The 67,105-nt window shown below is 43.8% G+C and overlaps 1 long non-coding RNA gene across 1 annotated transcript; it reads left to right on the forward strand.

Moving 5' to 3' along the window:
* Positions 1-29,904: 29,904 nt before the first annotated feature.
* LOC120024001 lies at positions 29,905-59,161 on the forward strand. Its single transcript, XR_005472797.1, has 4 exons — positions 29,905-30,063; positions 34,682-34,761; positions 58,130-58,210; positions 59,016-59,161. It is a non-coding gene; the product is annotated as an uncharacterized LOC120024001 (long non-coding RNA).
* Positions 59,162-67,105: the final 7,944 nt, after the last annotated feature.

A 67,105-nucleotide genomic window follows, 5' to 3' on the forward strand; every position in this document is an offset into this window, starting at 1 on the left:
CCACGACGAAACACGAAAAAAATATAGAAAATGAGACAAAACGAGAGAAGGAATACAAGAGAGACCCTAACACAAGGACTGAAAAGTCCTAATCACTGATTGAATTATCCACGGCGTTTTTTTTTTTTGGTGTTTTTTTTTTTTGTTTACGACGGCAGAAGATGCAACTCGGGGAGGCACCCCCTGCCAAGTGACCCTAGACGTGGGAGGCACCCCCCCCACACCTCAGTCCTCGCGACGCCGTGGCACCACATCCGGAACGCGTAAGGTACTACGGCATCGAATGATTAACCAAGAACTATTTTCCAGCTCACACTCTCAAACACACAGATCCCCTGAATGCGGCTCACTCTCCAGATCCCAATCACCTGAATTCTGATCACCTGGTCACACACCTGTATGTCATTATCACACACTATTTAGTTCAGTTATTTACACCCGTCATTGTGAGGTATTGTTTGTTTTGATACACGTTCTATTCGGAGCTCTGTTTATTTCCATATTAGTCCTCCTGGGTATTGTAGTTTTTGGCCATCCTCACTAACAGAGCTTTCTGTCTATTCCCTGCCTGTACATTTCCCTATCAGATTTCCTGTCATCAACCTCTTCCCTGATCTCCCGGACTACGTTACTAGCCTTTTCCCTGCCTGTACTGTTACGTTTTTGGACCCCTTGTGTATGACCTTCTGCCTGCCCCTGGACCCAGCTACCTGCCTCCTCCTGTGTATGACCTTCTGCCTGTCCCTGGACCCAGCTACCTGCTTCTCCTGTGTATGACCTTCTGCCTGCCCCTGGACCCAGCTACCTGCCTCCTCCTGTGTATGACCTTCTGCCTGCCCCTGGACCCAGCTACCTGCCTCCTCCTGTGTATGACCTTCTGCCTGTCCCTGGACTCATTTCATATGGGACGATGGAGATGACAACCAGCTGAATTTGCTGTGTGTCTCGTTCGGACCCATTCATTTCATATGGGACGATGGAGATGACAACCAGCTGAATTTGCTGTGTGTCTCGTTCGGACCCATTCATTTCATATGGGACGATGGAGATGACAACCAGCTCAATTTGCTGTGTGTCTCGTTCGGACCCATTCATTTCATATGGGACGATGGAGATGACAACCAGCTCAATTTGCTGTGTGTCTCGTTCGGACCCATTCATTTCATATGGGACGATGGGAGATGACAACCAGCTCAATTTGCTGTGTGTCTCGTTCGGACCCATTCATTTCATATGGGACGATGGAGATGACAACCAGCTCAATTTGCTGTGTGTCTCGTTCGGACCCATTCATTTCATATGGGACGATGGAGATCACAAATCAATATTGACACAATGTTGAAAAGGTCGGAGAGACAGACAACACGGTTTATACAAATCTCTGCTGTTGAAAACCAAATGCTAGTCTAAAAGAAATGGGAGACAATATCTAGATGCTTTTTATAGTGGAGATCAAGTGTATAAATTGCCTGGCTGGGCTGATGAGACAGTGGATTGCAGTCAGATGGAACAGAGTAAATAGACATTTCAACATCATTTTGGAATGTGATTTTAACCAATCAGCATTCAGGATTAGACCCAGTCGTTGTATCAAGTCAAATGTTTTATTTATTTAACCTTTAAACTGAAAATGCGAGCGACCCAGTGATGTGTGTGCTTTGGGGACCTTTAACCGAATGTGACTGGCAGAACGGGTGTTGTATGTGGAGGATGAGGGCTGCATATAGGGGATAGTGAGACCTAAGAGGGATTTTATATAAGCATCAACCAGTGGGTCTTGCGACGAGAATACAGAGATGACCCGTTTACCGAGGAGTATAGAGTGCAGTGATGTCCTATTAGGAGCATTGGAGGCAAGTCTGATGGCCGAATGGTAAAAATACATCTAGCCGCTCGAGAGCACCCTTACCTGCCGATCTATAGAAACACAAGCATTTCGCTACACTCGCATTAACATCTGCTAACCATGTGTATGTGACCAATAAAATTTGATTTGATTTGATAAATTATGTCTCCGTAACCTAGTGGGTAGGATGGTCATCTGAATCAGGGTTACTTTGGCAACGGGGATGAAAGAGGAGCGATTACGATAGAGGAAACAAAGTCTAGATTTAACCTCAGCCTGCAGCTTTGATATGTGCTGAGAGGACAGTGTACCGTCTAGCCATACTCCCGAGTACTTGTATGAGGTGACTACCTCCAGCTCTAAACCCTCAGAGGTAGTAATCACACCTGTGGGGAGAGGGTCATTCTTCTTACCAAACCACATGACCTTTGTTTTGGAGGTGTTCAGAACAGGGTTAAGGGCAGAGAAAGCTTGTTGGACACTAAGAAAGCTTTGTTGTAGAGCGTTTAACACAAAATCTGGGGAGGGGCCAGCTGAGTATAAGACTGTGTCATCTGCATATAAATGGATGAGAGAGCTTCCTACTGCCTGAGATGCATACGTTGTTGATATGTTGTTGTTGATATGTTGTTGTTGATATGTTGTTGTTGTTGATATGTTGTTGTTGATATGTTGTTGTTGTTGATATGTTGTTGTTGATATGTTGTTGTTGTTGATATGTTGTTGTTGATATGTTGTTGTTGATATGTTTTTGTTGATATGTTGTTGATATGTTGTTGTTGATATGTTGTTGTTGATATGTTTTTGTTGATATGTTGTTGATATGTTGTTGTTGATATGTTGTTGTTGTTGATATGTTGTTTTTGCTATGTTGTTGATGTAAATTGAGAAGAGCGTGGGGCCTAGGATTGAGCCAGCTGTGAGGAGAAGGGTTTATTCTCCAGGTCTTTAACCGTTTTCCAGAACTTCTTGGGGTTACACTTTAATAAACTTAGAATAGGGATTATTATTGTACACAAAAGTCCAACTCAAATTTCCCCATAAAGGAATTAGCATAAATATGCGCAACTGACGATCCCAAAGCAGTTCCTTGAACCTGAAGATCATACGTCTTCAAACTTAAAATAATTCTTAGTCAATATTTCATTAGTCAAACTCAACAGTAAGTCAATGGGGGGGAATCCAGTTCTGTTCTTTGATTCAAATAATGTTTCATCGCATCTAAACCCTCCTTGAAGAAGAATATTCATATAAAGGCTAGAGACATCCGTCGTAAACAACAAGTCATTTGAGGCCACGGAACAAGTCTTTAATTTCTTCAAAAAGTCTATAGTGTCCTTGAGGTAATAGGGCAACATATGTACCAAATCCCTAATGTCAGAGTCCTGAGAAAGTGTCTGTTAGGGATTAATTACCCGGAACAATTGGTCGGCCTCGGGGATTCAATCAATCTTTATGTATCTAGAGAGATCTGGAGATCCTGCTATATAATCCAAAGGACCAGAATGGGACATCACTCTGGCTGTTGCTGTATCCTCCTATATAATCCAAAGGACCAGAATGGGACAGCACTCTGGCTGTTGCTGTATCCTCCTATATAATCCAAAGGACCAGAATGGGACAGCACTCTGGCTGTTGCTGTATCCTCCTATATAATCCAAAGGACCAGAATGGGACATCACTCTGGCTGTTGCTGTATCCTCCTATATAATCCAAAGGACCAGAATGGGACAGCACTCTGGCTGTTGCTGTATCCTCCTATATAATCCAAAGGACCAGAATGGGACAGCACTCTGGCTGTTGCTGTATCCTCCTATATAATCCAAAGGACCAGAATGGGACATCACTCTGGCTGTTGCTGTATCCTCCTATATAATCCAAAGGACCAGAATGGGACATCACTCTGGCTGTTGCTGTATCCTCCTATATAATCCAAAGGACCAGAATGGGACATCACTCTGGCTGTTGCTGTATCCTCCTATATAATCCAAAGGACCAGAATGGGACAGCACTCTGGCTGTTGCTGTATCCTCCTATATAATCCAAAGGACCAGAATGGGACAGCACTCTGGCTGTTGCTGTATCCTCCTATATAATCCAAAGGACCAGAATGGGACATCACGCTGCAGAAGGTGCTCATACCCGAAACCTTCGTGCAGCATTAAAAGAAATGCAAATTTCAGTTTATTCACCGGAGTGCTGTCCTATTTTGGTTCAGTGGATTAAATAGGAGGATAAAGCACCCAATCAAAAATAAATAAATATATAATAATATTATATATATATATAATACAATAAAAGGTTAATTTATTAGAGTCGAGAACGTTGTTTCTTTTTTCATGAGGACTAATGTACCCACATTGCACCGTCGTCATACCGGCGTCGTCAGACGTCGTACGAACTCAAACCTGTTTTAGAACAAGTTGTAAAGCTACACAAATGATATCTGCTGGATTTAAAGTGTTACCAAAGTTTCCTCCTTTTTCCTTTCATGTTTGAGTTGTTTCCCCTCAGTACAGTACTCTATGGATAGACAGCTGGAGGACAGGATACACAGAGGAGTGGAGTAGAGTGGAGAGCTCTCTAATCGCTGAAGGCAGAATATTCCTCCAGCACTCAGCCTATTCAGTGTGCGTGTGTGTGTGTGTGTGTGTGTGTGTGTGTGTGTGTGTGTGTGTGTGTGTGTGTGTGTGTGTGTGTGTGTGTGTGTGTGTGTGTGTGTGTGTGTGTGTGTGTGTGTGTGTGTGTGTGTGTGTGTGTGTGTATTTATTCCGGGTACTCTATCCTCCAGACCAGAGTTAATTATCTATCTCAGTGTGACCCTCTACAGGAATCATAACACTCCTAGACACACACACACACACACACAAACATGCACACACACACACACACACACACACACACACACACACACACACACACACGCACACACATGCACACACGCACACACATGCACACACATGCACACACGCACACACATGCACACACACACACACACACACACACACACACACACACACACACACACACACACACACACACACACACACACACACAGCTCTCGATTCACTCTCGCTGTTTTCTGCACCCAAAAAACACTAGTCAAGCGCTTTAGGATAAATGATTTACTGCTGTTACACCATCAATATATGTGCACTCTCAGCCACCAGAGAAAAATCCATTCCCTTTTTCCACCTCTCAAAAAAAGACCAACTGAAAGAAAGAAGAAAACATGAACAATCCATATTTAATAACCTAGAAATACCTTGGGTAGAACAGCAGTAAACCTGGGCACCTCTTCCTCACGATAACATGAACAGTCCATATTTAATATTGCTTACACAACCTAGAAATACCTTGGGTAGAACAGCAGTAAACCTGGGCACCTCTTCCTCACGATAACATGAACAGTCCATATTTAATATTGCTTACACAACCTAGAAATACCTTGGGTAGAACAGCAGTAAACCTGGGCACCTCTTCCTCACGATAACATGAACAGTCCATATCTAGTATAGCCTAAACCTGGGCACCTCTTACTCACTACAACACACTTGAAACACACCACACACACCTACCACACACACACACTTATACGACAACACAAACAGACACCATTTATGATAACTCAGAATTATGTCAATCTGAAAATATGTTTCAGAAGTGTCAATAAGCGGTGTCTCTGATAAGTGTCTCGAGCAGACAATATAGAAGTGTATCCCATCATTCAACATCCCTGACCACCCCCCCCCCCCCCCCCTCTGTATGGACACTACATGGATATGGTGCAGGGAATGTATAGAAGGTGTATACAGAAATCAGTGCAGTGTGACAGCTCGTTTGACAGAACGGCAAAGCGTTGGATTTGCATTTTCTCTCGTTTAATAAGTTAATTTACCAAAACCTGTTGATTAGTAGCCTGGTATAAAGTGAACCTGTCATTCAGTGTGGATTTATTTATTTTTTATTTCACCTTTATTTAACCAGGTAGGTAAGTTGAGAACAAGTTCTCATTTACAATTGCGACCTGGCCAAGATAAAGCAAAGCAGTGCGACACATACAACAACACAGAGTTACACATGGAGTAAAACAAACATACAGTCAATAATACAGTAGAAAAATAAGTCTATATACAATGTCAGGAAATGAGGTGAGATAAGGGAGGTAAAGGCAAAAAAAGGCCATGGTGGCGAAGTAAATACAATATAGCAAGTAAAACACTGGAATGGTAGATTTGCAGTGGAAGGAGGAAAGTAGAAATAGAAATAATGGGGTGCAAAGGAGCGAAATAAATAAATAAATACAGTAGGGGAAGAGGTAGTTGTTTGGGCTAAATTATAGATGGGCTATGTACAGGTGCAGTAATCTGTGAGCTGCTCTGACAGCTGGTGCTTATAGCAAGTGAGGGAGATAAGTGTTTCCAGTTTCAGAGATTTTTGTAGTTCGTTCCAGTCATTGGCAGCAGAGAACTGGAAGGAGAGGCGACCAAAGGAGGAATTGGTTTTGGGGATAACCAGAGCGATAAACCTGCTGGAGCGCGTGCTACAGGTGGGTGCTGCTATGTTGACCAGCGAGCTGAGATAAGGGGGGACTTTACCTAGCAGGGTCTTGTAGATAACCTGGAGCCAGTGGGTTTGGCGACGAGTATGAAGCGAGGGCCAGCCAACGAGAGCGTACAGGTCGCAGTGGTGGGTAGTATATGGGGCTTTGGTGACAAAACAGATGACACTGTGATAGACTGCATCCAATTTATTGAGTAGGGTATTGGAGGCTATTTTGTAAATGACATCGCCGAAGTCGAGGATCGGTAAGATGGTCATTTTTACGAGGGTATGTTTGGCAGCATGAGTGAAGGATGCTTTGTTGCGAAATAGCAAGCCAATTCTAGATTTAACTTTGGATCGGAGATGTTTGATGCGAGTCTGGAAGGAGAGTTTACAGTCTTACCAGACACCTAGGTATTTGAAGTGTTCCACATATTCTATGTCAGAACCGTCCAGAGTAGTGATGCTGGACGGGCGGGCAGGTGCAGGCAGCGATCGGTTGAATAGCATGCATTTAGTTTTACTTGTATTTAAGAGCAGTTGGAGGCCACGGAAGGCCTTGAGCATTGAAGCTCGTCTGGAGGGTTGTTAACACAGTGTCCAAAGGGCCACAAGTATACAGAATGGTGCCGTCTGCGTAGAGATGGATCAGAGACTCACCAGCAGCAAGAGCAACATCATTGATGTATACAGAGAAGAGAGTCGGCCCAAGAATTGAACCCTGTGGCACCCCCATAGAGACTGCCAGAGGCCCGGACAACAGGCCCTCCAATTTGACACAGTGAACTCTATCAGAGAAGTAGTTGGTGAACCAGGCGAGGCAATCATTTGAGAAACCAAAGCTATCGAGTCTGCCGATGAGGATGTGGTGATTGACAGAGTCGAAAGCCTTGGCCAGGTCAATGAATACGGCTGCACAGTATTGTTTCTTATTGATGGTGGTTAAGATATCGTTTACGACCTTGAGCGTGGCTGAGGTGAACCCATGACCAGCTCTGAAACCAGATTGCATAGCGGAGAAGGTGCAGTGGGATTCAAAATGGTCAGTAATCTGTTTGTTGACTTGTCTTTCGAAGACCTTAGAAAGGCAGGGTAGGATAGATATAGTTCTGTAGCAGTTTGGGTCAAGAGTGCCCCCCCCCCCCCCCCCCCCTTGATGAGGGGGATGACCACAGCTGCTTTCCAATCTTTGGGGTTCTCAGACGACACGAAAGAGAGGTTGAACAGGCTAGTAATAGGGGTTGCAACAATTTCGGCAGATTGTTTTGGAAAGAAAGGGTCCAGCTTGTCTAGCCCTGCTGATTTGTAGGGTCCAGATTTTGCAGCTCTTTCAGAACATCAGCTGACTGGATTTGGGAGAAGAAGAAATGGGGAAGGCTTGGGCGAGTTGCTGTGGGGGGTGCAGTGCTGTTGACCGGGGTAGGTGTAGCAAGGTGGAAAGCATGGCCAGCCATAGAAAAATGCTTATTGAAATTCTCAATTATAGTGGATTTATCGGTGGTGACAGTGTTTCCTATCCTCAGGGCAGCTGGGAGGAGGTGTTGATATTCTCCATGGACTTTAGTGTCCCAAAACTTTTTTGAGTTTATGTTGCAGGAAGCAAATTTCTGCTTGAAAAAGCTAGCCTTGGCTTTTCTAATTGCCTGTGTATATTGGTTTCTAACTTCCCTGAAAAGTTGCATATCACGGGGGCTGTTCGATGCTAATGCAGAATGGCATAGGATGTTTTTGTGTTGGTTAAGGGCAGTCGGGCCTGGAGAGAACCTAGGGCTATATCTGTTCCTGGTTCTATATTTCTTGAGTGGGGCATGCTTATTTAAGATGGTGAGGATGGCATTGTTTTTTTAATAACCAGGCATCCTCTACTGTCGGGATGAGATCAATATCCTTCCAGGATACCCGGGCCAGGTTGATTAGAAAGGCTTGATCACTGAAGTGTTTCAGGGAGCGTTTGACAGTGATGAGTGGAGGTCGTTTGACTTGGATTAACCAACCTTGTACAATACAGCAACTGTGTGAGAGTCATTTTCAGTCTGAAAGCAGATAACTGTCTCGTATCAGACTTCTGAAAGATACATGTCAGAGACTGCGTTTACAAAGGCAGCCCAATTCTGATCTTATATTGGTCAAAACACCAAACAGTGGCAAAAGATCAGAATTGGGCAGCCTGTTTAAACGCAGCCAGAGGACGTCTGAAAGACACCTGCCAGAGGAGATAGATGTTCAGGTGTTCACAATGGATCATGACAAACAATTAGGCTAAGTGTGACAGATAAACAGGACATTAATCTAGAGGGGAAAGACGAGGTGCTGGCTAGCGGAGACGAACACTTGGAAAATAAAAAGAGAGCCGCACACTCTAGGAGCTCAGACGCAATTATTTAATAACCAACGTTTCAACAGACAAGCTGTCAGGGAATGTCCAAACTTTTGACTGGTACTGAACATATACAGTTGAAGTCGGAAGTTTACATACACTGAGGTTGGAGTCATTAAAACTCATTTTTTTCAACCACTCCACAAATTTCTTGTTAACAAACTGTAGTTTCGGCAAGTTGGTTAGGACATCTACTTTGTGCATGACACAAGTAATTTTTCCAACAAATGTTTACAGACAGATTATTTCACTTATAATTCACTGTATCACAATTCCAGTGGGTCAGAAGTTTACATACATTAAGTTGACTGTTTACATACATTAAGTTGACCTTTAAACAGCTTTGAAAATTCCAGAAAATGATGTCATGGATTTAGAAGCTTCTGATAGGCTAATTGACATCATTTGAGCCAATTGGAGGTGTACCTGTGGATGTATTTCGAGGCCTACCTTCTAACTCAGTGCCTCTTTGCTTGACATCATGGGAAAATCAAAAGAAATCAGCCAAATCCTCAGAAAACTAATTGTAGACCTCCACAAGTCTGGTTCATCCTTGGCAGCGATTTCCAAACGCCTGAAGGTACCACATTCATCTGTACAAACAATAGTACTCAAGTATAAACACCATGGGACCAAGCAGCCGTCTTGCCGCTCATGAAGGAGACGCGTTCTGTCTCCTAGAGATGAACATACTTGGTGCGAAAATTGTAAATCATTCCCAGAACAACAGCAAAGGACCTTGTGAAGATGCTGGAGGAAACAGGTACAAAAGTATCTATATCCACAGTAAAACGAGTCCTATATCGACATAACCCGAAAGGCCGCTCAGCAAGGAAGAAGCCACTGCTACAAAACCGCCATAAAAAAAGCCAGACTATGGTTTGCAACTGCACATGGGGATGGAGATTGTACTTTTTAGAGAAATGTCCTCTGGTCATATGAAACTAAAATATAACTGTTTGGCCATAATGACCATCGTTATGTTTTGAGGAAAAAGGGGGAGGCTTGCAAGCCGAAGAACACCATCCCAACCATGAAGCACGGGGGTGGCAGCATCATGTTGTGAGGGTGCTTTGCTGCAGGAGGGACTGGTGCACTTCACAAAATTGATGGCATCATGTGGATGGAAAATGATGTGGATATATTGAAGCAACATCTCGACATCAATCAGGAAGTTAAAGCTTGGTCGCAAATGGGTCTTCCAAATGGACAATGACCCCAAGCATACTTCCAAAGTTGTGGCAAATGGCTTAAGGACAACAAAGTCAAGGTATTGGAGTGGCCATCACAAAGCCCTGACCTCAATCCTATAGAAAATGTGTGGGCAGAACTGGAAAAGGGTGTGCGAGCAAGGAGGCCTACAATCCTGACTCAGTTACACCAGCTCTCTCAGGAGGAATGAGCCAAAATTCACCCAATTTATTGTGGGAAGCTTGTGAAAGGCTACCCGAAACATTTGACCCTAGTTAAACAATTATAGGCAATGCTACCAAATACTAATTGAGTGTATGCCAACTTCTGACCCACTGGGAATGTGATGAAAGAAAGACAAGATGAAATAAAGCTTTTCGTCTTCTATTACTCTGATATTTCACATTCTTAAAATAATGATCCTAACTGACCTAAAACAGGGATTTTTTACTAGTATTTAATCTCAAACCCGGCCTTCCATCTACGACCAACCTATTGAAGCGCAGCTCAGAGTAAATATTCCTTGCATTTTCTTTTTCCAAATTGGCGGTTATTTAGAATGCATAAGATTCTATATATACGATAGCATAGCTTCTGCCTTTGTTACTCAGTCTTCCCGCTCTTTCATTCAAAACCCCCTTTCTTTGTGTAACCAGCCATCATATCTGTTCCGTCCGCTAGGGACGTTTTCCTTTATGACATAATTTGTCATTGTATGATCCATTCTGTGTAGATGTAATTCTGTATGATTATTTAGGTATTTAGCAAATGAATAATTAAACCTAATTTTGTATTGCTGATTCAACTTGTTAGCCAATGGTTGTGAAGATAACCAAGAATTTACAACTTTCAGATGAGACTGAATAAAGTGAGGATTAAATATTGACTGCTGCTGATGTAAAAGATTACTAGGTCTTTAACTTCTTATGGCTGAAGGGGCAGTATTGAGTAGCTTGGATGAAAAGTGCCCATATCAAACGGCCTGCTCCTCAGTCATAGTTCCTAATATTTGCATAGTATTATTAGTATTGGATAGAAAACACTCTAAAGTTTCTAAAACTGTTTGAATTATGTCTGTGAAATTAACAGAACTCATATGGCAGACAAAAACCTGAGAAAAAATCCACCAGGAAGTGGGAAATCTGAGGTTGGTCGATTTTCAACTCAGCTCCTATTGAAGATACAGTGGGATATTGGTAATGTTGCACTTCCTAAGGCTTCCACTAAATGTCAACAGTCGTTAGAACCTTGTTTGATGCTTCTACTGTGAAGTGGGGCCGAAGGAGAGAGGAATGAGTCAGGTCTATCATGACCTGAACATGCCCTGACCATGCGCGTTCACGTGAGAGCGAGCTCTGTTCCATCGCACTTCTGAAGACAATGGAATACTCCGGTTGGAACATTATTGAAGAATTATGTTAAAAACCTCCTAAAGATTGATTCAATACTTCGTTTGTCATGTTTTTACGGACTGTAATATAACTTTTTTAACTTTTCGTCCGTACTTTCCGGCTGGACCTGCCCGCGCGTCGTGAGTTTGGAAAGTGTACTGAACGCTAGAACAACAAGGAGGAATTTGGACATAAATGATGGACATTATCGAACAAAACAAACATTTATTGTGGATCTGGGATTCCTGGGAGTGCATTCTGATGAAGATCATCAAAGGTAAGTGAATGTTTATAATGTTACATCTGACTTCTGTTGACTGCATAATATGGTCGATATATTTGTATCTTGATTGAGCGCCGACTCAGATTATTGCATGGTTTGCTTTTTTCGTAAAGCTTTTTTGAAATCTGACACGCATCTGAAATTCCATGCATAACAGTTGTATCTTTTATTATGAGTATTCCTGTAATTTGATGTGGCTCTCTGCAAACTCACCGGATGTTTTGGAACTACTGAACGTAAGGCGCCAATGTAAACTCAGATTTTTGGATATAAATATGAACTTTACCAAACAAAACATACATGTATTGTGTAACATGAAGTCCTATGAGTGTCATCTGATGAAGATCATCAAAGGTTAATGATTAATCTTATCTCTATTTCTGCTTTTTGTGACTTCTCTTTGGCTGGAAAAATGGCTGTGTTTTTCTGTGAATTGGCTCTGACCTAACATAATCGTTTGGTTTGCTTTCGTCGTAAAGCCTTTTTGAAATCGGACACTGTGGCTGGATTTACAACAAGTGTATCTTTAAAATGGTGTAAAATACATGTATGTTTGAGGAATTTTAATTATGGTATTTCTGTTGTTTAGAATTTGGCGCCCTGCAGTTTCACTGGCTGTTGAGGAGGTGGGACGCAAGGATGGGAAAGAGAGAGTTGGAAAGAAAATGGATCGAAGGCAGACGTCGGGAAGTTGAAGTCACCTAGTACGTCAGGAAATGAGCTTATCAAGGTGTCAAGATTATTGAGGAACTCTCCAAGGGCACCTGGTGTGCGATAGATGACAACGAATGTTAAGCTTGAGTGGACAAGTGACAGTGACACGATGGAATTCAAATGAGGAGACGGACAAGTGAGTGAGGGAGAAAATTATAATCTCCACTTAGGAAAGATTTTGTAGCCCTGTACCACCACCATGACGACCAGATGCACTATGAGAGAGAACCTAGTCAGATGAAGAGAGAGCAGCGCGACTAGCAGTGTTCTCTGGGCTGATCCATGTCTGCAATCAGGGCCAAAAATGGCAAGGGACTGAAGGGCTAAGATGAAGTCAGAGTTCTTGACAGATCAGCAGTTCCAAACGCTGCCTGAGACCAGGAATTACACATGGGTTGTGTGTGCAGAGTACACTACATTAGAAGGGTTGCAGCCAAGGGGTGGGGAGTGTCTGGAAAGCCTACAGGGACAGGAAAGAACAGGTATAGAAAACACACACACTATACTATATATACAAAAGTACATGGACAAGCGGATTCAGGCTATTTCAACAAAACAACAGTTGCTGACAAGTGTATAAAATTTATAACAGAGCCATTCAATCTCCATAGACAAACATTGGCAGTAGATTGACCTTACTGAAGAGCTCAGTGACTTTTAACATGCCACCTTCATAGGATGCCACCATTTCAACAAGTCAGTTAGACAGATTTCTGCCCTGCTAGAGCTGTCCCCGGTCAACTGTAAGTGCTGTTATTATAAAGTGGAAACATCTAGGAGCAACAATGGCTCAGCGCAAAGTTGCAGGCCACACAACTGACAGAAGAGGACCGCCGAGTGCTGTAGCGTGTAGTGGATAAATATCATCTGTCCTTGGTTGCAATACTCTCTACCGACTACCAAACTGCCTCTGGAAGCAACGTCAGCACGATAACTGTTCATCTGGAGCTTCGTGAAGTGGGTTTCCATGGCAGAGCAACTGCACACAAGCTTAAGATCACCATGAGCAATGCCAAACATCAGCTGGAGTGATGGGTTTGGAGAATGCCAGGAGAACGCTAGCCACCCGAATGCATAGCGCCAACTGTAACCTTTGGTAGAGGAGGAATAATGGTCTGAGGCTGTTTTTCATGGTTCTGGCTAGGCCTAAAAAAGGTAAATATTAACACTGCAGCGTACAATGATATTCTAGAGGATTCTATGCTTCCAAATTTGTGTTAACAGTTTGGGGAAGGTCCTTTCCTGTTTCAGCATAACAATGCCCCGTGCACAAAGTGAGGTCCATACAGAAATGGTTTGTCGAGATCGTTGTGGAAAAACTTGACCTGGCCTGCACAGAGCCCTGACCACAACCCCATCGAACACCTTTGGGATTAATTGGAATGCCGACTGCAAGCCAGGCCTAATCAGTGCCCGACCTCAGTAATGCTCTTGTGGCTGAATGGAAGCAAGTTCCCACAGCAATGTTCCAACATCTAGTGGAAAGCCTTCCCAGAAGAGTGGAGGGTGTTATAGCAGCAAAGAGGGGACCAACTCCATATTAATGCCCATGATTTTGGACTGAGATGTTCGCCGATGTAGTTGTCCACAGTTTTGGTCTTGTAGTGTACTTGCCAAAGCTACAAAAGAGCTAAACAAGATCATCAGAAAATAACTAGGTAAGATACTCAAGTTAGAGAATTAGAGAGTTAGAGAGTTAGAGAGTTAGGGGGAGAATTAGAGAGTTAGAAAATTAGAGAGAGAGTTAGAGAATTAAGAATTAGAGAACTAGAGAGTTAGAGAGTTAGAGAGTTAGAGAGTTAGAGAGTTAGAAAGTTAGAGAGAGAGTTAGAGAGTTGGAGAATTAGAGAACTAGAGAGTTAGAGAGTTAGAGAGTTAGGGGGAGAATTAGAGAGTTAGAAAATTAGAGAGAGAGTTAGAAAATTAAGAATTAGAGAACTAGAGAGTTAGAGAATTAGAGAGTTAGAGAGTTAGAGAGTTAGAAAGTTAGAGAGAGAGTTAGAGAGTTGGAGAATTAGAGAACTAGAGAGTTAGAGAATTAGAGAGTTAGAGAGTTAGAGAGTTAGAAAGTTAGAGAGAGAGTTAGAGAGTTGGAGAATTAGAGAACTAGAGAGTTAGAGAATTAGAGAGTTAAAGAATTAGAGAACTAGAGAGTTAAAGAATTAGAGAATTAGAGAGTTAAAGAATTAGAGAACTAGAGAGTTAGAGAATTAGAGAGTTAAAGAATTAGAGAATTAGAGAATTATAGAGTTAGAGAGAATTAGAGAGTTACAGAGTTACAGAATTAGAGAGTTACAGAGTTAGAGAATTAGAGAGTTAAAGAATTAGAGAATTAGAGAATTAGAGAGTTACAGAGTTAGGGGGAGAATTAGAAAGAGAATTAGAGAATTAGAGACAGAATTAGAAAGTTAGAGAGAGAGAGAATTAGAGAGAGAATTAGAGAGCTAGATAGTTTAGTAATTAGAGAGTTAGAGAATTAGAGAGAGAATTAGAGAGTTAGAGAATTAGAGAGTTAGAGAATTAGAGAGAGAATTAGAGAGTTAGAGAATTAGAGAGAGAATTAGAGAGTTAGAGAATTAGAGAGTTAGAGAGTTAGATAATTAGAGAGTTAGAAAATTAGAGAGAGCATTAGAGAGTTAGAGAATTAGAGAGAGAATTAGAGAGTTAGAGAATTAGAGAGAGAGAGAGTTAGAGAATTAGAGTTAAGGAATTAGAGAGAGAGCGTTAGAGTTAAGGAATTAGAGAGAGAGAGAGAGTTAGAGAGTTGGAGAGATAATTAAAGAGTTAGAGAGAGAGTTAGAGTTAGTGAGTGGTGAGGAGCCTTCCTTTCTTTCCTACCTCGAACAACTCAGCAGAACAACTCAGCAGAACAACTCTGAAGATCCATCTGTTTGAGCAGTCAGCAGTTTGTTCACACACCAAGTAAGCCACTAGGAAGACAGGCAGCACATAAAATAGAAGGCCTTAGCTAGCAAAAATACGTACTAGACAACAGAGTATCACTCCTGGAGCGATCAGGAGTCCTCTCCCTCCTGGAGCGATCAGGAGTCCTCTCCCTCCTGGAGCGATCAGGAGCCCTCGCCCCCCTGGAGCGATCAGGAGTCCTCTCTCTCCTGGAGCGATCAGGAGTCCTCCCCCTCCTGGAGCGATCAGGAGTCCTCTCTCTCCTGGAGCGATCAGGAGTCCTCTCTCTCCTGGAGCGATCAGGAGTCCTCCCCCTCCTGGAGCGATCAGGAGTCCTCCCCCTCCTGGAGCGATCAGGAGTCCCCCTCTCCTGGAGCGATCAGGAGTCCTCTCCCTCCTGGAGCGATCAGGAGTCCTCTCCCTCCTGGAGCGATCAGGAGTCCTCTCCCTCCTGGAGCGATCAGGAGTCCTCGCCCTCCTGGAGCGATCAGGAGTCCTCGCCCTCCTGGAGCGATCAGGAGTCCTAGCCCTCCTGGAGCGATCAGGAGTCCTCGCCCTCCTGGAGCGATCAGGAGTCCTCTCCCTCCTGGAGCAATCAGGAGTCCTCTCCCTCCTGGAGCGATCAGGAGTCCTCTCCCTCCTGGAGCGATCAGGACTCCTCCCCCTCCTGGAGCGATCAGGATTCCTCACCGTCCTGGAGCGATCAGGAGTCCTGACCGTCCTGGAGCGATCAGGAGTCCTCTAGCTATAGAATGAAGCTACGTGCAGACTAAAGAACAACAGTCCTATTGGTTAGAGTCATATTGACAAAGTTTAACTGTAATTGTAACTACAACGACTGGAGGCCTGGGAAAATAAAACAAGATGAAAGGCTCAACATAACAGAGACCTCTCTCTCTCCCCCTCACACACACACACACACACACACACACACACACACACACACACACACACACACACACACACACACACACACACACACACACACACACACACACACACACACACACACACACACACACACAAACCATAACAGAGACCTGTCTCTCCCTCCCCTTCATAAACACACACACAAACAAACACACGCCATAACAGAGACCTCTCTCTCACAAACACACTCTCTCCCCCTCCTTTTGAAATATGTCCTATATATAGTATACTTACTTTGTTGTGTATTTCATATTTCTTATTCTTATTTCTCATGTTATTTTCTAGTACTACATTGTTTTTGATTATTGCATTGTTGGGTTTTGAATTTGAGAGAAAGGCATTTCACTGTACTTGCGCACGTGACATTAAAACGTCAAACTTCACACAAACACACTCCCAATAAGCTTGGTAAGCCCTTGCCCTCCGCCACCCCTTAGTAAACAACCACCATGTCACGTAGCAGCGACAGGTAGATGACCTTTTCTGAGGCAGCAGCCAATTGACAGTGGCATGGTGGTGTTTAACCCGTAAGATTCTAATCCCTGTCTAAGCCGGGTAGGGGGAAGCTATATGGAATTGTTTTAAGAATGTCATACCAATGATCATTTTGCTATTTGATTTTAAATTTTAAGACCCTTTTAAAGTATCCCCAAACAGCCTATACAAACAAATGGAATAACATATTTACTACATGGAACAACAGTCCCAAAATAAACTCTAAATGAAGTGTCTGAGAAAGATAAGAAAGACCAGGAAACACATATATCTATTTTTTTTTACATGTATTTAACCCTTTGTTTTGGAGCACTAAACAGTCTCCATATGTACTACCATGATGTTTTTCAACTGATTTGTTTTCAACCTCCAGATGAGTCTTGTGAGGCCTGAGGACCTGAGAACCGACCACGTTCCTGAGGGTCTCACCTTTACACATATTAGTGCGTAGCCCAAACTATTTGGACGCTACAGACAAAAGTTGGCAGATCGGCGATACTGACTTCACACGAGTCTCCAGACACTTGTGGGGGTCGTAGAACAAAACACGGAGAACACCATCATGTTTCGTGAGAGTCTCATCTTTCCATAGAGGGGGTTTGTGAGCCAAACCGTTTAGACACTACAGACAATTTTATGAGAAGGACGATTTTTTTCCGATTTTTCCGTCTCATGGTCTGACAAACCATTCACCGCAGACGTGGAAGTGTTAGTAGGTGGATGCGATCGATTGAGAGGCATCCAACGTAAAATAAAAAATAAACTATATCTCTAGCTTAAATTTACGGATGTTGACGGGGATGTTTTTTATGATGCGGTTGGAGTGGACATTGACCTTTGGGGGGTTTTAACAGAACCTGCAACACAAGACCTTTTCGGAATCCAAGACCTGATGGAAAGTGGCATGGTGGTATTTAACAGAACAGGGGGAGGTGTAAGGGACGACCTTCTAGATAACATACACAGACAGACACACAAACACACGCACGCACTTACAAACACATAAGCGCACACACACACACACACACACACACACACACACACACACACACACACACACACACACACACACACACACACACACACACACACACACACACACAAGCTACACCCTGTTATAAGCCTAATATCAATGTGTTTGTGGGGAATTTGCCTGATTACAACGTGTTTAAACTTTAATCCATTTTAAGCAGGATTAATAAGTTAGTAATAAAGTTAATGATTGCTAAAGGTTTTAATTAAAGGTTTTAATTAAAGATATCCCACTTAATGATCGTAGATCTACATGCGTGTGTGCTCTTTACATGCGTGTGTGCTCTTAGGTTGGAGTCTGATTGATTGGAGCAACGTGCAGCTTTTGTAGCATGACTCCCTCGCCGGGTCGATGTGTTCCTAGTTCCCTGAATAGCAACATACACATGGGGGGGGGGGGGGGGGTTGGCGAGAGCAGAGATGTTCCTGTTGTCAACTTCCCATTTGTGTTAAAAGTAAAGAAGAATCACTTTTAAAATATCACCACCACTGTTAGCTAATTTCAAAGAAACCCAACTGCATTTCTTTATTATAGCTACATGTAGCGAAAGTTTTGGGTTTGTTTTACATGACCTTGTTTTTGTGTCTGTTGACTGAAGGCTACTCTGCTAGCAGCTTGCTAGCTAGCTGGCTAAAAACATCACTCGAGCTAGCCTTTTAGCTTCCTATATCTCCCCCATGTGAAATAATCATTGGGATTTAAAAATAATAATAATAATAATATGCCATGACAAATATTCTTTACTTGTCAATGTAGCCTATAACATTATAGCATAATGTATTCACTCCCATAGAAGCTCTAGATATGTTTGGTCATGGAGAAAAAATCCAACGGCTTGTGGCTGATTTTAGGTAGTCAATCAACAAGTTATTATTTTTAAACAAAATACCTTTTTTGGGGGGGGGGGGTTAATAAGGCTACAATGTTGTTTAAGTTATTGTTTGAACAGTCGCTGAGATTGTATTTACTTATTAATTACAAAATAGGCTAATTTGATGGTTGGCCTATCAGATCAAGGAACCCAGCGAACTTCATTGCCTACAAAGCACTGCACCCACAGTTACGCATTTATGACACGGCGAGTTACACCTTTCATGTGCCACTGGAGTACGTCAAATGTCAGAACACACTACACGGAGCATTGAGTTGCGACACTGCAGGTTTAGAGGTATAAATCAACCTTAAAGCAATATGTTACGTTGTCCCAAAAGGCACCCTATTCCCTATATAGTGCACTACTTTAGACCAGGGCTGGCACCCTATTCCCTATATAGTGCACTACTTTAGACCAGGGCTGGCACCCTATTCCCTATATAGTGCACTACTTTAGACCAGGGCTGGCACCCTATTCCCTAAAAAGTGCACTACTTTTTACCAGGGCACAAAAGGGGGAAAATGTGGTCGACGTCATCATGAACTTTACCAAGCACAAGGACATTTTAGCGAAAAGCCTGGTTTCCTCTGCCAGGAGGCAGACACTTTGTTGCAAGTGGATCTTCCAGCAAAACATTAGACTCCTTTCATGTGTTTGAAAACATTGCTGCATGAGAGCGATACACGCCATTTTGGTTAAAACACGGGAGTTCACACGCTTCGTGGACAACAGCTGTAGACTATCAGTCAAATGCTTACTTACGGATTATTATCCAACAATGCAGATTGAAAAATAAGACTTTTTGTTTTAATAAAAAAATAGAAATAATTACACGAGGAATAAATGCACAGTGAATAACGAATAAAATATTAAGTGTACAAAACATTAGCAACACTATTGAGTTATTAACCCTCTGAATGGCACACACACACAATCCATGTCACAATTGTCTCAAGGCTTAAACATTGGTTTAAAAAATATCTCCTCCCCTTCATATACACTAATTGAAGTGGATTTAACAGATGGAATCATTAAAGGATCACAGCTTTCACCTGGATTCACCTTGTCAGTCTATGTCATGGAAAGAGTAGGTGCCCTTAATGTTTTGTGTACTCATTGTACAGGGCCAGGCTAGGTAATATAACAGTATATATGGTCTAGGACCAGGCCAGATAATATAACAGTATATATGGTCTAGGACCAGGCTAGATAATATAACAGTATATATGGTCTAGGACCAGGCTAGGTAATATAACAGTATATATGGTCTAGGACCAGGCCAGATAATATAACAGTATATATGGACTAGGACCAGGCTAGGTAATATAACAGTATATATGGACTAGGACCAGGCTAGATAATATAACAGTATATATGGACTAGGACCAGGCTAGGTAATATAACAGTATATATGGTCTAGGACCAGGCTAGGTAATATAGCAGTATATATGGTCTAGGACCAGGCTAGGTAATATAACAGTATATATGGTCTAGGACCAGGCTAGGTAATATAACAGTATATATGGTCTAGGACCAGGCTAGGTAATATAGCAGTATATATGGACTAGGACCAGGCTAGGTAATATAACAGTATATATGGTCTAGGACCAGGCTAGGTAATATAACAGTATATATGGTCTAGGACCAGGCTAGATAATATAACAGTATATATGGTCTAGGACCAGGCTAGATAATATAACAGTATATATGGACTAGGACCAGGCTAGGTAATATAACAGTATATATGGTCTAGGACCAGGCTAGGTAATATAACAGTATATATGGACTAGGACCAGGCTAGGTAATATAACAGTATATATGGACTAGGACCAGGCTAGGTAATATAACAGTATATATGGACTAGGACCAGGCTAGGTAATATAACAGTATATATGGACTAGGACCAGGCTAGATAATATAACAGTATATATGGTCTAGGACCAGGCCAGATAATATAACAGTATATATGGTCTAGGACCAGGCTAGATAATATAACAGTATATATGGTCTAGGACCAGGCCAGATAATATAACAGTATATATGGTCTAGGACCAGGCTAGGTAATATAACAGTATTGTCAGGATTGTGTGCGGAGAAGTATCGGAGTCAAGCGCAGGACACAGGTGTTGAGCGAAACCACAGTGTTTTACTCAAAATATAGGCAAAAGTTCCACAAATGGAAATAATCACAAACACACACGTAATCATCACAACCACTAACGCACAAACAATCACGGACAAAACAGAAATGAAAGCCAGAGGGTTAAATAGGGAACATGATGGGGGAATTGAAACCAGGTGTGTATAATACAGACAAAACTAAACGAAACTGAAAAATGGATCGATGGTGACTAGAAAGCCGGTGACGTCGACCGCCGAACACCACCCGAACAAGGAGAAGGGCCGACTTCGGCGGAAGTCGTGACAGTACCCCTCCCCTGACGCGCGGCTCCAGCAGCGCGACGACACCGGCCTCGGGGACGACCCGGAGGGCGAGGTGCAGGGCGATCCGGGTGGAGACGGTGAAACTCTTGTAACATGGACGGATCTAGAATGTCCTCCACCGGTACCCAGCACCTCTCCTCCGGACCGTACCCCTCCCACTCCACGAGGTACTGAAGGCCCCCCGCCCGACGTCTAGAATCCATGATGGCCCTTACGGTATACGCCGGGACCCCCTCGATGTCAAGAGGGGGCGGAGGAACCTCCCGCACCTCAGACTGCTGGAGCGGACCAGCCACCACCGGCCTGAGGAGAGACATGGAACGAGGGATTAATACGGTAATCAGGGGGGAGTTGTAACCTATAACAAACCTCGTTCAGTCTCCTCAGGACTTTAAATGGCCCCACAAACCGCGGACCCAGCTTCCGGCAGGGCAGGTGAATGGGTAGGTTTCGGGTCGAGAGCCAGACCCGATCCCCCGGTGCATACACCGGGGCCTCACTGCGGTGGCGGTCGGCACTCGCCTTTTGTCTCCTGATGGCCCGTTGTAACCGCACATGGGCAGCGTTCCAAGTCTCCTCTGAGTGCCGAAACCATTCATCCACCGCAGGAGCCTCAATCTGGCTCTGATGCCATGGTGCCAGGACCGGCTGGTAACCTAGCACACACTGAAACGGTGATAGGTTGGTAGAGGAGTGGCGGAGGGAGTTTTGGGCCATCTCCGCCCAGGGGATGTAAGCTGCCCACTCCCCCGGCCGGTCCTGGCAATAGGACCTCAGAAACCTACCCACATCCTGGTTGACTCTTTCCACCTGCCCGTTGCTCTCGGGGTGGAAACCTGAGGTAAGGCTGACCGAGATCCCCAGGCGTTCCATAAACGCCCTCCAGACTCTAGACGTAAATTGGGGACCCCGATCAGAAACTATATCCTCAGGCACCCCGTAGTGCCGGAATACGTGGGTGAACAGAGCCTCCGCAGTTTGTAGAGCCGTAGGGAGACCGGGCAAAGGAAGGAGACGGCAGGACTTAGAAAACCGATCCACAACGACCAGGATCGTGGTGTTACCCTGCGACGGGGGAAGATCCGTCACAAAATCGACCGATAGGTGTGACCACGGTCGCTGTGGAACGGGAAGGGGTTGTAATTTCCTTCTGGGCAGATGTCTAGGTGCCTTGCACTGTGCACATACCGAACAGGAGGAAACATAAACCCGCACGTCCTTAGCTAAAGTGGGCCACCAGTACTTCCCAGCAAGGCAGCGCACCGTCCGACCGATACCAGGATGACCAGAGGAGGGTGACGTATGAGCCCAACAGATCAAACGATCGCGGACATCAAACGGAACGTACATACGCCCAGCTGGACAGTCAGGTGGAATGGGCTCTGAACGTGACGCCCGTTCGATGTCCGCGTCCACCTCCCATACCACCGGTGCCACCAGGCGAGAGGCTGTAATTATGGGAGTGGGATCTGAGGACCTCTCCTCTGTATCATACAGCCGGGACAGTGCGTCTGCCTTAACGTTCTGGGAACCTGGTTTGTAGGAAAGGGTGAAATCAAAACGGGTGAAAAACATGGCCCACCTTGCCTGGCGAGGGTTCATTCTCCTCGCCGCCCGGATGTACTCCAGATTGCGGTGGTCAGTCCAAATGAGAAAAGGGTGTCTAGCCCCCTCAAGCCAATGTCTCCACGCTTTCAGAGCCATGACAACAGCCAGCAACTCCCGGTCCCCCACATCATAGTTTCGCTCCGCCGGGCTGAGCTTCTTCGAAAAGAATGCACAGGGGCGGAGCTTTAGTGGCGTACCCGAGCGCTGAGACAGCACAGCCCCTATCCCTGCCTCGGACGTGTCCACCTCAACTATGAATGCTAAGGAAGGATCAGGATGAGCCAGCACGGGAGCAGAGGTAAACAGAGCCTTCAGGTGACCAAACGCCCTGTCCGCCCCAGCTGTCCACTGCAGTCGCACCGGTCCTCCCTTCAGCAGTGAGGTAATGGGAGCCGCTACCTGACCAAAACCCCGGATAAATCTCCGGTAGTAGTTGGCAAACCCTAAAAACCGCTGCACTTCCTTTACCGTGGTTGGAGTCGGCCAATTACGCACGGCTGAAATGCGGTCATTCTCCATCTCTACCCCTGACGCTGAAAAGCGGTACCCTAGGAAGGAGATGGACTGTTGGAAGAACAGACATTTCTCTGCCTTGACGTACAGGTCATGCTCCAACAGTCGACCAAGCACCCTGCGCACTAGGGACACATGCTCGGCGCGTGTAGCGGAGTATATTAGAATGTCATCTATATACACCACCACACCCTGCCCGTGCAGGTCCCTGAAGATCTCATCCACAAAGGATTGGAAGACTGATGGAGCATTCATTAACCCGTACTGTAACGGCTTTCTTCCTGGGATGAAGGAGAGGACCAAAATGCAGCAAGGTTATTGTTCAACATGTTTAATAAGACGATAAACGGTGAAAATTAACAAATAACAAAATAACAAACGTGAAAGCCGAGACAGTCCTATCTGGTGCAGCACACAAACACTAAACAAGCAAAACACATAAGAACTATGGTCAGGACGTGACAGTACCCCCCCCCCCCCACCCCCTGAGGTGCGGACTCCGAACGCACCCCTAAAACTCAAGGGGAGGGTCTGGGTGGGCATCTGTCCGCGGTGGCGGCTCCGGCGGTGGACGAGGACACCACTCCACCACTGTCTTTGTCCCCCTCCTTAGCGTCCTTTGAGTGGCGACCCTCGCCCCCGACCATGGTCCAGGAACCTTCACCAAGGCCCCTCCTAAATATAGACAACTCAGGACAGAGAGGTAGCTCAGGACAGAGGGGTAGCTCAGGACAGAGAGGTAGCTCAGGACAGAGAGGTAGCTCAGGACAGAGAGGTAGCTCAGGACAGAGAGGTAGCTCAGGACAGAGGGGCAACTCCGGACTGAAGGACAGCTCCGGACTAGATGCAGCTCATGACTGGAAGGCAGCTCATGACTGGAGGGAAGCTCATGACTGGAGGGAAGCTCATGACTGGAGGGCAGCTCATGACTGGAGTGCAGCTCATGACTGGAAGGCAGCTCATGACTGGAAGGCAGCTCCTGACTGGAAGGCAGCTCATGACTGGAGGGAAGCTCATGACTGGAAGGCAGCTCATGACTGGAGGGCAGCTCATGACTGGAGGGCAGCTCATGACTGGAGGGCAGCTCATGACTGGCTGGCAGCTCATGACTGGCTGGCGGCTCTGGCAGCTCCTGACTGGCTGGCGGCTCTGGCAGCTCCTGACTGGCTGGCGGCTCTGGCAGCTCCTGACTGGCTGGCGGCTCTGGCAGCTCCTGACTGGCTGGCGGTTCTGGCAGCTCCTGACTGGCTGGCGGCTCTGGCAGCTCCTGACTGGCTGGCGGCTCTGGCAGCTCCTGACTGGCTGGCGGCTCTGGCAGCTCCTGACTGGCTGGCGGCTCTGGCAGCTCCTGACTGGCTGGCGGCTCTGGCAGCTCCTGACTGGCTGGCGGCTCTTGCAGCCCCTGACTGGCTGGCGGCTCTGGCAGCCCCTGACTGGCTGGCGGCTCTGGCAGCTCCTGACTGACGGACGGCTCCAGCGGCTCCTGACTGACGAACGGCTCTGACGGCTTGGGACAGACGGGCGGCTCTAATGGCTCGGGGCAGACGGATGGCTCAGATGGCGCTGGGCAGACGGATGGCTTAGATGGCGCTGGGCAGACGGATGGCTCAGATGGCGCTGGGCAGACGGATGGCTCAGATGGCGCTGGGCAGACGGATGGCTCAGATGGCGCTGGGCAGACGGATGGCTCAGATGGCGCTGGGCAGACGGATGGCTCAGACGGCGCTGGGCAGACGGATGGCTCAGACGGCGCTGGGCAGACGGATGGCTCAGACGGCGCTGGGCAGACGAGCAGTGCAGGCGGGGTTGGGCAGACGGCCAACTCTGACCTGCTGAGGCGCACAGTAGGCCTGGTGCGTGGTGCCGGAACTGGTGGCACCGGACTGGAGACACGCACCTCAAGGCTAGTGCGGGGAGCAGGAACAGGGCACACTGGTTTCTCAAAGCGCACAGTAGGCCTGGTGCGTGGTGCCGGAACTGGTGGCACCGGACTGGAGACACGCACCTCAAGGCTAGTGCGGGGAGCAGGAACAGGGCACACTGGTTTCTCAAAGCGCACTATAGGCCTGGTGCGTGGTGCCGGAACTGGTGGTACCGGACTGAGGGCACGCACCTCAGGGCGAGTGCGGGGAGAAGGAACAGTGCGTACAGGGCTCTGGAGACGCACAGGAGGCTTGGTGCGTGGTACCGGAACTGGTGGTACTGGGCTGGAGACACGCACCACAGGGAGAGTGCGTGGAGGAGGAACAGGGCTCTGGAGACGCACAGGAAGCCTAGTGCGTGGTGTAGGCACTGATGGTACTGGGCTGGGGCGGGAAGGTGGCGCCGGATATACCGGACCGTGCAGGCGTACTGGCTCCCTTGAGCACCGAGCCTGCCCAACCTTACCTGGTTGAATGCCAGCCCGCTGTAGCCCTCTGTGTTGGCGAACCGGGGACACCATGCGTAAGGTTGGTGCCATGTACACCGGCCCGAGGAGACGTACTGGAGGCCAGATATGTAGAGCCGGCTCCATGGCACTTGGCTCAATGCTCAATCTAGCCCGGCCAGTGCGGGGAGGTGGAATAACCCGCACCGGGCTATGCACACGTACAGGAGACACCGTGCGCTCTTCCGCATAACACGGTGTCTGCCCGTACTCCCGCTCTCCACGGTAAGCATGGGAAGTGGGCGCAGGTCTCCTACCTGACTTCGCCACACTATCCTTTAGCCCCCCCCCAAGAAATTTTTTGGGTTTCTTTTCACGGGCTTCTTACCGCGTCGTCGTGCTAACCTCATTCGCCGGTATCCCTCTGCACATTGCTCCATCGAATCCCAGGCGGGCTCCGGCACTCTTCCTGGGTCAACCGACCACCTGTCTATTTCCTCCCAAGTGGTGTAACCCAGATCCGGCTCCTGCTGCCGAGCTAGCTCCTCAAAACGCCGCCTCTCTGCTTTTGCTGCCTCCAGCTCTGCTTTGGGGCAGCGATACTCCTCTGGCTCTGCCCAGGGTCCTTTTCCGTCCAGCTCGTCCTCCCATGTCCATTTCTCCTGGTCCCGCTGCTGCCGCTGCTGCCCGTTGCTACGCTGCTTGGTCCGAGTTTGGTGGGTGGTTCTGTAACGGCTTTCTTCCTGGGATGAAGGAGAGGACCAAAATGCAGCGAGGTTATTGTTCAACATGTTTAATAAGACGATAAACGGTGAACATTAACAAATAACAAAATAACAAACGTGAAAGCCGAGACAGTCCTATCTGGTGCAGCACACAAACACAGAGACAGGAAACAACCACCCACAATCCCCAACACAAAACAAGCCACCTATATATGATTCTCAATCAGGGACAACAATTGACAGCTGTCTCTGATTGAGAACCATATTAGGCTGGACACAGAAACAGACAAACTAGACACACAACATAGAATTCCCACCCAGCTCACGTCCTGACCAACACTAAACAAGCAAAACACATAAGAACTATGGTCAGGACGTGACACGTACGGCATGACGAGGTACTCATAATGCCCAGAAGTGGTGCTAAATGCTGTCTTCCACTCATCTCCCCCCTTGATACGCACCAGGTTGTAAGCGCTCCTGAGGTCCAATTTTGTGAAGAAGCGCGCCCCGTGTAATGACTCGGTCATACTGGCTATAAGTGGTAGCGGGTAACTGTATTTTACCGTGATCTTATTTAATCCGCGATAATCAATACACGGGCGCAAACCTCCATCCTTCTTCTTCACAAAAAAGAAACTCGAGGAGACAGGTGAGATGGAAGGCCGAATGTATCCCTGTCCCAGACATTCGGTGACATATGTCTCCATAGCCACCGTCTCCTCCTGTGACAGAGGATACACGTGACTCCTGGGAAGTGTAGCGTCTACCAAGAGATCTATCGCACAATCCCCCGGTCGATGGGGTGGTAATTGAGTCGCCTTCTTCTTACAGAAGGCGAGAACCAAATCGGCATATTCGGGAGGAATGTGCATGGTGGAAACCTGGTTTGGACTTTCCACCGTAGTGGCACCTAAGGAAACACCTACACACCTCCCTGAACACTGACAGGACCCCTCTGTTGCCACGAAATAATCGGATCATGAGAGGCCAACCAGGGAAGACCCAACACAACAGGAAACGCAGGAGAGTCGATCAGGAAGAGACTAATTCTCTCCTCGTGATCCCCCTGCGTTCTCATAGCGATGGGCGCTGTGACCTCCCCAACCAGCCCCGACCCCAAAGGATGACTATCTAAGGCATGTACAGGGAAGGGAACATCAACAGGAATAATAGGGATCCCTAAGCTATGAGCCAAAGAGCGGTCAATAAAGTTCCCAGCTGCGCCTGAATCTACTAGCGCCTTATGCTGGGGATGCGGGGAAAACTCAGGAAATTCTATAGGTAACCACATGAGTGCAACAGAAGGCTCTGGGTGAGTTCTGTGCCTACTCACCTGAGACGACCCACCAGTGCTCCGCCTGCTACCTCGACTTCCAGGAGAAACACCCCAGCACCGTGTGCCCTCTGCGTCCACAGTTGGTACATGGAGTGGTTCCCCCTCCGGTCTCCCTCCTATCAGCCCCTCCCAACTCCATAGGGGTTGGATCCAAGGAGCTGGGTAATGGAATGGGCGGACCCCGATCTAGACGCCCGCGGGAGGCCAACAGGTTATCCAGCCGGATAGATAAATCCACCAGCTGGTCCAGGTTGAGAGTGGTGTCCCTGCAGGCTAGCTCCCTACGAACGTCCTCTCGTAGACTACACCTGTAATGATCGATCAGGGCCCGCTCATTCCATCCCGCACCAGCGGCCAGAGTACGGAAGTCCAGGGCGAATTCTTGAGCGCTCCTCATCCCCTGTCTTAGATGGAACAATCGCTCTCCCGCCGCTCTCCCTTCAGGTGGATGATCAAAGACTGCCCGGAAGCGGCGAGAGAAGTCATCATAGTTATCCCGGGTAGAACCTTCTCTTCCCCAGATGGCGTTGGCCCACTCCAGGGCTTTACCAGTCAGACAGGAGATGAGGGCGCCCACCTTCTCGTGTCCCGAAGGGGATGGATGAACAGATGCCAGGTAGAGCTCCAGCTGTAGGAGGAACCCCTGGCACCCGGCTGCTGTTCCGTCATACGCTCCTGGGAGCGAGAGCCGAATCCCACTGGGTCCGTACGATGGAGGGATGGACGGTGGTGTAGGTAGAAGTGCGGGTGGAGGTGCTGGGGTATGATTTACTGGGAGACCTCCTCTCTCCCATCTGTCCATTGTTTGCAGCACGCGATCCATGGCTGTCCCTAAACTATGCAACATGGTCGCGTGCTGTTGAACCTGCTCTCCTACTGGGAGAGAAGGGCTGGCTGCGCCTGCTGACTCCATTTGATGGCCCTGCTGTTTCCAGGCTAGGAGACCGAGGTATTGTAGCTAATTGCCCTGCTGTTTCCAGGCTAGGAGACCGAGGTATTGTAGCTAATGGCCCTGCTGTTTCCAGGCTAGGAGAGCAGGTATTGGGCCTAATGGCCCTGCTGTTTCCAGGCTAGGAGAGCAGGTGTTGTAGCTAATGGCCCTGCTGTTTCCAGGCTAGGAGAGCAGGTATTGTAGCTAATGGCCCTGCTGTTTACAGGCTAGGAGAGCAGGTATTGTGGCTAATGGCCCTGCTGTTTCCAGGCTAGGAGAGCAGGTGCTGTAGCTAATGGCCCTGCTGTTTCCAGGCTAGGAGAGCAGGTATTGTAGCTAATGGCCCTGCTGTTTCCAGGCTAGGAGACCAAGGTATTGTAGCTAATGGCCCTGCTGTTTCCAGGCTAGGAGAGCAGCCAGAGTATCTACTGAAGATCTGTCCCAGATGGCACCCTATTCCCTATATAGTGCACTATTCTGGTCAAAAGTAGTGCAATATCAATTTAATAGGGAGACATTTGGGACTTAGAGAGTGTATAGTGTGAGATAGTACATGGCCGCCCAACGACTCTCTAACCCGTTTATTAAATAATTACTGTGTTTGAAAAGCTGTCAGATTGCCCAACGACGCGCTAACCAGTTTATTAAATCATTAGTGTGTTTGAAAAGCTGTCAGATTGCCCAACAACGCGCTAACCAGTTTATTAAATCATTAGTGTGTTTGAAAAGCTGTCAGATTGCCCAACGACGCGCTAACCAGTTGATTAAATCATTAGTGTGTTTGAAAAGCTGTCAGATTGCCCAACGACGCGCTAACCAGTTTATTAAATCATTAGTGTGTTTGCAAAGCTCCAGCCAACCATCCCTGTAAGATCTTGCCTCTCTTGCACTCTGTGTTTTTTCCAACACTCCTCTCCATTTGTTTAACATTTGTGTTTGCCAAGAACAGCATGTTAGCTTCATCTCTCTCTCTCTCGCTCTCACTCTCTACATTCTCTCTTGATCTCTTTCTTTCCACACTATTCTCCATGTGTTGATCTGAGTTTGCCAAAAACAACAGCTTTTGGTGTCAAGGCAACCAATAGCACTGCTTTCTGCATGATAATGTATTCTAAATGGGAGAGGGGGAATACTGTGTGGGCATACGAGAGAGGGGAGGAGGGACTGAGGAGAGATAGAGAGAAAAGTGGATGGAGAGAGAGACAGACAGAGACAGAGAGAGAGAGACAGACAGAGACAGAGAGAGATAGACAGACAGACAGAGACAGACAGAGAGAGACAGACAGAGAGACAGACAGAGACAGAGAGAGAGAGAGACAGAGACAAAGAGAGAGAGACAGACAGAGAGAGAGAGAGACATACAGAGAGACAGAGAGAGACAGAGAGAGAGACAGAGAGAGAGAGATGATGTAAGGTCTAGTCTTATCTGAGAAGTTTGAACAGTTGTGACTGATATTTGATGTAGCTACCTCATTTGAATAAGCACCATACAGAAACGTCCGGTCTGCTCTGGTCTGACAGGCTCAAAGAGGACTGTGTCTCAGAGTTAGGGTAAGTATTTTATCTGCTATTCATCTATCAGAACAATAATCACAAAAGGGACACTTTCTGCTATATAGATAAAACAATTATATAGCTAAACATTATAGCTATAGCTAAAATAATTCTATACTGTAGAGCAGGTATTCCCAAACTGGGGTTTGCGTACCCCTGCCGTCGGGGGGTAAGCCAAATAAAAATGTGATTCACATTTAAATTATTATTATATATTTTTTTCACATTTTCAAACAGTCCATTTATATTTTCCAACAGGGCTATACATTTGGGTGAGCTTTTTTTTCTCGCCTGAGTTTCACTGCCAAAAAATACAATTAAACCATTTAGTGTTCAGCGAAATAACAACACAATGTCAAATACAGGTAGCCTAGACAAATAATGAACATCCAATCACATTAACCGTTTCTCTCTCGCGGGAATTCCACTAACGGTCCGTATGTAGCCAAACATAGCTGCTGCTCATTCTGTTAGCTCAAATGTATAAATGGTTAAAAAAAAAGTAAGGCCCCATAGAGACACATACCAGCTCTACTGGTAGTACTGCTACTACCAGCAGTACTACACCTGCCTTAGCAGCAGCTAATGGGGATCCATAATAAATACAAATACAAATACAAATAAATAAATACAATTGTATAAACTACCTTAATTTTGGGTTGGACACCAGGAAGAGTAGCTGCTGCCTTGGCAGTAGCTAATGGGGATCCATAATAAATACATATACAAAGATAGCGTCAGTAATTCTACATTTGCTGTTAGTCCAGCTAGCATGGTCACTGACAGTTGTGAATCTGATGCAGCCGAAGAGCTACTGCCCCCTTACCCGGGAAAGCCACAAACAAAAGACGGGGACATTGGACCATCGAGCGAGGTCCTGCGTAGACGGGGACATTGGACCATCGAGGGAGGTCCTACGTAGACGGGGACATTGGACCATCGAGGGAGGTCCTGCGTATTCGGTTCGTGTCAGCCTACAGGGAGGAAGTGAGGGCCCTGGCGGATTGCTACCAGGAAAATAACCTCTCCCTCAATGTCAACAAAATTAAGGAATTGATCGAGGACTTTAGGAGACAGCACTCCCCCATTCACATCGACGGGGCCACAGTGGAGAAGGTGAAAAGTTTAAAGTTCCTCGGCGTACACATTACTGACCATCTGAAATGGTCCACCCACACAGACAGTGAAAAAGCTCAACAGCGACTCTTCAATCTCAGGATGCTGAAGAAATGTGTCTTGGCTCCTAAGACCTTCACCATTGAGAGCATCCTGTCGGGCTGTATCACTGCCTTGTATGGCAACAGCACCGCTCGCTACAACAGGGCTCTCCAGAGGGTGGTGCGGTCTGCCCAACGCATCACCGTGGGGACACTACCTGCCCTGCAGGACACCTACAGCACCCGATGTCACAGGAAGGCCAAACAGAACCACCCGAGCCACAGCCTGTTCACCCGCTATCAACCAGAAGGGCGAGGTCAGTAAAGGTGCATCACAGCTTCTATCTCAAGGCCATCAGACTGTTAAATAGCCATCACTTGCCAGCCTCCACCCAGTACCTTTCCCTGAACTTAGTAACTGTCTCTAGCCGGCTATCACACGGTGCCATCAAGGCAAAAGGGTGGCTACTTTGAAGAATATCAAATATAAAATATATTTTGATTTGACTTTTTTGGTTACTAAATGATTCCATGTGTTATTTCATAGTTTTGATGTCTTCACTAGTATTCTACAATGTAGAAAATAATACAAATAAAGAATAACCCTGGAATGAGTCGGTGTGTCCAAACTTTTGACTGGTACTGTACATAGACCTGGAATCACTAGTTACTATAATAATGGAACACTGGTCACTTTAATAATGGAACACTGGTCACTTTAATAATGGAACACTGGTCACTTTAATAATGGAACACCGGTCACTTTAATAATGGAACACCGGTCACTTTAATAATGGAACACTGGTCACTTTAATAATGGAACACTGGTCACTTTAATAATGGAACACTGGTCACTTTAATAATGGAACACCGGTCACTTTAATAATGGAACACCGGTCACTTTAATAATGGAACACCGGTCACTTTAATAATGGAACACTGGTCACTTTAATAATGGAACACTGGTCACTTTAATAATGGAACACTGGTCACTTTAATAATGGAACACTGGTCACTTTAATAAAATGTTCACATACTGTTTTACCCATTTCATATCTATATACTGTTTTCTGGTCAAAAATTGATCCTATTCATCTAACGCTCTATATACACTATGTAAATGTAGGCCAGTCTGTAGTTTAATCTCTAAACAGATCATCAGACTTTACCAGCAAGAACCCTGAGCCAGGAAATATCTACAACTGATTCCAATTAAAGAATTAGCAGCTTCCTTCAGAGACATTACAAGGCTGAGATTTAACCTTACAAGATATATAATCACACATTATTTAAAGTAAGATTGCATCGCTTAAGGCTATAGTCTCTTGTGACAGAGTGTTAACGCAGAGATCTGAGTCCCGAGATTACTCAGGCTGTGATCTAACCACATGTTTAATTGTGTTGTGTGATTGGCTCACAGCGAGTTCAACTGTCAAACAGTTCTACGATTTATCAACTCAAATGAATTGATCACTTGAGTTCGATTCGATTCGAGTCAAATGTCAAAAACACTAAACTAATCACAGTTTAAATGCTACGATGCATTTACTCCAATTAAATCATCACTTTATCTTAATTGGCTGTGTCAAATGTGATGCGACAACACAAAAGCTAATCACAGTTTCAATTCCTCTCCTAATCAGGAGTAAAGTGGGACTGACAGCATACATTTGATTTCAGAAAGAGAAAGAGAGGTTAGAGAATTCATTCCTTTCAACCAAAAATCATGAGAACTGCACTTCTATAGTGTCCTACATCAGTGCCACTTTACATGATAAAGGAGAATAAATCGTATGAATATCTGTGAATATGACTTTGGACTTGAAACTAAGCTATGAAGAACCTCTCTCTCAAACCGACTGAGTCAAAGCTACGAAGAACCTCGTCCTTTAAACCGACTGAGTCAAAGCTACGGAGAACCTCTCCCTCAAACCGACTGAGTCAAAGCTACGAAGAACCTCTTCCTTTAAACCGACTGAGTCAAAGCTACGAAGAACCTCTTCCTTTAAACCGACTGAGTCAAAGCTACGGAGAACCTCTCCCTCAAACCGACTGAGTCAAAGCTACGAAGAACCTCTCCCTCAAACCGACTGAGTCAAAGCTATGAAGAACCTCTCCCTCAAACCGACTGAGTCAAAGCTACGAAGAACCTCTCCCTCAAACCGCCCGAGTCAAAGCTACGAAGAACCTCTTCCTTTAAACCGACTGAGTCAAAGCTACGGAGAACCTCTCCCTCAAACCGACTGAGTCAAAGCTACGAAGAACCTCTTCCTTTAAACCGACTGAGTCAAAACTATGAAGAACCTCTCCCTCAAACCGACTGAGTCAAAGCTATGAAGAACCTCTCTCTCAAACCGCCCGAGTCAAAGCTATGAAGAACCTCTCCCTCCAACCGACTGAGTCAAAGCTATGAAGAACCTCTCCCTCAAACCGACTGAGTCAAAGCTATGAAGAACCTCTCCCTCAAACCGACTGAGTCAAAGCTATGAAGAACCTCTCAAACCGACTGAGTCAAAGCTATGAAGAACCTCTCCCTCAAACCGACTGAGTCAAAGCTATGAAGAACCTCTCAAACCGACTGAGTCAAAGCTATGAAGAACCTCTCAAACCGACTGAGTCAAAGCTACGAAGAACCTCTCCCTCAAACCGACTGAGTCAAAGCTATGAAGAACCTCTCCCTCAAACCGACTGAGTCAAAGCTATGAAGAACCTCCCCTTCAAACCGACTGAGTCAAAGCTACGAAGAACCTCTCCCTCAAACCGACTGAGTCAAAGCTATGAAGAACCTCCCCTTCAAACCAACTGAATCAAAGCTATGAAGAACCTCTCACTCAAACCGACTGAGTCAAAGCTATGAAGAACCTCTCACTCAAACCGACTGAGTCAAAGCTATGAAGAACCTCTCCCTCAAACCGACTGAGTCAAAGCTATGAAGAACCTCTCCCTCAAACCGACTGAGTCAAAGCTATGAAGAACCTCTCCCTCCAACTGGCCCAGGCTTCCAACCGCTAGACCACCAACCATCCAAAATCCACCCCACAGTTCCCGAGAGATGCCCCTCAGGCATCCGAAACCTCTCTGTCCATTCCCCCCTGAGCCCCGCCCCCCCATCCCCCAATGCACCAACAACCAACAAAATGAACAAAAGAGAAACAACAAAAAACAACAGAAAACAACACTGCAAAAAAACAAAAAGACATCAAGGTCCAATACTTTTCAGTGCACGTGTGGCACTATTTACATGTGTGTATGTGAATGTCCATGTGTGTGCACGTGTGCGTTTGAATGTGATTTGTGTGTTTATACATAAGTACAAACACGTGCGCGACATCATTCTCAGGATAAACATTGGATGTAACAGAGTTGCCCCTTAGTGTCATTCAAACATATTTTGGGGGGGGGGGGGGTTTATTTTGACTTGACTTTTACCTTTGACTTTCATTCTATCCCCCACCCAGAAACTCCACTCCCGTTTGTCTCCAGTTCCACATCCCCGGTTGGTTAACTATTGAGGTTCCTTGGGTCTCCACCGAACTAGGTAAATCCTCTTTTAGTTCTTTAAGGCATCCTCATTGCAAGGACCAACAATACATTAAAACTGGATGTTCTGGTGCTACTCCATTAAAAATGTTACTTGGGGACATTTTTATTGAGGAATGTAATAGTTTTTTTCATTAATATTTGTGTTGTGCTAGTATTTTACTGGTTTTATATCGTATTTGATTAGCAACTTCGCTAATTTTGTCTCATGGAATTGTATCTGAACGACTCCCCCTTGTAAAAGAGAATCCTGGTCTCAGTGGGGACTTCCTGCTTACAAGTAGAGGTCAAATATAATTGGTGGGGCTTGTGGTGATAGTCAAAGTCCTTTTTATACTGTAATGCATTTGATTGGTGATGATGACATGTGTTGAGGTTGACATCCATACAAACATTACACTCAGATCTTTCAACATAGTGTGAAATAAACATATAAACAATAACCTATATATAGGCACATTTTGCCTACGGGGCAATGGGGAAATTCAGGATCTTTCCCCCACGGGATCTTTCCCCCACACTTTTGCATGGCATTTTCCTTGTTTTGGTCGAGGTCGATTGACCTCTTTAACACATGTTTAGAATTGCACTACTATTTCATCCTACATCAGACGTTAGTCCCACTTTACATCATAAAATGAAAACGAACAGTTTGGGCTGTCCTTTAACTGATATGACTTTAAACTTCAGACAAAGCTGGGAATGGACTGAAGTCCTCCGTCTCTCCGTCTGAGAGAATGATTGGGACTGCTAGCATTCTTTGTTTGACGACTTTCTGTTGCTTTCCTCAGAGGGCAAATACAGGCTCCCCAAGTTTCAAAGTAAAAGGTCTAAACTCTAACCTCATACCAGCCGCTATCAGCTGTAGCTGTTTTTGTGTGACTGTGTCCAGTGTTTGTGTTTTGTTTTGTCACTTGGTTTAAAGCTAATGGGGATCTGCGTTTTTATATATATTGATGAGTATTTTTCAATATTACTTTTGTTCTTCTAGTACTGCTAGTTACATGTTGCTGTATCTATTGTTTTGATCATGTGTTCAATGGGTTTTTACTACTTGCTGTAAAATGTATTGCCTCCCTGGATAATAAAGAATGTCTGTCTGTCTGTCTGTTTGTCTGTTTGTGTCTGTCTGTCTGTCTGTCTGTCTGTCTGTCTGTCTGTCTGTCTGTCTGTCTGTCTGTCTGTCTGTCTGTCTGTCTGTCTGTCTGTCTGTCTGTCTCAGACTCTGGTCTGCATTGTGGGGAAGACACACAGTGTTTTACATTTCCTACTGCAGTAGAAAAGAGAGAGTAGAGAAAGGAGGAGAGGAGAAAGGGAATCTTGTTTTCTTCTTCTCACTAATGTTGCAACATTCTGACTGAGTTGTCCTGAAGGACATTGGAGAGTAGGATGAGGACAGACTAGAGAAGAGAGAAGAAGATTCAACACCCATTCCATTACCACACCACCACAGTTATCAGAGAGACAGAGAGAGTGAGATATGGAGTCCATTTCAAACCCATTCCATTACCACACCACCACAGTTATCAGAGAGACAGAGAGAGAGACATATGGGGTCCATTCCAAACCCATTCCATTACCACACCACTACAGATTCCTACTGGTGCTCTGTTCTCTGTCTGTTCTCTCTCTGTTCGCTCTCTCTGTTTTCTCTCTCTGGTCTCTCTCTCTGTTTTCTCTCTCTGGTCTCTCTCTCTGTTTTCTCTCTATGTTCTCTCTCTCTGTTCTCTCTCTCTGTTCTCTCTCTCTGTTGTCTCTCTCTGTTGTCTCTCTCTGTTGTCTCTCGCTGTTGTCCTGCTGTTCTCTCGCTGTTGTCTCTCTCTGTTCTCTCTCTCTGGTCTCTCTCTCTGGTCTCTCTCTCTGGTCTCTCTCTCTGTTTTCTCTCTCTGGTCTCTCTCTCTGTTCTCTCTCTGTTCTTTCTCTCTGTTTTCTCTCTATGTTCTCTCTCTCTGTTCTCTCTCTCTGTTCTCTCTCTCTGTTGTCTCTCTCTGTTGTCTCTCGCTGTTGTCCTGCTGTTCTCTCTCGATGTTCTCTCTCGCTGTTCTCTCTCTCTGTTCTCTCTCTCTGTTCTCTCTCTCTGTTCTCTCTCGCTGTTGTCTCTCGCTGTTGTCTCTCGCTGTTGTCTCTCGCTGTTGTCTCTCGCTGTTGTCTCTCGCTGTTGTCTCTCGCGGTTCTCTCTCTCTGTTGTCTCTGTAGTCTCTTGATGTTGTCTCTCGATGTTGTCTCTCGCTGTTGTCTCTCGCTGTTGTCTCTCTGTTGTCTCGCTGTTGTCTCTCTCTGTTGTCTCTCTCTGTTGTCTCTCTCTGTTGTCTCTCTCTGTTGTCTCTCTCTGTTCTCTTTCTCTGTTCTCTCTCTCTGTTGTCTCGCTGTTGTCTCTCGCTGTTGTCTCTCGCTGTTGTCTCTCGCTGTTGTCTCTCGCTGTTGTCTCTCGCTGTTGTCTCTCGCTGTTGTCTCTCGCTGTTGTCTCTCGCTGTTGTCTCTCGCTGTTGTCTCTCGCTGTTGTCTCTCGCTGTTGTCTCTCGCTGTTGTCTCTCGCTGTTGTCTCTCGCTGTTGTCTCTCTCTGTTGTCTCTCTCTGGTCTCTCTCGCTCTCTTCTCTCTCTCTCTCTTCTCTCTCTCTGTTCTCTGTCCCTTCAAAACATAATGTCACACAGAGATTCAGAGGACAGGGAACATCCCCGGGCCTTCTCCTAAGATGTCAAACTGCGTACTGTCCTGGTGTAAATGTATCCTAATGTCAGCCTACTATGCTACACTATACCACCCTATACTATAATATGCTATACTGTAGTACCATACATTACTATGATACAGTATACTATAGTACTATGCTATACTATACTGCACTATACTATAAAACACAATAATATGGAACTATATTACTATTCCACACTATACTACACAATACTATGCTACACTATATTATTGTACTATACTATACAACACCACCATATACTACAGGGCTATGATTGCTCTATACTATGCTACGCTACATTAAACTTTAGCACTATACTACACTACTATATACTACAGTGTTATGCTACACTATACTATGCTACACTATACTATAGCACTATACTACACTATACAACACTACTATATACTACAATGCTATGATACACCATACTCCACCACACTATACTGTAGTACTATGATACACTATACTACGCTAAACTATACTATAGTACTATGATACACTATGATACACGACACTATAATACTATGCTACACTACTATACAATACAGTGATATGATACACTATACTACTGTACTAACATACACTTTACTACCCTACACTATACTGTAGTAGTATACTACACAATACTACACTATACTATGGCACTGTGTATCCTAATGTCAGCCTACTATCCTGGTGGCAAACTACCATGCCACACTATACTATATGATTGTACTATATTAAGCTACACTATACTATAGTATCGTACTATACTAAGCTACACTATACTATAGGATTGTACTATACTAAGCTACACTATACTATAGGATTGTACTATACTAAGCTACACTATACTATAGGATTGTACCATACTAAGCTACACAATGCTATAGTATTGTACTATTCTATGCTACACCATACTATATTATTATACTATACTAAGATACACTATACTATGGTATTATAATATACTGGGCTACACTATACTATACTATAGTACTATGTATCCTAATGTGGTAGATGGGTAAAAAACAAAGCATAGATTGAATATCTTTTTGAAAATGGTGAAGTTATTAATTACACTTTGGATGGTGTATCAATAGACCCAGTCACTACACAGATACAGGTGTCCTTCCTAACACAGCTGCTGGAGAGGAAGGAAATCACTCAGGGATTTCACCAGGAAGCCATGTCAAAACGATTAACGAAAGTTACCAAGCATTTCGCTTACTGTTTACACGTCTTACTGTTTACACGTCTTACTGTTTACACGTCTTACTGTTTACACGTCTTACTGTATACACCTCTTACTGTAAACACCTCTTACTGTAAACACCTCTTACTGTATACACCTCTTACTGTTTACACGTCTTACTGTTTACACGTCTTACTGTTTACACGTCTTACTGTTTACACCTCTTACTGTTTACACTTCTTACTGTTTACACCTCTTACTGTAAACACCTCTTACTGTAAACACCTCTTACTGTAAACACCTCTTACTGTAAACACCTCTTACTGTTTACACCTCTTACTGTAAACACCTCTTACTGTAAACACCTCTTACTGTTTACACGTCTTACTGTTTACACGTCTTACTGTAAACACCTCTTACTGTAAACACCTCTTACTGTTTACACGTCTTACTGTTTACACCTCTTACTGTAAACACCTCTTACTGTAAACACCTCTTACTGTATACACCTCTTACTGTTGACACCTCTTACTGTTGACACCTCTTACTGTTGACACCTCTTACTGTTGACACCTCTTACTGTTGACACCTCTTACTGTTGACACCTCTTACTGTTGACACCTCTTACTGTTGACACCTCTTACTGTTGACACCTCTTACTGTTGACACCTCTTACTGTATACACCTCTTACTGTTTACACCTCTTACTGTTTACACCTCTTACTGTAAACACATATTACTGTAAACACCTCTTACTGTAGACACCTCCTACACGAGAGAGAGAGAGAGAGAGAGAGAGAGAGAGAGAGAGAGAGAGAGACATATCACCCTCTCTCATTCCCAGCTATTTCTAGTCAGAGTGTCAGGTAGGTCATCACTGCTACATCAGGCAGAGTGTGAGGCAGGTCATCACTGCCACATCAGGCAGAGTGTCAGGTAGGTCATCACTGCCACATCAGGCAGAGTGTGAGGCAGGTCATCACTGCTACATCAGGCAGAGTGTCAGGCAGGTCATCACTGCTACATCAGGCAGAGTGTGAGGCAGGTCATCACTGCTACATCAGGCAGAGTGTCAGGCAGGTCATCACTGCTACATCAGGAAGAGTGTCAGGCAGGTCAGGTCATCACTGCTACATCAGGCAGAGTGTCAGGCAGGTCATCACTGCTACATCAGGCAGAGTGTGAGGCAGGTCATCACTGCTACATCAGGCAGAGTGTCAGGCAGGTCATCACTGCTACATCAGGCAGAGTGTCAGGCAGGTCAGGTCATCACTGCTACATCAGGAAGAGTGTCAGGTAGGTCATCACTGCTACATCAGGCAGAGTGTGAGGCAGGTCATCACCATTTATCTGACAAGACCAGTAACACACACAGTAAATGACTGCTAACTGTTCATGGTGATGTGTCACCGGCCTCTCAAGCGGAGTTCCTGACATACACACACACATACTACACACATACTCACACATACTATACACACCAGGGTTTACAATATTTGCCGGCTTTTATGCCGATAAAATAAACGAAAAGCCAATTAACAAAATTGTAGGGCTGCCAAATTGTCAAGGGGCTACCCTGCTGCTGAGGAGAGAGTAGACTATAAGGAAAAGCCTACAAGGCAGGGCTCCAGACTGCCACCATTTAGTCACGTTTTCAGACCCTTTGACTTGGCTGTGAGAGTAAATATATGAATTGGTCGCCATTGTGCGCGCTGAATATTCATTCGCCTCACCCAAAATGTCCTACTTTTTTAGAAGGCTAAAACCATGATTAGTCAAACAGTACATTATCCTCATGATTCCTGTAATTAAAGAGTCTGCCTGACTGCCATGTTTCTCTAGGGTCTGCTGCTGGGGCCTGTCTCTGCTCCTGTACCTGTTTCTCTAGGGTCTGCTGCTGGGGCCTGTCCCCTGTACCTGTTTCTCTAGGGTCTGCTGCTGGGGCCTGCCCCTGCTCCTGTACCTGTTTCTCTAGGGTCTGCTGCTGGGGCCTGCCCCCTGTACCTGTTTCTCTAGGGTCTGCTGCTGGGGCCTGTCTCTGCTCCTGTACCTGTTTCTCTAGGGTCTGCTGCTGGGGCCTGCCCCCTGCTCCTGTACCTGTTTCTCTAGGGTCTGCTGCTGGGGCCTGTCCCCTGTACCTGTTTCTCTAGGGTATGCTGCTGGGGCCTGTCTCTGCCCCTGTACCTGTTTCTCTAGGGTCTGCTGCTGGGGCCTGTCTCTGCTCCTGTACCTGTTTCTCTAGGGTCTGCTGCTGGGGCCTGCCCCTGCTCCTGTACCTGTTTCTCTAGGGTCTGCTGCTGGGGCCTGCCTCTGCTCCAGTACCTGTTTCTCTAGGGTCTGCTGCTGGGGCCTGCCCCTGCTCCTGTACCTGTTTCTCTAGGGTCTGCTGCTGGGGCCTGTCTCTGCTCCTGTTTCTCTAGGGTCTGCTGCTGGGGCCTGTCTCCTGTACCTGTTTCTCTAGGGTCTGCTGCTGGGGCCTGTCTCTGCTCCTGTACCTGTTTCTCTAGGGTCTGCTGCTGGGGCCTGTCTCCTGTACCTGTTTCTCTAGGGTCTGCTGCTGGGGCCTGTCTCCTGTACCTGTTTCTCTAGGGTCTGCTGCTGGGGCCTGTCTCCTGTACCTGTTTCTCTAGGGTCTGCTGCTGGGGCCTGTCTCTGCTCCTGTACCTGTTTCTCTAGGGTCTGCTGCTGGGGCCTGTCCCCTGTACCTGTTTCTCTAGGGTCTGCTGCTGGGGCCTGTCTCCTGTACCTGTTTCTCTAGGGTCTGCTGCTGGGGCCTGTCTCCTGTACCTGCTTCTCTAGGGTCTGCTGCTGGGGCCTGTCTCCTGTACCTGCTTCTCTAGGGTCTGCTGCTGGGGCCTGTCTCCTGTACCTGCTTCTCTAGGGTCTGCTGCTGTGTCCAGCCACTCCCTCTTTCCTTTCCTGGGGGAAAAAATTATTCGGGAGAAAGAAAGGTGTTCTGATTGTATAACATTTTGAAATCCAATTGCTGGGAAAACTTAGCAATCCTGTCGTTGCAGATGGAGAGAGGATGTTTTCAGTTTTCTGTAGGGATACTTTAATTTCAAATGTTATCAATTATGAGCTTAATTAATAGCAACTATTTAGCAAAGACATTTGATATGGCATTGAGATACGGAGCACGCAAAATGCGCGTTGGCCATTGAGAGTGCATTGGCCTTATTGGATGACAGGCTACAGTATTAAATGTACTTTTAGATTAATATATGGCTACTATGAGTACTTTCTTTAGAGTTAGTGATCAAGCAAATAGGTTTTGAGTTTCCACTTCCTCAGGTGGTGAATTAGCCCCGAATATAGGGTATTCGGAAAGTATTGAGACTCCTTGACTTTTTCCACATTTTGTTACGTTACAGCCTTATTCTGAAATGGATTAAATAAAACATTTCTCTCATCAATCTACACACAATTGTTATCATTGTTGTTATTGTAAATCATTGTTATTATTGCCTATTTATGAATCCAAACCAGTTCTTTAAATATGCAAAATGTGTTTTGTTTCATTCTTTTGAGACATTTTCATTGGCTAAATTACATTTGTTCTCTCTTATTAATTGTGTGCTCCGTATTCAGTTTAGTCCTCTTGCTGTGTTCCGGTCGAATTGGACCAATTTACAAGTTTTCTCTCTGAAAAATGTAGTTCATTTAATCTGATTGTCATAAGGTTCCATGACTTTGTCACACAACATACATTTCAATGATTTTAATTACATTTTGAGTGCTTTATTTAACTTTTGTACACCTGTGGTGTTCCCGGCCAAAAATGACCGGTCATTAGAAATGAATGGGTGAGACTACAATTAGTGTATTAAATTGAGTTCAGGCACATGCCCATTCATCAGATGGACACACTTCCTCTCCCAGACATGCATGTGTGTTTGAACACACACACACACACACACACATACATACACACACACACACACACACACCTCACTCCCCTTCTTGGCTTCCATGGCAACCCCCACGGGAACCTTTCCCATTAGAATCTTACCCCCACGGGAACCTTTCCCATTAGAATCTTACCCCCACGGGAACCTTTCCCAATAGAATCTTACCCCCACGGGAACCTTTCCCATTAGAATCTTACCCCCACGGGAACCTTTCCCATTAGAATCTTACCCCCACGGGAACCTTTCCCATTAGAATCTTACCCCCACGGGAACCACACCTGTTGGAATTCTCACAAACAATCGCAACATTGTTTCAATAATATATAGAACTTTTCTCACAACTCTGGTATATAAAGCTTTTTTGAGGCATTGCTCACAATTCATTCTGTGGCACAATGACCAAACGATATACTGTATGTGAGGCTCTTGATCATATCTTTGATCATGACACTGATGAGGAGGAAAGAGTCCTTGTTAAACTTTGACACAAAGTAGTCTGTGATAAAGAGCACAATATGTTTCATCTGAGTATTTGTTATAGTCAAAATAATCCATACATTATGCTTTTTTTACTCAAAAACAAGTTGTATGAGCTCAGGTCAATGAGGCCTACAGGCCATAAATAGCAAATAGAAGTTCAAAATGTGTAATGTTCACAAGAACTTAAGTTGATAAAAAGATCTAACACAACATTAGGTAATAATATATGTATTATTATGGATTTATAATCAGCTATAATGAGGACGGTCATTTTGTACCGGGAACACAGAATTAACATGAAACGAACACAACAGGAGGGGTTAAGATTATAAGTAGGTCTGTTGTAAAATATATATCATTAGCATATTGTTGTTATTTCTTGAGAACGATAGGCACTAACCTTTCTTGGTAATTGTTGCAATACAGGCTGTTCAAAACATTTGTGAAGGTTTAAACCAGTTCGCAAGTGTTTTGTTTAATGCTTTTGTGTCATTTTGTTCAGCCAAATTAAGTTACAACTGTAATGTTGTGTTTGCAGCAATATATTATCCTGCTCATTAGGCTTGGGCGATTTACCGTATACTGGGGTATTTGTCAAAGGATGGTTTTTCAATAGTGTCAATACTGTAGAAGTTTTTCCAAAACATTTTAATATTTGTAGTTATTTTTTAAGTAAATACCTGCTGTCAACTTGTGCAATACGTTAAGAGATAAATCAGATCACGTTATTTATTTCACCATTGTTTTACATCATGAAGCTTACCGTAGTTCCCCAGAACAGTTGAGCCAGTCACGTGTTTGTAAATAGCACAATGGGAGAAAGCAGGATTAGGTGAGTACAGCTGTGTATTGACAAGGGTCACGTTTCATATTGAAAGTCAAGTGTTTTTTTTTATTCAATAGAGTGATCAAGGACTTGCAAATATAGTTTTCCTTCATAGAAAATACATTAGTGCAACCCATTCAACAAGAAATAGCTTCATTTTCATTAACAGAAGTGGAATGCTATTTGGTTGGCAGCCACACAAGTAAATGAGCTTACAATGAAAAAGCAAGGTCTTTTTTTTTGCAAAAACGATACATGGCAATCATATTTCTAATGTTTATCATAGGAAGAATGTAGCCGGCTACATTTATTCACGTTTTGCTTAAAGTTAATATTGTGAGTTTAAAAGTGCAACTAAAGTACAAAACATGGCGTGTATCAAATCAAATCAAATTACATTTTATTGGTCAAATACACATGGTTAGCAGATGTTAATGCGAGTGTAGCGAAATGCTTGTGCTTCTAGTTCCGACTATGCATTAACATCTAACAAGTAATCTCACAATTTCACAACAACAACCTAATACACACAAATCTAAGTAAAGGCATGGAATAAGAATATGTACATATACATATATGGATGAGCGATGGCCGAACGGCATAGGCAAGATGCAATAGATGGTATAAAATACAGTATATACATATGAGATGAGTAATGAAGGGTATGTAAACATCATTAAAGTGGCGTTATTTAAAGTGATTATTGATACCTTTATTAAGTATGTGTATTTAAGTGGCCAGAGATTTGAGTCTGTATGTTGGCAGCAGCCACTCAATGTTAGTGATGGCTGTTTAACAGACTAATGGCTGTTTTTCAGTCTCTCTGTCCCAGCTATGATGCACCTGTACTGACCTCACCTTCTGGATGATAGCGGGGTGAACAGGCAGTGGCTCGGGTGGTTGTTGTCCTTGATGATCTTTTTGGCGTTCCTGTGACATCGGGTGCTGTAGGTGTCCTGGAGGGCATGTAGTTTGCCCTTAGTAATGCGTAGGGCTGCAGACTGCACCACCCTCTGGAGAGCTTTGCGGTTGAGGGCGGTGCAGCTTCCGTACCAGGCGGTGATACAGCCCGACAGGATGTTCTCGATTGTGCATCTGTAAAAGTTTGTGAGGGTTTTAGATGACAAGCCACATTTCTTCAACCTCCTGAGGTATTCATGGATGCCAAGGTAAGCCAGGCTTCCCCAAATATTTGACACATTTAAAAAATATAAATATATATTATAAAAAGCTGTCCTTGAAACAGTCTTGAAATGTTCGTCAAAAGAACAGCAGGAGATATATTAGGGAGCCACGTCAAGAATCCAGAATATACATATATACATATATACATATATACATGTATACATATATACATAAATACTGTATGTGGTGTGTACAAACAGAGCAACTAAATACAATGTACATCAGTAGAAATGTTAGAATGGCAGAAATCACAATAAGAAGCATTCTAGATCTCCGTTTACAAAACACAGCAAGATATTTCTTAAGCATTTTATGATTATTTTCTGCGTGAAACCCCCCCCGCTGAATTCTGTGTTAAAACGACTCCTAAGATTAACTTGCTATCTACAGTAAGTAAGTGGCTGAATTAATAGGGTGACGGGGGATCATATTGTGTTCGCTTTTCTGCCGTGTTTGAGAAGTCAAATCCCTTTTAGATTAGTTATTTGTACAGCTGCCACTGTTATCTTGATTTTCTTTCTCTTCCCCCCCCCCCCCCTCTCTCTGTTCTCGGTCCCGTCTGCTCCTCCCCCCCTCCCCCCTCTTCTCTGAGCGGAGCAGGCAGGCCCGTTGCCCTAGCGACTTCAGACTCCACACAGAAGCAGCATGTAAGACATGCTGCTAGAGAGTCAGTATTGTTCTTCCTTCAAACAAGCATGTGTCAAAACTTTGTTCATTTTTACAATGTTTTTTGGCTTGTAAATTGTCCAAACTCCCCAGAGGAGCCATTCGGTAGCTCCTCGTATATATGTATGCCTTTATGACCTGGATTGTCTTTGCAATTAGTTTATTTTCGTTTGCGCTCGTTAGCGTATTTTAGCTAGCAAACTCCATGGAAATTCGCTATTACTTGGTAATAGGGCTTTTATGGAGGGGGGAGGTTGCCCCCTTGTGTACTAAACCGGTAATACCGTAAATCCTGGGATGAAAAAGGGAAAGGTAGACCATATGAATATCTGGATACAATCGAACCCTGTTGCTCATTTTTTCCCTAGAAACAATGGCTTGACTTACTTCTGATATTACCTTAATAAGGTTTGTGACGTGTTGGTGTGGTATGGCTATTAGCCTGTTATACCGCAGGCCTATGGTATAAAGGCAGCTCACACCGGCGCTCCAACTGACTCCGAGGAGATGGAAGAATGATTTTGTCACGTTCCTGACCTTATTTCCTTTGTTTAGTCTTTATTTAGTTGGTCAGGACGTGAGCTGGGTGGGTATATATTCTATGTTCTGTGTTTCTATGTTTAGGTTTGTCTTATTGGCCTGATATGGTTCTCAATCAGAGGCAGGTGTTTTGCGTTGTCTCTGATTGGGAACCATATTTAGGTAGCCTGTTTTTCACTGTTGGTTTGTGGGTGATTGTTTCCTGTGTCAGTGTTTGTGCCACACGGGACTGTTTTGGTTAGATTTACTTTTGTTATTTTGTATTGTCTTGTTCAGTGTATTATATTAAAACCATGGACACTTACTACGCTGTGTCTTGGTCCGATCCCTGCTACACCTCCTCTTCAGTGGAAGAGGAGGAACTCTGCCGTTACAGATTTAGTCCTACCAGAGTAACTCCTATAAACATAAAAATATAATGCTTATCTTTATTGACAAAATATATTCTATTTGAAAATTAATGAATTAGCCTCCTTCTGTCTATCTGATGTCGGTGTCGTAGCATATTTCTCTTCCTCCCTCTCAGGGGACAAACCTTAGCTTCTCTTCCTTGACACATATATATATATATTATAATAATATCATACACTGGACACATAAGCCTAAAGGCCTATCATAGCGATGCTGTAATGCTTTAATGCTCGAATCTCCGACAGCGGAACCTTGAGGACGACAATTGTTGTTTTAGGCAACTAAAAACCAATAAAACAATAGGCAATACAGTTGTTCATATGCTACAGATGAAAAGATAAGGAGCGGTGATTTGGTCATTAATTGAAGGCTGTTTTTAAGGACATAAAAATCCCATGTTTATTGATGGCTGTGTGGTGGACGCACATCCTTTTAAACGTAGGTGCTGGGCTAATAAAGAATACTAGTATAGAACAAGAAGGGCCGGCTGTTAAAGCGACCAATCCACTGCTTTATTGACAACGTTTTGAACCGAAACCGGAGCTTCCTCAGGTCAAATCGGTGGAACCTGGCTCATGGGTTTACGCACCCCAATGCATATGGATGACCGGTAAATGTCTCAAATGTTAGATCGATAAATATCTTCCTGATCACTTGTCCTGTACCAAACGGAAACCCTGATACACACTATACACACACGCACACACACAGCATCCCTCAGCCTCTCTCTCATCCCTCAGCCTCTCTCTCTCTCCCTAAGTCTCTGAAGCAAAGGGAACAGTCAGGCGGAGACGGATCCACTGCAGGGTGTTGCCTATGCTTGGGGTGTGGCAGATATTGCTGCGTTGGCTCATAGCCACGAGACTCCAGAGCTGAACGATTACATAGATAGATCTAAGCGGACGCCAGCCAGGCTAAAGCACCAGACCGGGTGGGATAATACACTGATTCCTTTTGGTTGTGTCCTAAGTGGCACCCTATTCCCTTTATAGTGCACTACTTTTGACCAGAGCCCTATGGGGGGGTGCACTATAAAGTAGGGCACTAGGAAGGGAATAGGGTGTCAATTGGAAAACAGCCCTTACCGAGAAGCACTGAGTACTCTCCTCTCCATATTCTACATACAGTACACGTAATTTACAGCCAATCCCCCAAATGTAATATAAAGCACTGATTTGTTAGGCTGGTCTGTCCTGCAGGTAAAGGGTATCCGGTGGCAGAGGATCAGAGCCACTGGGGATGGGGATGGGGATGGGGATGGGTGTGTGTGTGTGTGTGTGTGTGTGTGTGTGTGTGTGTGTGTGTGTGTGTGTGTGTGTGTGTGTGTGAACCATTCACCTTCTCTCCTGTTGTTTGTGCTGAGGTCCAACAACAAGGAGAACACATCTGCTGGTATTACCCTAACCAGATGGACTAGCTTCTCACCTCAACACTTTAATATGCACTGATATTTCTATTGCATATTCATGGTCACTGACTCAAAAAGTCACAAGAAGAAATGTGTTATCGGTTGTGCACCAAATGGTACCCTCTTCTCTATATACTGCACTACTTTTTTTTAGTCTCTGGTCAAAAGTAGTGCACTATATAGGGAATAGGGTGTCGGTTCGGGACGCAATCCTCATTTTTCTGGCAGTGAATTAGTCATAACAAATACAATTCGGAGACAAATGCTTCAAGTACATAGAGTAGCTTTCAGAGTGTGATGTTCTGAACAACACATTGTTATTGGAACAGAAAGGTTTACAGATGGTTTAGTTTAGGGGATTCCTACAGAAATGTTTACAGATGGATTAGTTAGGGGGGTTCCTACAGAAAGGTTTACAGATGGAGATTTAGGGGGGTTCCTACAGAAAGGTTTACAGATGGAGAGTTAGGGGGATTCCTACAGAAATGTTTACAGATGGAGAGTTAGGGGGATTCCTACAGAAATGTTTACAGATGGAGAGTTAGGGGGATTCCTACAGAAATGTTTACAGATGGAGAGTTAGGGGGGTTCCTACAGAAAGGTTTACAGATGGTTTAGTTTAGGGGATTCCTACAGAAATGTTTACAGATGGTTTAGTTTAGGGGATTCCTACAGAAATGTTTACAGATGGAGAGTTAGGGGGATTCCTACAGAAATGTTTACAGATGGATTAGTTAGGGGGGTTCCTACAGAAAGGTTTACAGATGGAGAGTTAGGGGGATTCCTACATAAATGTTTACAGATGGAGAGTTAGGGGGGTTCCTACAGAAAGGTTTACAGATGGAGAGTTAGGGGGGTTCCTACAGAAAGGTTTACAGATGGAGAGTTAGGGGGGTTCCTACAGAAAGGTTTACAGATGGAGAGTTAGGGGGATTCCTACAGAAATGTTTACAGATGGAGAGTCAGGGGGGTTCCTACAGAAAGGTTTACAGATGGAGAGTTAGGGGGGTTCCTACAGAAAGGTTTACAGATGGAGAGTTAGGGGGGTTCCTACAGAAAGGTTTACAGATGGATTAGTTAGGGGATTCCTACAGAACGGTTTACAGATGGATTAGTTAGGGGATTCCTACAGAACGGTTTATAGATGGTACCATAATGCTTCACCGTAGGGATGGTGCCAGCTTTCCTCCAGACATGACGCTTGATATTCAGGCCAAAGAGTTAATTATTGGTTTCATCAGACCAGAGAATCTTGTTTAGGTGCCTTTTGGCAAACTCCAAGTGGGCTGTCATGTGCCTTTTTACTGAGGAGTGGCTTCCGTCTGGCCACTCTACCATAAGGCCTGATTGGTGGAATGCTGGAAGGTTCTCCCATCTCCACAGAGGATCTCTGGAGCTTTGTCAGAGTCACCATCGGGTTCTTGGTCACCTCCCTGACCAAGGCACTTCTCCCCCCATTGCTCAGTTTGGCCGTGTGGCCAGCTCTAGCAAGAGTCTTGGTGGTTTCAAACTTCTTCCATTTCAGAATGATGGAGGACACTGTGTTCTTGGCTGCTAGCTAGATAAATTCCGGCTAGCTAGCATTTGCTGTTAAGTCATCGAAATAATTTCAAATAACGATTGAGGTAGCTGAAGTAGGTAATCCAACTCAACTACTATAAACTAATTAAAATTAAAATAAAAGGTTAATTAAGTTACTTGTTTTCCACTGTCCAGTGGAACCACAAGTGGTCATTTGATTTGCGAACTCATCACATGATCAGCATCTCATCAGCAACACACACCAAAAAAAACTTCCGGGTCACAGAATTTCGAAAATTGTCAACATAAAAGTCCCCCGTGTAATGATAGAAAAGCATCAATAAACTGTATTGATTCATGAAGCAAAGATTCACATCTTGTCACGCCCTGACCGTAGAGATCTTTTTATTCTCTATGTTTGGTTGGTCAGGGTGTGACTCGGGTGGGAAACTCTATGTTCTTTATTTCTATGTTTTGGCCGGGTATGGTTCTCAATCAGGGACAGCTGTCTATCGTTGTCTCTGATTGGGAATCATACTTAGGCAGCCTTTTTTCCTTTTGGTATTTGTGGGTATGTCACGTTCCTGACCTTATTTCCTTTGTTTTGTCTTTGTTTAGTTGGTCAGGACGTGAGCTGGGTGGGCATTCTATGTTATGTGTTTCTATGTTGGGTTCATTGTTATTAGCCTGATATGGTTCTCAATCAGGGGCAGGTGTTTTACGTTTCCTCTGATTGAGAACCATATTAAGGTAGGCTGTTCACACTGTTTGTTCGTGGGTGATTGTTCCTGTGTCAGTGTTTGTGCCGCACGGGACTGTTTCCTTTGTTAGTTTGTTCCTGTTCATTGCGTTCTTCGTTGTCTGTAAGTTCACATGTTCAGGTCTGTTTACGTCGTTTGTTATTTTGTAGTTGTTCAAGTGTTCTTCGTCTTCGTTTAAAATAAACGAGATTATGTATTCAACCCACGCTGCATTTTGGTCCGATCCTTGCTCCTCCTCAGACGAGGAGGAAAACGACCGTTACAGGGTAGTTGTCTTTGTTAGTGGCATTATAGCCTAAGTAAGCTTCACGGTCGTTTTCCTTGTTCTTTGTTTTGTTGGCGACATTTATCAAATAAAGAAATGTACGCTCAACATGCTGCACCTTGGTCCGGTCTTTTCCACGACGTCAGCGATGGTGACACATCTGTGTTAAATGTGAGTTTTAAAACATGTTCCAAGGTCATCTAATTGCCTTCACTGCAAATCACTGTTTTCGGAATTTAAGTTCAAATTGCTCTCCTGTGAAGTAGTAAACAGCGACATACGCCTAGTTTCCTGAAACGAGTCACACATTTGGTTGTTTTTCTATTTTAAAAAAAGTGTGAGAAAATACGGGGAAACCAGTAACATTTGGGGAAAAAAAATATATATATTAATGGAATTTGAAAAAAAAAAAAAAAAAAAAAAAATGGATTTTTAAAAAGCCCAATGTTTTTTGTTGTGCGTGACTGCGCATTAGAGTGTGTCATTCTGCAGCACAGCATTGTGGGAGAAGGTTGAGGTCAGGTCCAATATTGACTATGCACCCAAGAGGGAAAGAGTAATAGAATATATACCATTTTGCCATTTAGACACTTTTATCCAAAGCAACTTAGTCATGCGTGAATCCATTTTTATTTATGGGTGGTCCCGGGAATCGAACCCACTATCCTTGCATTGCAATGCTCTACCAAGATTCAGGTTATAAATGCTTTGTAAAATCTCAATTTAATATGATTTATAAGGCCTTTATTTAAGCACTTTATAAAGCACAGGTTTATGTCACATTTGACATTGATGGTGATGTCACACCGTTAAGCCACATTTATGAAACCTTTATAAAGCGTGACATACAGTTATAACACATTCATGTGGTTTTTATGAAGGCTTTATAAGCTGTACTTCATTTAAAGCGGGACCAAAGTGAGACATAGGTAGATAGTTAGTGTCGGGTTCCCAGACACAGATTAATCTTAGTGGCTAGACTATAATGAATGCCTAATAGAGATTCTCAAATTAAATTGCTGGCAACTGCTTAGTGCAGGACTAGGCTAATTCGGTGTCCAGGAAAGCAGCCCTAAATGCATTATTCTGATACATTTACAAACTAAATAAATACATGAATTAATGTTTCCCTATCACACCAGCGGATCGTTGTGTCCTAGTATAGCCTATAGATATTGAACGGTTTATATTTAATGGTTTTCCTCCCCTCCTCACACTAGTGGGTCCAATCAGTACATGTATCCCCCCTACACACCTCCACCCACCTTCTTCTCTCTTTAGTCTTGCTGTCTATAGGGGTCAGAGTGTTTCTCACCACATAGAGTATACGTTCATTAACAGCAATATCTACTGCCTCTTATACAGGTCTCCCATCCTCTCCCCCTCATCTCCTCCACTCCTCTATACCACTCCTCTTTCTCCCTCTCCCCTCCCCTCCTCTATACCACTCCACCGCTCCCTCTCTCCTCCACCTCCTCTATACCACTCACCTTTCTCCCTCTCCATCTCCCCTCCCCTCCTCTTCCTCTCTCAAAATCAAATCAAATTTATTTATATAGCCCTTCGTACATCAGCTGATATCTCAAAGTGCTGTACAGAAACCCAGCCTAAAACCCCAAACAGCAAGCAATGCAGGTGTAGAAGCACGGTAGCTAGGAAAAACTCCCTAGAAAGGCCAAAACCTAGGAAGAAACCTAGAGAGGAACCAGGCTATGAGGGGTGGCCAGTCCTCTTCTGGCTTTGCCGGGTGGAGATCATAACAGAACATGGCCAAGATGTTCAAATGTTCATAAATGACCAGCATAAATGACTCCTCCATGTCCCACGGTGTAGGACCTAACACGGAGGAAGAGAGACCATGTCCCATGGTGGTAGGACCAAACACGGAGGAAGAGAGACCATGTCCCATGGTGGTAGGACCAAACACGGAGGGAGAGAGACCATGTCCCATGTTGGTATGACCTAACACGGAGGGAGAGAGACCATGTCCCATGGTGGTAGGACCGAACACGGAGGGAGAGAGACCATGTCCCATGGTGGTAGGACCTATCACAGAGGGATAGAGACCATGTCCCATGGTGGTAGGATCTAACACGAAGGAAGAGAGACCATGTCCCATGGTGGTTGGACCTAACACGGATGGAGAGAGACCGTGTCCCATGGTGGTAGGACCAAACACGGAGGGAGAGAGACCATGTCCCATGGTGGTAGGACCAAACACGGAGGGAGAGAGACCATGCCCCATGGTGGTAGGACCAAACACGGAGGGAGAGAGACCATGTCCCATGGTGGTAGGATCTAACACGGAGGGAGAGAGACCATGTCCCATGGTGGTAGGACTTAACACGGAGGGAGAGAGACCGTGTCCCATGTTGGTAGGATCTAACACGGAGGGAGAGAGACCATGTCCCATGGTGGTAGGACCAAACACGGAGGGAGAGAGACCATGTCCCATGGTGGTAGGATCTAACACGGAGGGAGAGAGACCATGTCCCATGGTGGTAGGATCTAACACGGAGGGAGAGAGACCATGTCCCATGGTGGTAGGACTTAACACGGAGGGAGAGAGACCGTGTCCCATGGTGGTAGGATCTAACACGGAGGGAGAGAGACCATGTCCCATGGTGGTAGGACCAAACACGGAGGGAGAGAGACCATGTCCCATGGTGGTAGGATCTAACACAGAGGGAGAGAGACCATGTCCCATGGTGGTAGGATCTAACACGGAGGGAGAGAGACCATGTCCCATGGTGGTAGGATCTAACACGGAGGGAGAGAGACCATGTCCCATGGTGGTAGGATCTAACACGGAGGGAGAGAGACCATGTCCCATGGTGGTAGGACTTAACACGGAGGGAGAGAGACCGTGTCCCATGGTGGTAGGATCTAACACGGAGGGAGAGAGACCATGTCCCATGGTGGTAGGACCAAACACGGAGGGAGAGAGACCATGTCCCATGGTGGTAGGATCTAACACGGAGGGAGAGAGACCATGTCCCATGGTGGTAGGATCTAACACGGAGGGAGAGAGACCATGTCCCATGGTGGTAGGACCAAACACGGAGGGAGAGAGACCATGTCCCATGGTGGTAGGATCTAACACGGAGGGAGAGAGACCATGTCCCATGGTGGTAAGACATCCCCTCCCTCCACTCCCCTCTCTCCCCTCCCTCTCTCCCTTCCCCCCTCCCTCCCTCAGCATGAGCTCTGGTTGAACGACAAGAACCTAACGAAATTAGCATCGAATCTCAACGTGAAGGTGACGACCTAATGAATTTCGACTATACCAGCCAGATTATAGCATGAGTTTAAAAGTCTGGCAACTTGGTATGAACTTTGAACTCTTATTCACTAAAGAAGTGCTACCCTCTCCGCCCGCTAAACGTGTGCTAGGAGAGGACAGACAGAGTATCCATTCTACCACGCTCCAGTTCACCACTAGACATTTTTCAGAGGACCAGAGATCCATGCTGGACCACCCTGCCTTCTGTCTACGACCAATCTACCAAAGCGCAGCTCAGAGTAAATATTTATTGCATTTTCCTTTTTCAAATGGGCGGTTATTTAGAATGCATAAGATACTGTATTTACGATAGCATAGCTTCTCCCTTTGTTACTCAGTCTTCCCGCTCTTTCATTCAAAACCCAACCCCCTTTCTTTGTATAACCAGCCGTCATATCTGTTCCGTCCGCTAGGGACGTTTTCCTTTATGACATAATTTGTAATCGATGTATGATACAATGTGTAGATGTAATTCTGTGTGATTATTTAGTAAATAAATAATTAAGCCAAATGTTGTATTGCTGATTCAACTTGTTAGCCAGGGTTCGTGAAGATAACCAAGAATTTACAACTTTCAGATGAGACTAAACAAGGTGACGATTAAATATTGACTGCTATTGATGTAAAAGATGACCAGGTCTTTAAGAGTTTATTCGGAAGATAACAGCTCTATAAACATTATTTCGTGGTGCCCCGACTTTCTAGTTAATTACATTTACATGATTAGTTTAATCAGGTAATATTAATTACAGAGAAATGATTTTATAGAATAGCATGTCATATCACTTAATCCGGCATATCCAAAGACACGACACTGTGTTGGACAGGCTACGAGAGGTCTCCCTGTCTGTCACTGTGTTGGACAGGCTACGAGAGGTCTCTCTTCTCTGTCACTGTGTTGGACAGGTTATGAGAGGTCTCACTTACATATTTAAGGAATGACTGTCAGGAATGTATTTGCATATTTGGTTTATATTCTTCTAAATATTGGATGCAACTGTGGATTGTTAACGATATGTACAAGATGGCAGTAGTGTTATAAAAAAACAAAATAGCAATTAGAATGTGAACAGTCCGTCTGTTGGTTATTCAATATTCAGGACATATGTTATTATCTTGATTCTGTATCTATATGTCCAGCTGTGATCTGCCAACGATGCCTCTCCACCAGACAAATGAAGTTAATTTTATGCCCACTTCGACAATAATAGCATCGTGCTGTGCGTGAGGGCCCCCGCCGAACCAGTGATCTCGTCAGTAAGGTCTTTAATCAGGTCAACACTCGCAAGGCCACTCAGAACAGCAGGCAGGGCATATTCACAATCATTTTTAACCTCTCCTCATTAATTGTCCCAGTCTGTAATCCTCTCGTCTTAAATTGACCACCATCATTTCCTGCTCCCAAGAACTCTAAGACTTTAATGCCACAATAATTACTGCCCTGTATCACTCACTCAAAGTGCTTTGAGAGGCTGGTCATTGCACACATCAACTCCACCATCCCAGACACTCTAGACCCACACCAATTTGCATACTGCACCAACAGATGCATAGATGCCGCAATGTCAATTGCTCTCCACACTGCCCTCACCCAAGATGGATACCTACTGTATCTCTGAATCCACCACATGTTAGAGGTTGAAAAGCCATTACGCACTTAAGTTTTTTTCTCAACAACAGGTTATGGTCAATAATATCAAAGGCTGCACTGAAATCTAACAGGTACAGCTCCCACATTCTTATTATCAATTTCTTTCAACCAATCATCAGTCATTTGTGTCAGTGCAGTACATGTTGAGTGTCCTTCTCTATAAGCATGCTGAAAGTCTGCTGTTAATTTGTTTGGTCAAACAGTTTGCTAAGAGCTGGCAGCGAGCTGATAGGTCTGCTGTTAGAACCAGTAAAAGACCGCTTTACCACTCTTGAGTAGCGGAATGACTTTGGCTTCCCTCCAGGCGTGCGGACAAAGACTCAGATTAAAGATATGACAGGAAGGTGTGGCTATAGAGTCAGCTACCATCCTCAGTAGCTTTCCATCTTGGTTGTTAATGCCAGGAGGTTTGTCATTATTGATCGTTAACAATTTTTCCACCTTTCCCTCACTAACTTTACAAAATTCAAACTTGCACTGCTTTTCTTTCATTATTTTTTTTTTATGCATAAATATAATTGTCCACTGTTTGTCCTAGGCATTTCCTGCCTAAGTTTGCCCACTTTGCCAATGAAATAATCATTAAAATAATTGACAACATCAAATGGTTTTGTGATGAATGAGCCATCTGATTCAATGAAAAGATGGAGTTGAATTTGTCTTTCTGCCCATAATTTCATTTGAAGTACTCCCCCCCCAAAAAATCCATCATTCTTTATATCATTGATCTTGGCTTCATAGTAAAGTTTCTTCTTCTTTTTGTTGAGTTTAGTCACATCATTTCTCAATTTGCAGTAAGTCAGCCAATCAGATGTGCAGCCAGACTTATTAGCCACTCCTTTTGCCCCATCTCTTTCAACCATACAGTTTTTCAAATCCTCATCAATCCATGGAGACTTAACCGTTCTAACAGTCAGATTCTTAACAGGTGCATGTTATCAATAATTGGAAGAAGCAATTTCATAAATTCATCAAGTGCAGCGTCTGGATGCTCCTCATTAATCACATCAGACCAACACATAACATCATCCACAAGAGTCACAGCAAAAAATGTTGTATGATCTCTTGTACACAATTTTAGGCCCAGCTGTTGGAACTTAGGCTTTCCTGGATATAGCCACTATATTGTGATCACTGCATCCAATGGGTACAGATACAGCTTTAGAACAAAGTTCTACATTATTAGTAAAGATGTTATCAATACATGTGGATAATCTTGTTCCTATAGTGTTTGTAAACACCCTGATAGGTTGATTAATAACCTGAACCAGATTACAGGCACTGGTTTCAGTAAGAAGCTTCCTCTTGAGCAGACAGCTTGATGAAAACCAGTCAATATTCAGGCCGACAAGAAAGTAGACTGTTTACGTCACATACACCATCAAGCATTTCACACACATTATTTAGATACTGACTGTTAGCACTTGGTGGTCTATAGCAACACCCCAAAAGAAAAGGCTTTAGATGTTCCAAGTGAACCTGCAACCACAACACTTCAATAACACTTGACATAAGATCTTATCTAAGCGTTACAGAGATGTGGCTCTGAATATATATATACAGGCAACTCCTCCACCATAAGCATTTCTGTCTCTTCTAAACAGTAAAAACTGGAGAGTGTTTTTTCTGGAGATAAAATTATTTTCCTCTCAAGTAGTGAAATTAAATCATTTTAGAGTGTAATTATTATCTGCGGCCGCTAGAGTGGGCGAAAAAAATACAGATTAAATTCTATTGGAGTAAAATAGCATGACCACGCCCACTAATGTTGGTTTTAAATTTAGATTTTGCCGCCTTTGTCCATTTGCAAGTGTCTCGTGAATGAAAAGAGTGGACAGATCGAGAGCGTGGATCCGTCGATTCACAGAACTTCTTCATTTCTAAACTTAAATTAGAATTCCGGTTAAGTTCACTGTTATTGGTTAAATTTGTGTGCAAATTAAAACTGTTCAGCAACATTACAGCTAGCTAGCATTGTAGTGTAGGCTTACTGTTACTGCGCGATTTACATAGATGCTAATGTCAGCATCTAGCTAGAGCTAATTAACTAGCTAGCTACAGTAACATTAAGTTATACCACTTTTAGTGTTTTACGGACAGTATGTACGCTCAGAGGATCACATGCATCACCCTGTTTTACATTTTCAACAAAGCGGTATTATCAGTAGCTAGCGGACTGTGTTTCACTCTGAAAAGCGAGCTGTTAGCAGACAGTTAGCGGCAGTTGGGCTGTGCTAGTTGTGCGTTTCACTCAAGTTTAGAGCTATTAGACAGTTTTAGCGCAGTTTGGTGGGTGCAACACGTAGGTTTTACTATGAACTGTAGAGCTGATAGACAGTTTTAGCGCAGTTTGGTGGGTGCAACACGTAGGTTTTACTATGAACTGTAGAGCAGTTACCGGTTGACGGTTTTTAGCTGCTGTTTGGTCGGTAAGAAACGCGCGTTTTACTCTGAAAAGAGAGCTGTTTGTAGACCGTATTTAGCGGCAGGCAGGTCGATGCAACGCGTGTGTTTTACTCTGAACAGAGCACTGCTCTCTTGTAATTTGTGCATATTTACGTTAATGCGACTTTCTCTCGTCATCAAGGATGCAGGCTGTACGTGTGAAGTACAGGGATTGTCAGAAGTATGAGGGGCAACTGACCTTCAAATCCTTTTTTGGATTGTGGTAAGTAAAAGTTTCAAATTTCACACAATATCCTATGGAACAACATACTTATACTGACACACTGTCAATAGACTTACTTTATATTTACTGTCAAATTGATTTCCGATTTCCTTGCTGATAACGAATACAAAGGAAAATTGCGGCTCCCCAAATCACAGATCAGTCAAAAATTGGTTTATGTTTTCGGGAGTTGTCTAATTATGCTCATCTGTAGCTGCGCTCATTGTCTAATTATGCTCATCTGTAGCTGCGCTCATTGGCTAATTATGCTCATCTGTAGCTGCGCTCATTGTCTAATTATGCTCATCTGTAGCTGCGCTCATTGGCTAATTATGCTCATCTGTAGCTGCGCTCATTGGCTAATTATGCTCATCTGTAGCTGCGCTCATTGGCTAATTATGCTCATCTGTAGCTGCGCTCATTGTCTAATTATGCTCATCTGTAGCTGCGCTCATTGTCTAATTATGCTCATCTGTAGCTGCGCTCATTGTCTTTATCGGTCATTAATGGTTTTAAAGAATAAGTGATACTAAAATGTGTATGCTGCTACAATCTCAGTGTTGATAGCTTTCTGGTGTATTGCTATAATACTCAGACTGCTGTTATAATAATATAGTACGTGGCAGTAGTCGACAGGCTGCATATAATTGGATTTGACGTGGAAAGGAGTACCAAGTCAGTTTTGGGGTTACGATGTTCACGTAAAAGATGACCTCTCGATTTCTGTCTTCTGTTCTGGTTTTTCTCAACAAAAAAATACTAAACATATCTAATCAATAAGGTTGTGCTTATTTTGTCTTCACAGTTTTGGAGGTCACACAATACATTTGACATTCCAACCTTGGACTTAAAGGTCTATGATGAATCGAAGACTGAAGTTAATGTTTGAGTTTCTTCTAAAGAAACAAGGCCTTGGTGTGCTGGAGATTTGTTTACCCCAAGACCCAAATCCTGATGGTGAGTTGCTTATTAGCTAAGAGCTTCATGTTCTGAATATGTGAGACAAGCAGATATATCTGCTGATTTCTTTTCTCATTTTGATATTTTAAAATGATTTTTGTTTCTGTGCTCACCTCTCCCACCCCTTTTAGAACAGTTAGGGGTTCTAATCATTTCAAGATGTTACATTTTTTGCATTCCGCTTGTCATTAACAAAAGTCCTCCAATCATAATAATGGATGTTTCCACCTAAATTGTGTAATAATTACAGTGTTAATCACACCAGTTAACATGATTGCTAGATTCGTTGAGCTCATCTGCAAGCAGCTCCTTATCAAAATACAATGGAGACAATGACGGGGTCTCCGACGGCACCATTATATTGCAGCAGAGTCCTGCTACTTGAAAGACAGCTAAGGATAATCGTCTCGCTCATGAAACTACTGCAAATGTCCAGTTTAAACAAATGCCAAACTTGAAGATTGAGTGATAAATGACATCAACAATTTCATTGCTGTTTTAAAAGTTTATTGTGTTCCTTTTTTTAAATTACTCCTTTATTCTTGGCCAGGTCGCAATTGTAAATGAGAAATTGATCTCAACTTGCCTACCTGGTTAAATAAAGGTGAAATAAAAATAAAAAATTCCTGACACATGACCAGAGAATAATTGTATGTGAACGACTGTATAAGCAAGTGTTTCTTAGTCTCTTATTCTTTTAGTATTAATTTAGTTTGAGTCAAATAAATCCCACTTTTCATCTGATGCCATAACTGTATGGCCCTCCTTGCAGAGTTTCCTAGCCTTGTTTTTTATATCCAGCATCCAGGGGCATCTGGAGAGCGTCACGGAAAGCCTTCAACCCGATCTGCTTGTGTCGGACCCAGAGGGATTCACAAGTACTTCATTGTGATTGACAAACATGCAATACCTTGTAAGTCAAGTCACCAGACTCTCTTGCCTGTTTTGATGAGCTTTTCAACGCTCATTTTGTCTTTCGTGGTGCCCCGTACAACCAGGATCTGGTAAATGTGTACAACTTCTTGCAAACCACAACTCATGAAATTGATGTTGATACCACTAAGGTTAATCCTAGGGTTGCAGAGTTGAGGTCTCGGATGCTGCATTGAGTTACTAAAAGTTTTTAAGTTGCAAAGGGTTAAAAACACAGCATAGAAAATAACATTTTTCATTTCACACACAAACTTCTTTATATCATTCATCTAAAATGTTGTGTTACGCTTGCAAAAGCATCCAGAGAAATGCTAATTCCTTGACAAAACACTTGAAGTTGGTCCACGGTTGTTCATCAGTTTATGGCACTTTTTCTGTGTTCAGAAAGCATCTTTATAAAGCACATGAACCTTGTTCTGATCTTGGTGAAGGCCCCTCTACAGCTGAATATGTAGCAGTAAGTCATTTTGATGACTTGCCATCAACAAGTTCCCTTTCTGACTCAGTCTTTGTCAATAAGAGTCTTGTAGACAGCTGCCCTGCAACCATAGCTGGACTTAAAGTGGCAGATGTAGGTGAAACAACCATTAACTCTTTGGTCATTTTCCATGGAAGAGATAGTTGATGATATTCATATTCAAGCTAAAGAAGCTGTGAAGATGTGTCTGTCTATACAGGAGCCTATTAAAATGTGACATTGAGTGTAAAATTGATCAGTGTTTTGAAAAAATGTAAAATCCTTTTGGTGTATTAAATTATGAAAGTAAGAGAAGGCAGTATTTTACAGAAAAGTGGGGAAGGGTAGACCCAGTTGAATATGTTCTTGGTACAAGATTTGATACACAACACAATCAGACTACTGGAGGCTATGATCAAATTGTTGTTACTGATAAATTTGTTTACATCCCAATTTTGAAAACATTAGTTTATTTACAAACACCCTGATATGAAGGAGATGATGCAGACTGATTCCAGTTCAAGAAAGCTTTATGACTGATGTGATGGAGATCTGTTCCAAGAGCCTCTATTTTCAGAACAGAAGCAATTCAGATACAGCTTTTCTATGATGATTGTGAAACTGCAAATCCTCTTGGATCAAAACGGGGATTATACATAAATTAGGAGCAATCTATTTCACCTTACGGAATTTTTCCTCCAAAGTTCAACTCATTTCTGCTTAATATTCATTTGGTTGGTTTATTTCATGCCCAAGACGTTAAAACATACGGCTTTTCTAAAATACTTGATCCAATTGTGCAGGATATTAAAGTACTTGAGAAGGATGGAATTATGGTCCCCTTGTATGATCAACCAGTGTATGAAACTATTGTCCAAGTTACAGGTGACAACCTTAGTCTTCACTGTTTATTTTGGTGTTGTTGAATCATTCAGTGCCAGATATTGTTGCAGGCTTTCGTCTTGCTGAGAAAGAGGACTTTCAGACTGACTTTGATGAAGATTCACCCGAGATAGTTATGCGAACTCGAGCACTTCATGCAGAACACCGCCCAAAAAAAGGAGACAAATGTCACGTTCCTGACCTTATTTCCTTTGTTTAGTCTTTGTTTAGTTGGTCAGGACGTGAGCTGGGTGGGTGTAGTCTATGTTATGTGTTTCTATGTTTAGGTTGTCATTTGGCCTGATATGGTTCTCAATCAGAGGCAGGTGTTTTACGTTGTCTCTGATTGGGAACCATATTAAGGTAGCCTGTTTTCACTGTTGGTTTGTGGGTGATTGTTCCTGTTCGTGCGTTCATGTGTTCTATGGTCACTAGTTCAGGACTGTAGCTTCGTTGGTTTTCGTCTGTTTATTGTTTTTGTTCGTATTGAAAAAGTATTCTAATAAATTATGGATACGCACCACGCTGCGCTTTGGTCCTCCTCTCCTTCTACCGACGAAAGCCATTACAACAAATCCCAGTCTTCCCTCTGTGAATGGGTGTTAAACATTCTTGCATTCTAAACTCCTTGCAGTACTTCAATACATGTGAAAACTTCTCTGTCGATATTATGCGTGATATCTTGGAGGGAGTGGCACGATATGAAATGAAACTGCTAATACTGCACTTGATAGACAAGTACACAACATCAAATGAAATAGACAGGAGAATAAAGAGCTGTAACTATGGTTACATGGAGCAAAATAACAAACCTCCGGCAGTGAAGTTAGGAAAGGACTCTAATGACTTGGGGTTAAATGCTATCCAGTCCTGGTGTTTACTTCGCAATCTACCACTTATCATTGGAGACTTAGTTTGTCCAAATGATTTACACTGGTATTTACTGTAGCTGTTGCTTCAGATAGTAAACATTTTATTTTCTCCAATGATATCAAAGGGTATTACATTTTTTTTAAACACTTAAGAGCAGGTTATTCAAGTAATTGTTTCCAAAAAAAGAGGCTGCTACCGAAGATTTTCTGGTGCATTACCCCACATGTATGCTTAACATTGGACCAGTTTTGCATAGCTGGTGCATGCGCTATGAAGCAAAGCATAATTTCTTTAAAAAACAATTAAAAAGCTTAAAATGTAACTAAAACATTGGTGAAAACCCCCCCACCAAAGTCAAATAACATACAGTTGGCAGACATTTGACACCAACAGAGTCATGATCGGTCCATGTAAAATGTTATCTTTAAATGTGGTGGACTGGGGCTGTAAGATGGCTGAGACTCTTCAGGTACCAAACGACACCACGGTTTTAAATGGGCCAAACACCATGGAAATATGTATCATTCAGGTTTAGTTGTTTGTCTTAAAGTCCATTGTGAGATGGTCGTTTTTCAGAAAATCCACCACGTTGTTGTTAAAGATGAGAGGTTACTGTTGGTTACTGTTGGTTACTGTTGGTTACTGTTGGTTACTGTTGGTTACTGTTGCTCTACAAACAATATGTCTTGATGAGATATAATGATTGATGAGATGATGCAGATAGAGTTGGCTGTACAACAGAGGAACCTTACGTAGTTGATGTTAGAGCTTTTCTGTCACAAAGCATTTGATATATAGATGTTATTTTTAGATGTCTTACAGTTGTGATGATTCAAGTTTGTTTATTGTCCCATACTGTTTCCCGTGACTCTAAAAACTGCATAGTAAGCTCTTTAAAACCAAGATGTATTGTATTGCAATATTGGCTTTTTGGAGAAGGTGAAGAGTTTTTTTTACTTGTAACAAGGGGGACAGATGCCAAAATGTCATTGTAGAGGCCACTATTTTATCATCCGTGTTTTTGATATGTGAGATGCCAGTTTCACAAAATCCTCCATGTCATTGTTAGATGTATTGAATTGCAATATCAAGCTTTTTTATGTACAGAATGTTGGTACCATTCTTTACTCATGGCTGTGTTCTTAGGTAAAAATTTTGAGTTTGCCCACTCCCTTGGCTGAGAACCAACCCCACACATTAATGGTCTCAGGATGCTTTACTGTTGGCATGACACAGGACTGATGGTAGGGATCACCTTGTCTTCTACGGAAAAGCTTTTTTCCGGATGCCCCAAACAATCGGAAAGGGGATTCATCAGAGAAAATGACTTTACCCCAGTCCTCATCAGTCCAATCCCTGTACCTTTTACAGAATATCAGTCTGTTCCTGATATTTTTCCTGGAGAGAAGTGGCTTCTTTGCTGCCCTTCTTGACACCAGGCCATCCTCCAAAAGTCTTCGTCTCACTGTGCGTGCAGATGCACTCACACCTGCCTGCTGCCATTCCTGAGCAAGCTCTGTACTGGTGGTGCCCCGATCCCGCAGCTGAATCAACTTTAGGAGACGGTCCTGGTGCTTGCTGGACTTTCTTGGGCGCCCTGAAGCCTTCTTCACAACAATTGAACCGCTCTCCTTGAAGTCCTTGATGATCCGATAAATGGTTGATTTAGGTGCAATCTTACTGGCAGCAATATCCTTGCATGTGAAGCCCTTTTTGTGCAAAGCAATGATGACGGCACGTGTTTCCTTGCAGGTAATCATGGTTGACAGAGGAAGAACAATGATTCCAAGCACCACCCTCCTTTTGAAGCTTCCAGTCTGTTATGTGAACTCAATCAGCATGACAGAGTGATCTTCAGCCTCGTCCTCGTCAACACTCACACCTGTGTTAACGAGAGAATCACTGACATGATGTCAGCTGGTCCTTTTGTGGCAGGGCTGAAATGCAGTGGAAATGTTTTTTGGGGGATTCAGTTAATTTGCATGGCAAAGAGGGACTTTGCAATTAATTGCTATTCATCTGATCACTCTTCATAACATTCTGGAGTATATGCAAATTGCCATCATGCAAACTGAGGCAGCAGACTTTGTGAAAATTTATATTTGTGTCATTCTCAAAACTTTTGGCCACGATTGTACATGTATTAAAAGTGAACAGAGGCCAACATTTCATTTCAGTCCACAATTTTATTTTATTTATCAGTATTTTGATGTATGTATTGCAAATGTCTTACATTTAAGAATAAAGTGCTTTGTTAAATATTTACTTCTGATTTATTGACTTTAAGTTAGTTGTTCAAATGCTATCCTTGACTGATACTATTCTAATCTATATTGAGTGAATTGGCAGTAGAGTTGTTTCCAATCTAAATAGAGTAAACTACAGTTTGTAGAGTTAAATATAAACACTGAATGGAGTAGAAATAACTCTGAAAATTGAACTCTGCAACAAGAGTACTTTTTACTCTATTTAGATTGGGACCAAATGTTATCTTTGGTAGAGTATAATTGTATTCAATTTGAGTACAATTGACTCAGATAAATTTACTGTGTATAAATGTTATATCCTTGTATTGCTACTGATGTATCATCATGTTAATGATCTAAGTGAGTCTCAGAAATGGCTAATATATGAATGTTATCTGACGTCAGCAAGTTATTGATTTCATGAACCTTATTTCTAAGGCTCCATATATTAATATGGGCTGTTTTCAGCCCTTTCCTGGGTAGCTGATCAGAGATAGACATAATATGGAAACGAGCAGAGAAAGCAAGAGAAAAAAAGAACATACAGCAGTCCATGAATCAATTGGTGTGTGTGTGTACTGCGGGGTTGAAGCTACGAACGCATAGGCTTGGCTTTCTCATCCCTTCCAGGCTTCTGGGAGGGAGGGTGGACAATGAGCCTGTCATAGCGGATGTACGCAATGTCCCCACGGGCTCTGGTAACTTTCATGGCTGGGATCAGTTCTTTTTTCTTCTAGCGCACAGCTTCAGGATAGTCCTCGTTGAGGAAGATGTACGTTCCTCTCAAGTTCTTGGCTCTTTCCAGAACAGCTACATTGTCCTTGAACCTCAGGAACTTGACCACTATCGGCCTGGGCCTGTCACCTGGGCTGGTGGTGGGTTTTCTAGCAGGTCTCATGTGGAGATTCTTGCAATTCTGCCCACAACCATGTTGTTTTGCCTTGTCCTTCGAGATAGTCTAATTTATCTGTCATTGTTATCATGGATTCACACACAGAACTGATGTGCTCTCTCAATTACTTACAGATTGCTGTCATCTTGCTGTTCTCCTGTTTCAACTCATTGAGCTGACCCTGGGAGAACTGCAAACTGTTCTTCAGGTCCTGGACCTCTCTGTTCTCCTGTTTCAACTCGTTGAGCTGACCCTGGGAGAACTGCAGACTGTTCTTCAGGTCCTGGACCTCTCTGGTCAGGTCGTCCATTATTTTATTAGTAGAATCCACCAGTATTTGGACAAAACACTTGAAACTATTTTCTTGTTGTTGTAACAACTGCTTCTAGGTCTCTTTTTGTTCGTTTAAAAGATCCTTCACGTGTGATAGAGAGACACCACTGTCCTCAACGGTACTCCCGCCGGCTTTGGTCTTTGTCATGGTAGCTAGCAATGTACAGTGGGGAGAACAAGTATTTGATTCACTGCCGATTTTGCAGGTTTTCCTACTTACAAAGCATGTAGAGGTCTGTAATTTTTATCATAGGTACACTGCAACTGTGAGAGATTGAATCTAAAACAAAAAAAATCCAGAAAATCACATTTTTAAGTAATTCATTTGCATTTTATTGCATGACATGAGAAGGAGGGGAGGCTGATGGCCCAAGCCGCCCTGATCTGACTCTTCAACCCAGCTAGGCCATTGCAGACCTCACTAAGTAGTCACTTACCTAGCAGAGAGAAAGAGAGAACAGAGGCAGGGAATACCGTCTCAAATTAACAACCCTTGCTTTCTATACAGTACATATCATTTAAATATTTCACAAATTTTATGGGAAATATATGGGAATTAATATGTAACTAAATGAAAACGTTTTGAGGACAACATGTAGAATTTAGCAAGAGAGATTCAAGTTGTATTAGTCATATGTGGGTCTTTCCAGAAACTAGGGTACCGGTGACCCTTCCTACACTGTGTTTGTTAAGAGCTGTTAAGAGCTGTTGATAAGTCATTTATAATAATCTGCAACAATAAAAAATGTAATGTCATTACATGAAGATATAAGGGGGGGTTGTAGATATATTCAATACAATTCACAAGTTGATTTAAAACGTGTGTTTAACCCTTTATCATGGTTGTTGTCTTGACAGATTAGGTCAAAATCGTGTGACATTTAAACATAACTTTTCTGTCCTGGTATTTATGGCAGTATAAATTATCGTTACAGTATAACCTAAAGTATATATATATATTTTTATTTCACCTTTATTTAACCAGGTAGGCTAGTTGAGAACAAGTTCTCATTTGCAACTGCGACCTGGCAATATTAAGCATTAATCAGTTCAATTGGCCTGGATAGAGATCTCAGAAATGTATACGTAACATTTTGTGTCTCCTACGTGGTTGAAACAAACAAATCCAAAATTATACTGTAAATGCGATAGAAAAATGCTATCCGAAGAGTCACCCTTCCTCGATACTTACAACCTAAATTGATAATGTCCTTAACGCGGGTCTTCAATAATTATGAATAATACTTTTTGGATGCGGATTTGGTGTCGAGCTGTTTAATTACGCTGTGATATTTTCACACATCATCATCTGATCCAGG

This window comes from Salvelinus namaycush, chromosome 2 (assembly GCF_016432855.1).
Source record: "Salvelinus namaycush isolate Seneca chromosome 2, SaNama_1.0, whole genome shotgun sequence".
NCBI lineage: Eukaryota > Metazoa > Chordata > Actinopteri > Salmoniformes > Salmonidae > Salvelinus > Salvelinus namaycush.